At 39.9% G+C, this 72089-nt stretch overlaps 1 non-coding gene across 1 annotated transcript; it reads left to right on the top strand.

Annotated features, from left to right (window-relative positions):
* Positions 1-33655: 33655 nt before the first annotated feature.
* On the top strand, positions 33656-33759 carry LOC114105256 (small nucleolar RNA U13). Its single transcript, XR_003584977.1, has one exon. It is a non-coding gene; the product is annotated as a small nucleolar RNA U13 (small nucleolar RNA).
* Positions 33760-72089: the final 38330 nt, after the last annotated feature.

Genomic DNA, 72089 nt, shown 5'->3' with positions numbered 1-72089 from the left:
TCAGCACCTGTGAGAGCTTGACTGATTCACAAATCATATTGTTCTCTCCTTGCACCTCTGTCCGTTCTCCCTTTTGTTCTATTTTCTAATTGAAAGAAGTCCAAGTTACAGTTCAATGACATGATGGTACTTTACTTGTAGATAGCTACTTGTCAGTCTTGTTCTGTAACCATGTTGCAACTTTCTCTAACATATAATCATTTATCATTTCTAAGTTGTGGTTTGGCTAGTCCCCAATATCCCCCCAAAGACTTGAGAAGTTCTGGAGACAACGGTAAATAAACATGGACTGAGCACTGACTATATGCAAGGCATTCTTCTAGGTGCTTTGTATTCACTCATTTAATTTCACAACACTAAGAAGTGGGTACTGTTAGTATCCTGATTGTACAGGTAGGGAAGCTGACGGTTAGAGAGTTGAATGGCTTATCCAGATCACACGGCTAGTAACGAAAGGGCTGGAAGCAACTGAAATATGAAGACCAGCCGAGGGCTGTCACTTGACAGTGACTGAGGGCCTGAGGAAGACACACCCAAGCAGACCCAAATTCCTCCTCCCCTTTCACCCCCAGTGTCCTGACCCCACAGAGATGTTTCTTGGCAGAGCAGTGGCCAGCACTGGAAGCAATGGGGCAGGGGCTGTTAGCAGCGCTTGAGCAACAGGACATCTTGAACCTGAGATGGTCATGGCACAACACCACCACCAATCCAGGTCCATCTCAGCTAGAACTGAAGTACCACATATCCAATGATTCCAAGTACCCAAATATCAGTCTCAAAAGAGTGATAGAAATGGTGACATAAAAAGAAATAATACGTCAGCATCTAATCATGGGACAGTTAATAAGGCTTACAGTGTAGCTGATCTTTTGAGGAATGAAATATACTCTTCCCAAGCTCCTTTCTCCACTCATAAAATAAAGATAATAATAATATTATTATTAAATTCTTACTTAATAGAATTTGTAAGGAGTAAAGGAGCTGATGTATTAATGGTATACCATCATACTTGGCTCAAAATATTTGATACATGCCAGTTATTATTATTAAATATCCTTGCTCATTCACATCTAAGATCTAGATGGAATTCTGCATAAAATCAAAATTATAAATAACATTCTCAAATTTTATTTTATCTGTTTATTAATTTATTTTGGCACCAGCGATTGAACCCACTTAACCATTGAGCCACATCCCCAGCCCTTTTTTTTAAGTATTTTTTTAAATTTTGAAACAGGGTCTCACTAAGTCCTTAGGTCCTTGCTAAGTTTCTGAGGTTTGTCTCCAACTTGCAATCCTCCCGCCTCATCCTCCTGAGCCACTGGGATTATAGGCATGCACCATTGTGCCTGGCTTCAAATTTAATTTTATTTTAAAAATTTGTTCTACACATCAACCAGATACAGGACTGTTTTTTCCTCTCTAAAAATAGAACATCTTGATTTATAATAAGACAAAGAATCAAGTCAGTCTTCTATAACCACTGGAGCCTATTAGGAATCTCTTTCAACCTTCATTAGCACACTTGATCCACATTGCTTGATACTTAAAAATAACCAAAGGCCACATATTTGGCCTTCCTCCTCCCAAACTCTCTTCACCCTTCTCTCCATTCCAATTGTTAGATCTTTAAGGATGTTAGAACACTGTTTTAGTTTTTCTTCTAAATATCTTCTGCATAAGTAGTACCAAATATTGCTTTGTGATGAATAAAAATTTTCTCTGAGCAAATCATTTAGTAACACAAAAAGAAAATGAAAGCACTGATCATCTTATTAAAGTCTCTCCTTTTTAGCTGCACCTTGGTCTTTGTCCTCCCTTGAGCCCCAGAAAGCTTTTTGGCATCTGCTAGCACAAGTGAAGGATAATGTACTCATCAAGTTTGACTGAATGCACAGGAGAGGTCCTTTTCAGCTCCCCTCCCCTTGTCCAGACCCTCACACTTGATCCATGTCCAAGTGCAAGAGCTTCAGTACAGGTTATTTTTGTGGCACAGATCTTCTGGTCAGGCTGGTTCCTTCCCAACGATGCTTTCAACAGCACCTTGTCTATTAATGCATCAGCGTGGCCAAAAAACCTTTATTGGCTAAAATCTAAGCTTATTGAAAATGAAACCCAAACCAGTTCTGCATCACCTCCTCTTACTTTCCCCTGCTCCAGCCAAAAAGGCTTATTTACTGCATCCCCTTCTCACATTAGCATGGTAAACTTCCTCCTGGCTTCACTGAGATGGTCTCTGCAACTGCCTGTCCTCCCACTGTGTCAAGACTGGCCAAACCCTGTAAGAAGTTCTTCCAGTCCAGTTCAACAATCATGCCTCCTTATTCTGCCATGGCTACCATTTCCTCCTTGTTGCATTCTGCCTTATTTTGACAGTTGTACTTTTATCAGTAGATATACCATTTCCCCCTAACTGTGGTGTTTGAATGTTTGTTCTATGCCACTTACAGTTGACCCTCTCATATCTGTGGGCTCTGCATCTGTGGATTCAACCTCTTGCAGATCAAAAATATTTAGAAAAATAATTGCATCTGTACTGAACATGTACAGACCATTTTTTTCTTATCATTTTTCCCTACACAATGCGGTACAACAATTATTGACATAACATTTACATTGTATAAGAGACTAAGGATTATTTAGAGATAATTTAAAGTATATGGGAGGATATATTATATTTTATACAAATACCATGCCATTTTATATAAGGGGATTGAACATCCATGGATTTTTGTCATCTGCAGGGGGGCCTGGAACAAATCCTAAGTGGATATCAAGGGAAAACTGCACTGGTAAGTGCTTTAAATGAATTAATTTTCATAATAAACCTATGAGGCATATCCTAGGATTAGTGGGGTATTATGTTAGGGAACCAGCACAGCTGAGGGGGGTGAGTGATGGAGAGGGCAGATCTAATGTCTATGTGCTTAACCACTCTGCTATACCCTGCACACAGCAGTCACCCAAGAAATATTTCATCAAGTAATTATTGATTTTTCTACCTGTTCTGCCCCATTCGTGTCTATTCTACCTTCTCAAAGAGAGCCAGACTTTTGGAAATGATCAAACATCTTCATGATGCTTTCTTATGAGAAGAGTTCTAAAAATAGTGAAAACTGTTATTTCGATTCTGTATTTCATCACAAGTGATTCCACTCTGAAATTCTTTGTGGCTAGAACCTCCAGATGCATGGTCTGTTGCAAAATTGTTATTTCTGTTATCAGAAGTTTGGAGACGTTTCTATTTGAAACACTATCTATTTACATTCTTTAGCCCAAAATAGTCTGAAGTGTCAGTATTATGTCTTCATGTTTCTAATAGAATTTTATGATGTTATATCAAAAGTCACAAGTCCCCGAGAATTATTTTTGTCCTCTCCAGCTTTCAGGAAAGCACATTACGATAACGACTAAGGTCATATTTATGAAGTGAGGCTGTAACATCTTCACCCATTACAAGAAGAAAGATAGAGTGTGTATGGGATTACGTTATTGGCAATGTGCTGGAATAATCTGCCCTCCTTTGAGCAATAGTTCTCGCACTCTCTTCTCACAACTCCCTCATTATAGTGTCATGGAGCAACCTACCTCTTCAGGTGCTCTTCTGGCCCCCAGAAGAAAACCATGCCTTCAGTCAAGGTCATTCCTGTGGGACTGCAGGACCCGGGACCTTTATTTCTATCTCACATTATTATTGAGATAAAGCCCCATTACTGTAAATGATACTAAGGACAATATGCTAGGGGAGAGTGATAAAGATTCATCCTGACAATGAAAAGAGAGGAGGTCAGTCTGCTGCCAGTCACCATCATTCCACAGTTCTATTGCCTGAGGTTTGTATGTTCACGAATTTAGAATAAAGTCAAGAAAAGTGTAGAGGGTGGACTGGTTGAACATTTTTTTAAAAGAAAACATATAGCCAGGCATGGTGGTACATGCCTGTAATCCCAGCCGCTCAAGAGGCAGAGGCAGGAGGATAAAGAGTTTAAAGCCAGCCTCAGCAATTTAGCAAGGTCCTCAACAACACAGTGAGACTCTCTCTCTAAATAAAATACCAAATGGTCTGGGGATGTGGCTCAATCGTTAAGTGCCCCTGGGTTCAATTCTTAGTACCAAAAAAAAAAGCAAACCTATAGAACTTTCACGTGTATATCAATGTGTTCTTAAAAGTAGTCATATTAGGAAGCTGGGCCCTACCTCCCACTAATGCTTTCTCTTACATGTTGTCATTACCTTTTGGGAATTGCCTTCAAGACAGAGCATAAGAATTTATCATAGAAACTGACACACTCTGAGAATGACAGTGGGTACTATTGACAAATTGGTACAGCCACACAAACCTCCAGTCTTGGGTGGCTAAGCTGGGTGGTCACATTGCTCTAGGGCCACATAAGAAAATGAACTTTAATCATTTTTTTAATCGAAAAATATTTTATTCAGCTGATAACTTCATTTATTTTTAAATAAGACTTCATTTGTACTCTTATTACCTTCAAATCAAACCTTTCCTCAAAAGGTGAAGATTTCCCTTTTCTGATAACAGTCCAAAGAATGTGCTTTGGGTTTTTAATGAACTTCCAAAAGTGTTTTGATCAACAGTGGCATCTTGGAAATATGTCAGTTCCAAAGTGGAAAGCACCCTGGATGCGCATGATCTATTGCACAGGGTGCACCTTGTGCTTGAGCACCCCCAGGCTTATTTGGGGCCAGCTATCAGGGTCCCTCTTTGCTTCAGCCAATCTTCAAACCTAAAGTGACATTTAGGTTTCCCTAATCCCTGAGGCAGTTCTTTTAGCACAAGGCCTAAACAGCTCTGCTTCAAATTCCTCACTGTTCTTTTGTGGAACTTGCAGGGCTCCTTCTTATTATCACTACAGACTATAAATCTTCCAAAGTAAGAGCTTCTGGGGGGAATAAACATAAGGGGCAGGTCTGAAAGGTAGAGCTCAGCTCCTCCATTCGTATGAACCTGAGTAAAGCGGGGCTCTCTGGGGATTAGAAACACAAGGGTGGAAATCCACAATAAGACAAATCTGACTCCAAAAAGACCTTGAAGAGCAGAGGAGGAAGAGAAAATTCCACTGGGGTGTATTGCCCAGAGAGCTCTCACACATGAACACTAAGATTTATATAAACCAAAAGCAGCAGCGTTGTTGAGTACCTGGGATAGGCAAAATGATTACTCCCTCAAAGAAGTCCATACTCTAATCCCAGCCTGTGAATATGTTAAGGCACATACAAGGCAAAGTGGAAATAGAGGTGCAAATGGAATCAAAGTTACTACTTAGCTGACCTTAGTAACTTTAGAAAGAGTATCAGTGAGGCCCAATGTAATCATAAGGGTCCTTAAAAGTGAACAAAGTTGGGGCTGCGGTTGTGGCTCAGTGGTAGGTAGAGTGCTTGCCTTGTACTCATGGGGCCCTGGGTTCAATCTTCAGCACCAAATAAAAACAAATAAATAAAAAAATAAAGTCAAAAAAATGCGAATCTAACCACTACTAAAAAAAAAAAAGTGAACAAAGTTAAGCCAAACTGGTGCATCAGAGGAAAAGATGTGATAAAGGAAATAGAGTCAGAGGCACTATGTTGTTGGCTTTGAGATTGGAGGACGGGACCAAGCAATGAAAACAGCCTCCAGAAGCCTGAAAACACCCAAAAAGGAATTCTTTCCTGGAGTGTCCTGAAAGGAATGTTGCCACCCTTGATACCATGATAAAATCAAGGCCCAGTGAGACCCATAACAGACTTTGGAACTACAGAACTGTAAGATACTAAATTTGTATTGTTTAGGCCACTAAGGTTGTGGTAATTTGTTCAGTCAATAATAGAAAACAAATACAATATCTTAGCCCAATAGAGGACTAGATACTACATATAGTATTTATTGATTAATACAACATAGCAATTAAAAAGAAATAAGCTAACACAGAAGGTAAAATAGAGCTACTAGGGACTAGGATACAGGGGTAAGGGGGAGTTTCTGTTTATAGGTTTAGTTTCTCTTTGGGAGTTGTAAATGTTCTAGAAGCAGAGATATTATAAATGTTATAAGATATTATAAATGTACTTAATGCCTATGCAATTGTACACATAAAAATGGTTAAAATGGTAAATATTGCTATTTTAACCCAAATTTTGAGAATTAGATAAAAAAGAATAAGCTAGATCTATCTTTCTTGCTATGGATGAATTTAAAATTATAAGTCATAAGATATTATTTATAACTTATAACACTTACATAGATTCAAAAACATGTACTATTTAGAAATATGCACATAGCAAATTTGTATAAACAGACAATCATGATAGTGGTGGCATCAAGGGACAAGGGAGGAGAACATAAGGAACATCAGCTTTATCAATAATGCTTTACTTTTTTTAAAATCAAGGAAAATCATGGGGAGATTATTAATTTTTTAAAAGAAAGTTTTTCTAAAGATCTCTTAAAGCAGCTGAAAAGAAAGAATGAAAGATAAATTGCAGCCACAACATATGCACCTCTCACCTCAATATCCTAAGTACCTGATGTCTCTTTCCTCCCCCTTCCTATATGTCCTGTCACCTCTTAATGTATCAGTTCTCTTCCTTTTCTTATTGTCCCCATGGGAAAGTAGTTCAAGCTCCTCTTCATTTCTGCCTTCAGCCATGGTGGGACACAATATGGAATGATGTGGGCAATCATCCCAATCACAAAGAGTTGGGGACTGGTAGCTGGCTCAGCAAGTATGTGATCTTCCTTCAGGAGGTCTGCAGTAGGGTCTGAAGTTCTGGGGATCACTGCACTTTGGTGATGCTGATGCTGCTGGTGCATGGACCATGCCTTGAGCAGAGGCCTCCCAAGGTGAGTGTTGGACAGGTGTGGGAAGGAGTGAGGAGAGGAAGGTAGGGAGAATAGGCGCCTAACATTTCAATGTAGTAATTTTTTCCCTGTATTTCTTGTCATGCACACAATAGGCTACCCAGTGACCCCAGCAAATAACAATCGTGGCCTCCCAATCTCTGATTTTTATCACTTCCTTTCTATACTTGGAAATTAAATTGAAACATAGAGTTAGCTTCTATATGAAATGGAGGCAGCTATCATCAAGAGGAGAACATTTACAGTATCCAACCCAGGTTGTCAGGAGGCTAGATATTGCATTCTGATACTTATGACGCTACTTCCAAAAAGAAAAGAATGAAAAAGGTAAACATTATTGCATCAAATCTCTTTCTAAGTAGCATTGTTATAATAATTAACTGCTATTTACTTATAGGTATTATTAAAATAATCTGTCTCATCATAATTTGCCCCAATGCTCCAAGAGGGCAAGAATTTTTAGCTGGGATGGCCTTTGTGCCTGAAGCAAAATGAGGTCCAAAGAAGTGACTTAGCAAGTGATTTAGGAAAACCTAGTAAAAGCTAACTCACCGCAGTCCTCCATCTCGAACCAACTGAGCTGGTGTGACCTGAAGCTCTAGGCCATTTTTGTCCAAAGGATGAAATGAATTAGGTGAAAGATTTCATCTCACCATAGAGAAAAGTTCTTAGACAATGACTGCTATAATAATGTAGGTAGTGTTATTCTCCCCATTTTATAGCTGAAAAAAACCTAAAGCACAAAGAGATTTAAGAAACTTGCCCAGATTCACATAGCTAATGTTAATCAGTATACTTCCAAAGTTCACATTCTTTCCCACTACAACAGAATATGTTGTGTTTTAGTTTGGGTTCCCTCAAAGTTAGAGTCTGGGATCAGAGTTTGAATGCAAGCCGTTCATTTTTTTTTTGGGGGGGGGGCTATCATCCTAAGTAATTAAAAAGAAGGGTTGGGGGAGTAAGATAGGAAAAGAAGAGGAGCCAATTTCTATGTGCATTATCCAGAGAATCTTGCAGAAAACCTTCCAGAATTATCTACCTGAAGGAGGGTAGGTGTTGTAGTCAGCTTTTTAGTACTATGACTAAACGACCTAACCAGAACAACTGTAGAGGAAGAAAAGTTTATTTGAAGGCTCATGGTTTTGGAGTTCTCAGTCCATGGACAGCCCAGCTTCATTCCATGGGGTTTGAGGAAAGGCAGAACATCATGATGGAAGAGTATGGTGGAGGTAAGTGGCTCACATGATGGCTTGAATTCAAACTCTTATCCCACACTCTAACTTTGAGGGAACCCAAACTAAAAGCAAAGAGAGATTCCACTACCAAATACAAAATATATACCCCAAGGCTACACTCCCAATGACTCACCTCTTCCAGCCACCTCCTACCCACCTTCAGTTACCACTCAGTTAATCTCATCAGGGGATTAAGTCACTGGTTGGGTTTAAGGGTCTTGTAACTCAATCATTTCACCTCTAAACCTTTTTGCCTTATCTCACACATGAGCTTCTTGGGGACACATCACATCTAAAACATAATAGTAGGCTTTCTCATTGATTGAGGGTTGTTCCCAAACTTAAGCTTCACCCTACTTCCAGGCTGCCCCTGCCTGCACAATAAGCAGCTTAGGAAAATGTCCTAGGCAGATGTGAAAATATATATAGTACCAAGTCATTGATATGAGACACCATCAGCTTAAAGCAAGTCTGGTCTGAGATGTGGCCAAAATTAGAGGTAGGCAGAGGTGTTAGGACAGCAACAATATTTGCTGCAGACTGTCCCTGAAAGAGTAACATCCAAGGGTGGAAGACTCTTAGTGGCAAGTGTTACAGAGAAAATTTGAACATGTAGACTAGTTAATCTAGAGAATTTTAGCATTCTCTAAATGGATATATAGAGGAGTCATCATCACCCTTTTTTTAACTAAAAAATGTTGCATTAACATTATACTTGTCAAGAATAATGAGAAATATACCTTAAGGAAATACTGTCCATAGCATCCTGCTTCTTTTTGACAAGTCAGGTACCATTTAGGCAGACCTCCTATTAGTAATACTTAAAATGGAAAACTAAATTCTTTTACAACAGGTGTTAATGTGTTATGGTTTTGGTCAGTTGTGTGGGGAAATGCTGTTAAGGACTCTTCACCAGAGGTCATTAAGACTAAGAAAATGAGATTCCAAGTGTCTAATGATGACTCTCAGTTCAACAATACATATTCACACAGGAATGTACATGCATCCTTGTTAAACAGAAGCAATCCGTTAATAATGGGCTTCTTGAAAAGTTGAACCATCTGTGCTCAGTAAAGTGTCATCCCACTAACAGATCTTGCTGAATTCCTTAGTCCCCAAAGTCCACTTGGCAAAAACTTGGTTTTATCCACTGACTCACAGTTGTGGTCAAAGTGGAAGAAATCCTGAGTTGGCCACCTCCAGACCACTGGCCGTTTCTAAGTTTGGAGGTTCCACTTGGTCAATTCAGAGAGCTCTTAAGAGATCTTATGTTGGATTTGTAGGGGTTGGGAGTCAGCTCAGGTCACATCAGAGTGTGGTTCAGCCCATCCTAGGGAGCTGGTCAGGATTTGGCACTGTTGGCTAAATCATGGAGCTGAGGTCAATGTTGGTGGTTTGACCCCTCAGTGGCCTGTTATGTTGGTACAATTCTATGGCCACAGACTCTAACCTCTTTCCAGGCCTCCTTTCTAGTTCATGCAGAGAACAAAAGAGAGACTGTGGATGAGTCAATGCACATTCATCATCTCTACAATGGGTGATGGTGAGGGGACTACAAAGCCTTTGGTCTATTTCCCAAAGGCTCAGACTCATGTTTGGGAAATGCAAAAAGGCAAACCAATGCTCGAAGAGAGTTTTACAGTGGAATAGGGGCAGAGCTATTTTCTCTGTACTGTTCATTTCTGTAAGGCAAGGTCATAAATATTCACTTTATCCTTGTTTTATTTTTGATTACTGTTTAAGTTTTGCCTTTAGTGATTTGGTGGTTAAGTCAAATAGAAGCATGTTGGAGTCCCTGTTCCTGGCAATTTGTTAACACACTGTTCCTTCCCAGCAAACGGAAAAAGGGAATGTAATTATACTTCAGTAGGGGACATACATATAGAGAATATAGAGGAATTATCATCTCTAGGGGTAGCAAAGTGGGTTAAGGGCCCAACTCTGATTTGTACAAGTCTTGCTTTCTGTGGGAAGGAGTCTACAGAGAAAAGATATTTCTAGTTTGTCACATGGGTCAGTCAAAAGAAAGGGCCATGCTTGTGAGTACTTTGATTGCAGAGAGCAGAACACACTTCAGATTAGTTTAAGCAAAAGTGGGAAAGTCTTTCTAACATCACAGCGATTGGAAGGGTCAAGCAGCATTTGTGCTCAAATATATTGTAGGATTTCAATATGGTCAGCAGGATTCTTTATATTTCTTGGTACCACTTGCTTCTGAAAAACTTCATTTTCAGATAGATCCTTTCCTCATGGTATAGCAAGATGGCTGCTGGAAGTTTCAAATATGGAATTCCTTTACCACTTGAAGTGCCACAGAAAGAGGGGGGGGAATTCTTTCCAGAGAGCTCTGGGACATCTCAGGAAGCCCTTTTATTGGGCTGACATGTTCATCAGGATCAGTCAGTTATGCTGTGGTAACAAACCTAAATCTAAGGCTTAACACTCAAGTGTATTTTTGCTCATATTATATGAGCAATATGTATTATTGGTCATCAGGGACCTGGGATGATGGATATGCCAACATTATTTAGCTACACTATCTAGAACAATATTTTCTTTATTGCTGCTCAGCAAAAGAAAAAGCCCTGTAGAATTAGGCATGGATTTTTTACTATTTTGGCTCATAAATGACCAACAACTCTCCCTTTTATGTTGTATTGGCCAGAACTAGCCACATGGCCCTTTCTAACTGCAAGATACATAGAACAGTAGATGTGTATCACTGTCCCTTCCACACCTGGCTGGGGTAATAAATGTCCATCTTTAGGTCAGGGCTGTGACCAGATAAGTAAGTTCTGTGATAGTTCTAGGCCCTATGCCTTCCCTGGGGCTGGTGAAGGAAGCTAATTTGATCACTTCAGAGATAACTAGGCCTAGGGCTGACAGTCTGCCTGGAGCAAACTAAGTAATCAGGTGTTTAAAGCCTCAGGAGTTGTCTAGTCATGTTTCCCCCAAAGTGAAATGTCCATCCAGGGTGGAGTTTACTGAGCTGCTCACAGGATGATTACACAGAGCATATGTCAGCTGAAAGGGAAAGGACATCCAGATCCCTGGAAGCCAATTCAGACCACATGCCTGGGAAGGCTGCCAAAGGGAGGCTGATCAGCAACGTTTATCAATGACCAGAAGGAGAGAGTTCAATGGGCAAGATTGCTCTAAGTCCAGCACATGACCAGGCCTGCTTTCAGCAATGCTCCTATAAACCCTCTGCCGCATGGAAAAAGGGTGACTGTGTGTGGTAGGCAAAATACTGGTTGTCTAATGGAAGGGGGGGATGGGACTAGGAAAGACTGTAAAAGAATTGGATGTAACTTTCCTATGTTTTGTATATGAATACATGACTGGTGTAACTCCATATGGAACCACAAAAATGGGAAGTTGTACTCTATGTATGTGTAATATGTGAAAACTCAGTCTACTGTCATGTATATCTAAAAAGAACAAATAAAAAAAGTAAAAACAAAAAACCAGTATCTACCACTTAATCTGTGGTTAGGTTAGGTTACATAGCAAAGGGGAATTAAGTTTACAGGTATAATTAAGGTTGCTAATACAATGACTTTGAGATGAAGATATTACTCTGGACTAAGCAGGTGAGGTCAACATAAGCACAAGGGTCACTGTAAGTAGAAAAGAGAGGCAGAAGAGGGAACCAGAGAAACAACAGTGTCAAAAGGACTCACCTGACCTTGCTGGCTTGGAAGATGGAAGATCGGGACCACAAGCCATGGAATGTGGATGGCCTTTAGAAGCTGGAAAAGACAAGAAAATAGATTTTTTCCTCGAGGGCTCCAGAAGGTATGTAACTCTCCTGACATCTTGAATTTAGCCCAGTGAGAGAGACTTCTGTGAGGCTGCTGATCTATAAAGCAGTGGAATAATAAACATGTAATGTTTTAAGCCACTAAGTTTATTTCATTGTCACCGCAGCAAGAGGAAACTAACACATTGTGGGGTACTCTCCTCCCAGGAGATAAAACGATTTAGAAATGATGGCCCTTTAGGAGGAGGAGTGAGCTATGGAGACCTCCTAGGAGATGCGAGGGGCTACTGGATGGTAAAGGAGGGCAAATACCATAGTCCTGTAAATTATGGAGAAGTAGGCCAAGCACAAAGAAGGTAAGAGAACAGGGCACTTATTGCCCTGTATCCTTCCTAGGGTCAAGGTGATCCAGAGTTGGCCATCACTTGACTGCCTGCCATTCTTATCTCAAATGTAGACTTTAAATTAGAATATCATAAATCCAAGGCCAAACACAAACAACTGGGAATTTATTCACCAGGAAAAAAAAAAAAAAAAAAAAAAAACTGGGAAGGGCACTGCAAGAAACGGAATTCTATAAGCTAAGACATCAGGGCCAAACCCATAGACCTAGTTAATAAGCCCAAGTTGAGAAGCACAAACACAGCCTGGATTTGAGAAAGGTAATTTTGCTAATGAGTTGACCCTGGATACGTGCTATAGCATGGTCCTATAGCAGACAATTACACAACAGTATTCTTTTATGCTTAAGAACTTTCACACACATGGACAGAGGGAGCTAAAACTGCTAAGTCTCTCCAGTTACCTTGTCTACCAATAAGAAATGAGCACTAGTGGGAAGGGCTTGCCTCCTTGGAATAAAATGGATCTCTGCCCCCACTTTTGGGAATCACCCCATGTACAGGTAGAATTCAAATTGGGTCAGAGGAATGAAGCTTCAACAATTGGTGATGGGACACAGAACTCATTGTTGCTCTCGGCAGCATAGCAAGTAAGTTTGTGATCATTTCACAGAGACTTGATAGCCTTCCTGCTGGGAGCTAATGGTCCCAGTCTTGTTCTTAGGCAAGCATGTGTTCACATTAAGCTTGAACTTTAGTGATTGTACATCTATTAGTTATCAGCCCAAGATATCCAGAGCAGACAAGCTACTGAGATCATATTAGCACACTTGCTGGCAAGACTTAGAGAGGGATCAAGCTCCTTACCGAGGACAAAGGATTCTCAGTGCCCCTTGTAGGAACAGCTCTGCTTTAGGACAGCTGTGGTGGAGACCTATTGAGATACTTGGCTACACCTGCCAAGTTCCTGGTTCACGGGTATGAGAAGATTTCATGACACTGGGGTTTTAGTTACCCAGCTTTGTCAAGTGCTTATTTGTCAAGTTAGTATGCAAGATGAAGGAAGCCCACGTCTAACAAGCATTTATTTTCTAGGTGCACATCTATTATCTAGTTTAGTGACCACAATGACACTATGAAATCGATACCGTTATTCTCATTTTAGAACGTGGGGAACTGAGCAACCTTGCCCTGGTAAGGCCGACTTGCCCAGCTCCTCAGCTAGCAAGTAACAGAGCCTGTGCCTTTTTATGATTTCCTTGGGCATCTTAATTTGCTATATACTAAAAGCCTCCTTTTAAAAAAATCCCTCTCCTGTTGCTGATTTTCTGTGTGATCTGAGTAAAATCTCTTTCCAACTTTAGTATTTAATTTTCTAATGACTGAATGAGAAAATATTAGATTCAATTCCAATAATCAAATATGGGTTTTCACTGGGCACTTTGAAGATAAATGAGAGCATCTGGAATGATCAGGTAGAAGTAGTGCTGACTTTAGCTTCAGAAGACAGGTATGTGTGTCCATTCTTTATAAACTGTGAGGGTAAACCTTTAACTCTCTAATCCCTAGCATTATCATGTTTTAAGATGAAGAAAATGATACTTGTTTTATGCCTCATGATTGTTATAAGGATCAATGGAATATCAGACGCAAAATGGCTATTTACATGTGTGTTTTGAGCTCACAGAGGCAAAAAATACCAATCAAAATTGTGTCATTATTTTTCAAATCATAAAATCCATACATACAATTAGGTTCATCTGCAGACATTCCATTAACTTTGGAAATGAGTTCTAGTCGTTCTAATATTAGCTATCACTTACTGAGCGCCTCCCCTGCATAAGTTATTTCTAATTCTCACATCTTACTCTTAGGAAGATATTATTGTCCATAATTAAATCTTGAAAAACTGAGGCCCAGAGGTTAAGTAACTTGCTTAACTGAGTGGTAGAAGGGAGATGGGAATCTAGTATGGTAATTCAATCTCTTTGTTCTGTGTCTTGAATTTGGTAGGAAAAAAATACTAAAATATTAAACTATAATTTATTTACTTTGATCTGTTTATAAATTTAATAATTTACTATATAGCATAAATAACAAGACTTTGGGTCAGTCCCAAAGAGTTTGCACCATTTCATAATTGCTGCTGCCTTTACTGTTGATTCTTCCTGCTCTCTTTTTTATTTTTACCCAGATTCAGGGACCAATGGTACATGCAGGGTGACATGGATGAGATTCTGCCAAAACCAACATGTCCCTGAGGTGGTCTATGCTTGTGTTTCCACTGAACTTTGCCCTGGCTGGCCCTGGCGAGGGGCTGCTTATGCTCCACCGAGGTCAGGTTGGGGTAGAGGGCAAAGGGCAAGTTTCATGGCAGATAGGCAGGCAGGCATATCTGACTGCACTCTTAAATGCTCTGTCTCCCATCCTCCTCACCAGCCATCCCACTCAGCCTTTATTTTAGTCCTTTGAGCACATGTCCAGGGAAGGAAAAGATTCCAGCCAGATCAGAGGATGGAAATGTAGTCTTGGTGAAGGACAGAATGTCTTCAGGTAGAAAGAAGCCTCCTTGAGTGGCCTTGTTCCTCAAACCCGGGTATGTGTGACCTAGATGAGAGAACACAGCAGTGGGTAATAGAGGGGTGAAAGAATAGATGATGCGAAGAACTAGGCTGCATGGGTGCATGTCGCAATTCAGCCATGTTCATGCTGAATCTAGACAAATTTCTGAACCTCTTTGGATCCCAATTTTATCACCTCTAATGAAGGAGTCACTTCAGAGATTCACTGTGAGGATTCACTGGCTCATGGGAAAGATCCAATACAATGGCTCAAAGATAGGAAGTACCCAATAAAATGCTGCTATTAGAAGCTGGTAGGTGGAGTTGTAGTAGGGGGGAGATGAACACATTATCACCTTTAACTGGAGAAGGCCTATTGTGTCCCAAGCCAGGCACTGTGACTCTGAGCTGGATCAAAAACCTGCTATCCCCATAAAATTGTCCTGGTTTAATCCAGGTACTGATACCTTATCAAAGTAGTGTGACTAGACTGGGCATGACTCAAATTTGAGGTCCCATAGAAATGGTACCCACTATTCTATAGGCTAAATTCCTTTGTTTGACAGTTCGTTCCTTCCTTCCTTTCTTCCTTCTCTCCTTTTGTCCTTTCTTTCTTTCCTTCTTTCCTAGCCCCTTCCTTCCTTCCTTCCTTCCTTCCTTCCTTCCTTCCTTCCTTCCTTCCTTTCTTTCTTTCTTGTACTAGGGTTTGAACCCAGGGCACTTACTGATCCACATCCCCAGTCCTTTTTATTTTTTATTTTGAGACAGGGTCTAAGTTACTCAGGGCCTCACTAAGCTGCTACTGTTGGCGCCCAAGTCTCTAGGATTAGAGGCATGTGCCACTGCGCCCAGCTACAGGCAATCTCTTTAGTACACTGCTCTCTCAAGCTATGATAAGTGCCCATCTGAGTCACAGTCGCCTTGGGTACATTAAAAATGCACATAGCTGGGCTCCACCCAGGTCTATAGACCCAGCACCTCTTGAATAGGGGCCAGGCAGGAAGTTGCATCCTTAATCCTCTCTTGGTCCAGAGTCTGAAGGGATTAACCAAGCTGAGGCTGGGCCAGAGGAGGGGGGTAATAAGACTCCAGGGAAGTGTTGTGGCCAAGCATTACTCAGAGAGCTGCCTTTGTTGTTCAGGGCCAACCCTTGCCTCTGAAGTCCCAAGGGTAGTGTATAATACATGCTCTGCAAGATCATTTCTCCATAGGAGAGAATCCTAGAAGATACTTTCTGATAGTGTAATTTTCTAGGCTTTTCCTTAATACCTCTGGGTTATTCTGATAAGTACAAACACTAAGGCTTTTCTCTAATATCTTAAAGTCTATGAGGAAATAGAACCACACGGAAAAATAAAACACTATCTTTTTATCTGGAATACTTATGAACAGCTGATCAGAAATGGCAGTCCTCACTAAACTGACTCAGGAGAAGACAGATTTTTTTTATAATACTGTGACTGGTAAAAGTGGCCCCAGTGCAAGATAAAATGTAAGCCCTCTCTTGTGTGGCCCACTCCATGAGCACCAAGAAACCCATTCTTTGCCTTTAAACAAGGGAAGTGAGGATCTCTAAGCCAAGAAGAAGTCCTTGGTGGCCAGAGGTATGGGTTCTTCATTTTTGATGGTGAAGGGGGTCAAAAGTCATAATTTTTTTTTTCTAGAGAATTCTGCCCTTTGAAAAATGAGAGGACATAAAAAGACACCATATGCATGCACTTAGGATTCTCCCAGTTTTAAAGGCCCTAAGAAGATAGACTCTCCCTTTCCTCCCTAACTCCAGAGGAGCTTAAGTGACCCTAGGTGCTATGATGAAGAGAGAAGATCCCAATGCCTGAGCTTAATCCCAGCTCCACTTCTAGATCCCTAATTAATTTTGAAAAATTAACCTGAGATTCATTTTTCTCATCTATAAAATACAGATTTTTTTTACCACACAGCTAGTTGTAATAATGTAATTTATATGAAAGTTCTTCATAAACTCTAACATACCCTACACATTTACTTTGAAGCTGTATAGGAGATGCCACCTTTAAGTTTGCCTCTTTGGTGTCCTGAGGACTTCAAACTGAGGTCATTGAGGAATAGTAGGGAGGGGCTTTCTTCTGAATTCCCCTTACCTGCCAAAGGCAGAGGCAAAAGGAACCTGATTGTCAGGAAGGGTGTTTTAGCTAGCCTTTTTTCTGCTGTGACCAAAGAGAACAACATAGAGAAGGAAAAAGTTTATTTGAGGGTTCATATTTTCAGAGGTCTCAGTCCTTAGATGGTTTACTCCACTCCTCTGGGATGAAGGGAGGAAGAACATGATGGCAGAAGAGTGCGGCAGAGGAAAGCAGCTGGGAACATGGCACCAGGAAGGAGAGGGAGGGGGGAGGGGGAGGAGGAGGGAGAGTGCACTTACCAAGGATAAAATATATAACCCAAAGGCAGACTCCCAATCTACCTCCTTCAGCCATACCCTACTTACCAGTTACCACTCAGTTAATTCCTAGCAGGTGATTAATTCACTGATTGGATTTAGGTTCTTATAACCCAATCAACTCATCTCTACACCTTTTTGCTTTGTCTCACAAATGAACTTTTGCGGGACCCCTTATATCTAAACCATAACATTCCACCCACCTCCCAAAAGCTAATGCTCATCTCACAGTACAGAATATCTTTAGTCCATTTTCAAGAATCCCCATCATCTTAAAAGTTTCAGCAATGCTCAAAAGACCAAATACAAAGTCTCCTCTGAGACTCAAGGAAATCTCAGTATGAACTCATGTAAAGATTAAAAGCAAATTCTATATATCCAATACAGAAAGAAGCAAGGTAAACATTTCCACATGAAGAAATAGGGACATAAAAAGAAGGGATGAGACCAAAGCAAGATGAAAATCCAGCTGGGCAAACAAGTCCTGTAGATCTGTGTCCAGCATCTAGAGTACATGGCATCAAGATGTTTTCCCCAAAGGCCTTGTGTAGCTCCACCCCTATGACTTTGCTGGTTGAAGCACACATGGCCTCTCTTTTGGCTTATCTGTGCTGGATCCCTGAAGCTTTCCTTGGCACACATCCCACATTACTGGCATTTCTTAATCTTGGAGGGTCTCTACTTGCTGCTTTGTCTTCCTTCTCACATATTCACACATCACCCTCTCAGGAGCTGCCCACAGGGACTCTGACCTTGCTCTACTTTGCCTGGTCTCCCAGGCCTTCCTTTGAAATCTCAGTAGAAACCTCCATGACATCCTAACTCCAGCATCCTGTATACCTACCAAACTAGCATCTCGGTTGGCACTAAGGTCTGCTGCCATCTTGAGCAGTAGCCAAGTCTCCAGGGACCATGACTGCAGCATACTCCGAGTGCCTAGGTGGTTGAACATGGTAAAACAACTTCCTAGGTCCTCCTGTGCAAGCAGGGTATACCACTGGTCTCTGTTCCAGAGAATTTTTACTTTTATACCCTTGAGCTAAGTTGAGAATTGTCTAACCAATTCCTGAAATGCCCTCAAGCCATCTTTCCAATTGTCTCTGGGTAAAGTCTTTAATGTTTCTTTGGTGGTTGTAATGTCTACAATAACCACACATTCCTTTGCCCCAGATTTTCTTACAATTTTCTGCCCAAACTACAAGATTTTTAAATTTTTCTGCTTCACTTTCTGCTCCTGATTATCACAATAAACTTGGCTAAAAGCCTGCAGCAATACTCATACCACCTCCTGAATGCTACGCTGCTGAGAAATTTCTTCTGCTAGAAGTCCATCACCTTTGAATTGGACCTCACAGAAAGTCTCAGGACATGGGTAAAATGCAGACAACTTCTTAGCGGAAACATAATATGAATTCTCTGTAGGTCAATTTCTAATAGAGCCTTCCTTCTCCTCTGAGACCACATGAGCCATTTTTTACTGTCTGCAGTCCTATCAGCATTTTGGTCTTCCAAATCTCCACCAGAATTGCCCATTAAACTCTGCTTACAATAATCTAAAGCTTTTCCAGCTTACATCTTTAAATTTTTCAAAATTCCTCCTACAAATTCCAAAAAGCCCCCAAAACTTCTGAACCATATGGTCAGGTTAGTTATAGGAATGACCCCACTTCTCAGTACAAATTTCTGTTTTAGTCAGGTTTTTTACTGCTGTGACCAAAAGACCTCACAAGAACAATTTTAGAGTAGGAAAAGTTTATTTGCCACTCATAGTTTCAGAGGTCTTAGTCCACAGACAGATGACTCTCTAGCTCTGGGTTTGAGGTGAGGCAGAGTATCATGGCAGAAAGATGTGATGGAAGAAAGCAAGTCAGGGCATGGCCACCAGGAAGGAGAGAGAGAGAGAGAGAGAGAGAGAGAGAGAGAGAGAGAGAGAGAGAGAGAGAGAGAGAGAGAGAGAGAGAGACACTAACTCCACTCACTAAGGACCAAATATATACCCCAAAGGAACACCCCCAATGACCCACCTCCTCCAGCCATATCCTACCTATCTTCAGTTACCACTTAGTGAATCCCTATCAGTGTATTAACTCACTGATTAGGTTAAGGCTCTCCTAACTCAATTATTTCACCTCCAAAGTTTTCTTCCTTGTCTCACACATGAGCTTTTGGGGGACACTTCACATCTAAACCATAATACTAGGAATCTCATTAACCAGGGAAGATTAACTCATACCACAGGAAAGGGGCTAGAGATTGAGATCTCACCCAGACAGAATACCACCAGGATCATCTATCCTTTTGGGGCTCAATTCAGTTTTCCCTAAATCCATTTATTCTCCCCTGATGTATCTATATACCCCTTCCCTGTGAAGAGGGTACAGAAGCTGTTAGATCTAGTGGGCTTTGGGGTACTCTCTTTTCTTTCCCATGATGCTCTCATGCACACAATCCACCTGTGATCACTTTATTCCATAGAGTCAGTTTACAGAACCTTAGAGTGTAGAGGGAAAGTCTTCCTTTCTCTTCCTTCCCCATTCCCTCCCATAGAGTTCCTATTATGGCAGAGTCTATTACTTAATGAGCCAGGATATGCAACTTGTATTCCACCTCAGATAATAAAGACTTGAGGTGTAAACCCTGTCATTTTTCATGCTCCTAACAAAATGTCACACCCATACTGGAGCTTCAGAGCATGTTGTCAGCCAACACTGATAATTCTCCCGTATGCTATTCCTTTCAACACTCCATACAGACATTTCTGCTCTGTTGATAGTTCTAGGCCAAGATCTTGGTGTTTGGTGATACATCACCATGAAGTAAGCATTTCAGAAGACCTGACACCATTAAAAGCCATTCATTATCATCTATTCTTGGTTTCCTCAATCAGTAGGGACCCCCACCTTAGAAAATACAGTTGTGTGAGTGAAAATGGTCAAGGAAGGACAAAAAGGTGTGTGTGTGTGTGTGTGTGTGTGTGTGTATAGAGGGGACATTTTCCCAGATGAATGCTAGTGGCATTTTCATCTGAGAAAATTTTCAAGGACTTTGCTTCCAACAGAACACCACCTGGGATTCTGGTACACAGGGCCAGCACTACTATGCTTGTTATATGCACATTTCACACTGTAGGTCCTCAGTCACTTGGATGAACAGCAAAACATCAAGGGAAATGGGTCCCTACCTGGCCTTGGAGAACTTTGTCCCCACCATGCATTGTTGAGAGCCACAGCCGAAGGCACCCCAGCAAACTTTCAGACTGCCAGCTGATGATTGGCTCACAGCGGCCCCAGCAACTTCTAGCTGATTGGCTCCTCTGCAGTGATGCTCATTGGGCTGTTTCCCTGCCCTTTCAGACTACAGAGCTGCTCATTGGGGGACTTTTTTGGCTCTGCCCAAGCGACCCAGCCAATCAGCCTCAAGAGCAGGAGGAGTGGGGGAGGTTGAGAGGCTTGTGGGAAGCCGGTGGTGGCAGTTGGGCTCTGAGGGTTTTTCCTGAGGAGCTGTTTTGTTTGGCGTGTGTGGTTCTAAAAATAAAGTTAGTTTCTTTTGACAAGTGGCTCCTAAATTGTGCCCAGCCAGACTGCGGCAATGCATACTCCTCTATGCATAGAACTTGGGCCAGAAAGAGGTGGGGCCTGTGATTACTGGTCTAGTTCTCCTGATTGCAGAAAGGCTGTCCCAAGGGGTGCAGCTATTCCTTGTGCCACCTGATCCTGGTTGTTGGGTCCCAGACAGCTTCTTTCTTGAAACTAGAATATCCTTGAGAGAAAGTCTGCGGTAACTGATTGTTTGACTAGAGCTAGAGAGAACTCCTGGCAACTGTGGAGGTTGGTGAGTCACCAGACAGGTTTTCAATGCATTTCTCTACCCTGGGAACCATAGTGGCTGCTAATTTGTATCAGCACATCTCTATCTGGGGCAGGGTTTTTGGTGTTGGGGGTTTCTAGAAGTGTACTTTAAGTTCCTAGTCTCTCTTGATATCCTCTCCTCTTCAATTTGATAGTGGGCCTGTAATGTTGCCTTAGCAACACTAAAACCACTCCTCAGAAAGGGGAGGACATACAAATGAAGTTTTATTTGATTGCTTTCTCATTCAAGTTGCTTAGATTCTCATCAACAAATAATTGGACTAAATGGCGGCGCCTAGGCTTCATGCCTGGGCATCACAGAGCTCCATCAGTGGGAGTTTCATTTTCCTTCCCTATTACGGAGGTCACAAGGTTGGAAAAATCCAGAGGAACACTTGGTGCTTTTCTCCCATGTGCTAATGGCAGCAAGTTGATAAAATGGTATGCTGGTATGATTAGAAAGGCTCCTGTTAGTCAAGGTGTAGAACATGGAACAGCAGCATCCTTTAGAAATACAGAGCTGTCATCCCCACCCCAGACCTACTGAATCCAAATCTGCATTTTAACAGGGTCCAGGGTGATATGTATGAAGGTTAAAGTTTAGAAAGCACCCAAGCTAAACCATCTCATAAAACTTTTGGTAAGCCTAACTACCCAGCTTAAAAAGGAGCAACCCACGTTACATGAGTTGGAATTATACTAAGCAAAGTGGTAACATTGTCCCTCCAGTATCCCAAGGCAGAAAAAGAAGGGCCTCTTAAGGCAACCCTCCTTCATGCATTAGAACCTTCAGACCAGTAATCTAGTGCTATGCCACTTGACTGACCCTCCTTTGAATATCTACTGGACAAAATGACTGCCAGATCACAGGTCTACCAGGCACCATGGACATCTGGCAGGTTCTGTGCCACAAGAGGGGGTGAGCTGTTGTATCAACACAATTGCTAGAGTTGAACTCACTGAGTCATCATAGATGCCTAGAAGCCATGGCCTTTATTTTAATGACACACCTACAGAAACCACACAGCTATTTGAAGCAGTATCAACTTCATTCAGAAAATCTTAATGAGGGCCCAAGAAAAGTTAAGGGGATGCATGGACTGGGAGCAAGTAAAGGGAAAAAAGGGTCAAAATTCTACTAAGAAAATTGCCTCTCTTCTCTAAAAAGTGAAGATTTAATTTCCTTTCACATTTTGACTGCCTTTAATTTGCAGGATGTTACTCTCATTTCTCATTTTCTCAATAGTTTTCCTAATTATCATTCAGCTCATAAGATGCTTTCTCACCCATGCACAGAAGCTTAGTCTGTGTTGTATGGGGGAGGGAACAGATCCGGCTACTGATGTCATCATGTTCTCTTAAGATAACACTACGAAGAAGAGCTTACTATTGTTCAGATGTGCTAAGAGTTCCCCATTTCTTCCAACTGCCTACCTCACAGGAAGATCAAGAATAAAGATTACATAATGTGAAGCACTCTCAGCCTTTGAAAGATAAGGTAAAAGTAATAAGAAGTACAATAATGACATTGTAATTAGAGTGGACTTGTGTATTATTCTTCCTGGTAACCAGCAGGATCTGAAATCCTTCCAGCAGTGGTCTGAGATGATGCAGCATGAAGGCCCTCACAAGATGTAGGTCCCTTGATCTTGGATTTACCAGACTGCAGAGCTATAAGAAATAATTTTCTTCTTTTTATAAATTACTTATCTGTGGTATTCTGCTATAGCAGAACAAAATAGAATAAGGTACTACCCACTTGCATATTGAAAGACATTCTGATTTCTTTTTTATTTCTCTTGTCTTGGATTTTTCCTCAGGACTATCTTTTGCTTTCATTTGGTGTCTTTAATGGGCAACCATTATTTTCTTACCCCTGTATGTTAGCATTTGCAACTACTGTTCCAACATGAAAATGACAAATCTCAGAGTGTGTTTGGCTGGCAGTACCAGCACTGGTGGTGTAGGGGCACTAATAAGCTCACCTGTTTATCTGGAAAGTGGTAGTTGACTATGCACTTAACCAGTAGTATATGCTGATTTTTCTTTGTTGTATCCGGGATTGAACTCAGAGCCTCAGACATGCTAGGAAAGTGCTCTATTCAGTGCCACCTTCCCCTTCTTTTTTTATACTGGGAATGGAACCCAGGGGCACTTAACCACTGAGTTATATCTCCACCACTTTTTATTTTGAGACAAGTTCTTGCTAAGTTGCTGAGACTGGTCTTGAACTTGTGATCCTCCTGCCTCAACCTTTGGAGCTGCTAGGTATGTGCCACCAGGCCTTGCTGAAATAATGCTTTTAAGGTAGCATGTCTGCATGTACATAGGGGACTGGCTACTCAGATTGAGAGTAATTTCCTGGATATTACAAGAAGTAGTGAAGCTTTAACAATCTGAATTTCAAGTTGAATACCTTCTGAAATGGGGTGGAAGCTTTATTACCAACCTTGATATGAAAATAGATGTAACAACAACTGAAGTGATATTGCCCAGCAAGAGACCAATGTGGCCATGTGTGGTTAGTACCAGGAAATGTTATATAGGGCCAGAGGCAATGTTGGAGGCAATGCACAATTTAACTTATGGATCCTTAAAATATATAAAAATGGCATTCTGAAGGAATGTTATGAATATTCCTTTGTTCTCTAAATACACTTCCACCATCCACCTGGCACTTATCAAATTGAGCTTCTACAAGACATTCTTATGTAAGCACTCCCCTCCAGCTATCCTCCCCACCGGCTGCAGTTGGGTTGTTCTAGGAGAAGATGTGAATCAAGTTGAGTCAATTAGATCTAAAGGAAAGATTCAATCATTTTCATGTTGGAACAATAGTTGCATATGCTAACATACAGAGATAAGAAAAATAATGGTTGCCCATTAATGACACCATATGAAAGCAAAAGATAGTCCTGAGGAATAATCTAAGACAAGAGAAACGAAAAAGAAATCAGAATGTCTTTCAATATGCAAGTGGGTAGTATCTTAGTATCTTTGAGTGTGGCTATATTTGGAACAATTAAACTTTCATTCCATTCCAGGTCATAGTACATACTCTGGGCATCAAAGAAGATCTTTAAAATGAGAGAAATGAAATACATGAGTAGAGGGGAGAAACACAAGAGTTTTCTAAGCACAGTGCAGAACTGGAACACAGGAAGAAAACTGTAAGTGGTGGTTGACAATACTACCATTTACATATCTTAGTAAACCTATCACTAAGTACCAGATTTTTTGTTGTGTTTTGTTTTGGAGGTACTACAGATTGAATCCAGGACCTTATATAGGATAGGCAAGAACTATACTATACAATGAGCTACATTCCCAGCTCTCAGACTTTGTTTGTTTCTTTGTTTGTTTTGTGCTGCTGGGGATGGAACCCAGGACCTCCACCGTGCTAGGCAAGCACACTTCCACTGAGTCACACCCCTAGCCCTGCCCACTCTCCTGGCCACCCCTCTAAGCATTTTCTTGAATTGTACACTATTGTCTCTTCAACATTTTTTCTTTCTTCTTTTGGAAACTACTTCAATTTTCACTCTGATATTCACAGCTACCCAAGTAGCCCTTGGAAATGAGCAAATGACAGCCCATGTTTATCATAATTCTTTTCCCTTGGCACAGGTGTTGGTTCAGAGATGGATGGGGACACCAGGTGGAACCAATGAAATGGAGTAAGATGATTATTGAGGGATTCAGGAAAGAGGCTTCCTTACTCTTCTGGGGAAGCTTCTGAAAGAAGCATCATCCTGGATAGGAATGATGAATTGGACTCCATTTGTGTGCCATCCATAATCTGAGCATTTGCTTTGCTTGTAGACCAGCATGGTGCCAGTGACAGTCATGCTGTCCCCGAGATTATGGATCCAGATCACTATGGTTGTCATTGCTGTGGCCAAAGATAGAGAAGCTGGAAGAGGGATCCTTATACCTGTATGCTGTCCCTTTTGCTCCTGTGGGGACTCTGGCTTTCCCGGCAGGTTCCTGGAGAAGCCACCTGAGTTGGGTTCCATGGGTTCCATGGGAATGACTCTGATCAGTGGAGAATCAGGGACTGAAAGTTTTGGTGGATACATTTTTCTCCATTTCCCCACCAGCATGGGTGGTCCCCAGACACAGTAGCTTGCACATATGAACTTTCTAAAGGTGGCCTGTTGTATACTCTCTCTCTCCCCTTTCTAATTGCATTCCTCTTTTTCCTTCTGCATCTCAAATCACGTCCTTGTCCCTAATATAATGTTAATACATAGGTTGTTGTTTTGTTTTGTTTTGCCTCAGACTCTGGGAATCCAGGCAAAGAAAGACAGATGTAACCTCATGAATTGTCGATAGTTCTCTTGTGACCAAGGGAAGTAGCATAAAGATCAAGCAGGTTTTGTGAAAATCAAGCAGAGAGGTGAAAGACCCTTGATTACATCATTAACCTGCTGTAGCAAACCAACCTGTGAGCTCGCCATACCTCTGGACTTCCACTTATTTGAGCAGGAGAGAAGTCCATTATATCTAGTTTTCTGTGATTGACAGTTGAATACCTTGTAACTGAAATCCTTCTCTAGCCTCACCTGCATTTGAGATTCTAGAAGACTCTTCCAATCCCCATTATAGCTTTATAATAAATTCCCCCTTTGATCTTAAGGTAACATGGTTTTCTAGTACCTGCCATCAATCAAATCTTAACTGATACACCTGCCTTCCCCTTTTGGTCCAGATGAAATATCATTAGAGACCCTGTTGGAATTCTGGTGCTTTTCACCGTTAAAGCAATCAAAATCAATTAAAATATATGGAGTATATCAAGAACCATATATAAAACCGGTTACTTCTATTTTATTTTAACACACACACATATACAATGCTCTTAAACAATTCTGGAAGTTCTCCCAAATAGAAACCAAACAACAATACCCCCAAATAAGAATAGTTTAAGAATTAATCTCTGCCAAGCCAGCTTTCCCCTAGATGATGGATTTGTTAGTTAATCATTCTGAAGCCAGGATTAGAGCACAGTCAACAGCTTAATAAACCATTCATTTCCTACAGTGCTGAGCATTTTCATGGGCTTTTTACTCTTACACCATAAACAGGACTATAAATTGTATTAGTAATTGTTTTTGAAAAGAATGTCAAGACTTCCCTTCTAAGATGGCGATTTGAGCCTGCACATTTAACTCCTCCCTTTCTTCCCGAGTTCCTATAAAAATGACCAAAACCATATTTTAGAATACAATTAAAAGGTTATGCTGAAAAACCATGCAGAGTGCTTTCAACAGGACAGTTACTGGAGAAATTTGGCAAAATAATACACGTAGGGGTAGACAGATGAAAGAACTATGCCAAGAGTTAGCTAGTGCAAGGAGAAGCCCACCTGAACTTGAACAGGAGTTGTTAGTGGAATCTTGAAGTCTTCTGGAGCAGCAGGGGCTGGGGACAAGGCTGGGGGCAGTGGAGTTTTTAGTGTTTGCAATTCAAAGTCTCTGCTGAAGCAAGCTCCCATGGGGGGCCACCCTGTCTCTTGGAGGAGGAGATAGTGGTCCACATAACTCCAAGTTGCCACAATAAACGCAGGAAAAATAAAAATAATAAAACAGGAAAAACAAGAAAAGAACAACAAGGACCTGCAGCGATGCTGAGAGCCTGGCCTACAATCGCATTCACTTCCTGTGGTCATTGTTGGAAACTGGAAAACACTTTCCAATCATTTGCCAGGGCTTGCTGAGCAATTTGCTTCAATCAGGAAGCAGTTTGAGCTTTGCTGATTATATGGAAAAAGCAAAACTGTATTAGGCCTACAGCTGTCAGGAACAGAAAGGGCCTTTTTTTTTTCCCACCCAAAGATTAAGGCAATAGGATCTAGGGAACTGATTGAAATTTATTGATTTTCAATTGATGAAACATTGACAATGACATTTGGTGGTAAAATTACAGCCCTCAGCTCAGATAATATTGTTTCTCATCCCAGCCTCATTGTTGAAGTTGACAAGTAAATGGGTTTCTGGTAAACATGTATTCCATTTTTCAATCTGGACACTAAATTGGTATGTAGCAATAAAGTGAGGCTAATTATAGGAGTCTGAAGGACCTTAAGTCTTGCCTAAGTGTTTTAGAAAGCAGAACTGTGTCTTTTACTTTTGAATTGGCATTAGTTTGTTCAGGAAGAAAGTGCATACCAAAATAACTGGATTCAATTCAATTTAAAAAACACGTATGTGGGTTTTCTGTGAGGCAAGGTACTATATTGAACGTCATATAAATGGAGTCCATTTAAATATCTTCTTCCTCTGCTCCCAGGAAGCTAGCCTTTCTCACTTCAGTTGAAAACAGCTCTTCACGATGGATGATTCAGTTTTATTTCCCCTTGCTGCTGGGAGTGAAGGTGAGGAGCTGAGGAATCACTCTTTTGAACTGATTTCTTAGCATCACCTTTGTCTTCCTCTTTATTCCTGAGCCAAACCCCTCCCAGTCCTTCACAAAATGTGCTATAACAAAACTTGAATTATTGTTTTTTGTTTTTTTCGGGAGTGGGGTGGTATCAGGGATTGAACTCAGGGGCACTCCCCAGCCCTATTTTGTACCTTTTAAAAATGTATTTGTTTGAATTAGGTATACGTGACAATGCATCTCAATTCATAGTACACAAATGGAGCACAACTTTTCATTTCTCTGGTTGTATGCTACATATAGAGTCTCACCATATGAGCAGTCATACATGTACCTAGGGTTATGATGTCCATTTCATTCCACCATCTTTCCTGCCCCCATGCCCTCTCCTCTCCCCACCCTTCCCTTTGCCCAGTCAAAGTGCCTCCATTCTTCCTATGCTCCCCACCCACCATTATGGATCAGCATCCACTTATCAGATAGAACATTTGGCCTTTGGTTTTGGGGGATTGGCTTACTTTGCTTAGCATGATATTCTCCAACTCCATCCATTTACCTGCAAATGCCATTATTTTATTCTCTTAATGATGAGTAATATTCCATTGTGTATATATACCACAGTTTCTTTATCCATTCATTTATTGAAGGGCATTTAGATTGGTTCCACAGTTTAGCTATTGTGAATTGAGCTGTTATAAATATTGGTGTGGCTGAATCACTATAGTATTCTGATTTTAAGTCCTTTCCGTAAAGACCAAGAAGTGGAATAGCTAGGTCAAATGGTGGTTCCACTCCAGGTTTTCTAAGGAATCTCCATACTGCTTTCCAAATTGGTCCTACCAGCAATGTATGAATGTACCTTTTTCCCCCACATCCTTGCTAACATTTATTATTGCTTGTATTCTTGAAAATTACCATTCTGACTGGAGTGAGATGAAATCTTAGAGAGTTTTGATTTGCATTTCTCTAATTACTAGAGAAGTTGAACATTTTTTGCATCTATTTATCGGTCAATTGTGTATCTTCTGCTGAGAAGTGTCTGTTCAGTTCCATAGCCCATTTATTGATTGGATTTGTGCGTGTGTGTGTGTGTGTGTGTGTTAAGTTGTTTCGAGTTCTTTATATATCCTGTAAATTAGTGCTCTATCTGATGTGCATGTAGTAAAGGTGTTCTACTCTGTGGGCTCTCTCTTCACATTATTGATTATTTCCTTTGCTGAGAAAAAGATTTTTGGTTTGAATCCATCCCATTTATTGATTCTTGTTTTTATTTATTGTGCTATAGGAATCTTATTAAGGAAGTCAGGACCTAATTCAACATGATGAAGATTTGGGCCTACTTTTTTTTCTATTAGGCACAGGATCTCTTGTCTAATTCCTAGGTCCTTGATCCACTTTGAGTTGAATTTTGTGCATGGTGAGAGATAGTGGTCTAGTTTCATTTTGCTGCATATGGATTTCCAGTTTTTCCTGCACCATTTGATGAAGAGGCAATCTTTTCACCAATGTACATTTTTGGCACCTTTGTCTAGTATGAGATAACTATATTTATGTGGGCTTGTCTGCGTTTTCTATTCTGTATCAATGGTCTACTTGTATATTTTGGTGCCAATGCCATGCTGTTTTGTTACTATAGTTTTGTAGTATAGTTTAAGATCTGGTATTGTGATGCCTCCTGCTTTACTCTTCTTGCTTAGGATTGCTTTGGCTACTCTGGGTCTCTTATTTTTTCAAATGAATTTCACAATTGCTTTTTCTATTTCTATGAGAAATGTTGTTGGGATTTTAATTGGAATTGCAATAAGTCTGTATAAGGATTTTAGTAATAGGGCCATTTTGACGATATTAATTCTTTCTATCCAAGAATAAGGGAGATCTTTCCATCTTCTAAAGTCCTCTTCAATTTCTTTCTTTAGTGTTCTATAGTTTTCATTGTAGAGGTCTTGCACCTCTTTTGTTAGATTGATTCCCAAGCCTTATTTTTTATTTTATTTAGAGACAGGGTTCTTATTGAGTTGCTTAGTGCCTCGCTTTTGCTGAAGCTGGCTTTGAACCCTCAACCCTTTTGCCTCAGGCTCTGAAGCTGCTGAGATTATAGGCATGCTCCACCACTCCCAGTGCAAAACTCGAATTAAAAAAAAAAAAAAGAATGGGTCTTAAACTTCAGAGACTTAGTGTCCTTATCTGTAGAATGGGGTTAATAATTCATCCCCAGTAGTATTGCATGAGGAATTGATAAGAGCATGAATATGAAACCATGTTTTTAAAGCTATAGCCCATTTAGGAGCACAGAGGCAGACTGGGCATCTAGCATCCACATTGACTGTATGACTTTGAGAGGATTTTTAAAATCTTTATCTTCCTCAGCTTCCCTATCCGGGGCTATAAATGAGGATATAAAAGTGTCCATCCATCTTACATGATTTTTTTGAGAGAATTAAGTGAACGACTGACTATATGTCAAGTTCTTAATGAGTAAATTAGTAGAGACATTGGTATTCAAAGTGAGTCCCTTTGCACACTGAGCTGGGACCTCAGTCCCTATGAGGGTTTTAACCCCCACACACCCAGATCCTCCAACAGAGAAGACAGAGTTGTGTGGAGGTGAAGAGCCCAGGCATCAGAGGCCAAAACACCTGGGTTTGCATCCTGGCTACTTTCCCTTGCTGAGCCTCAGTTTTCCCTGTGAAAATGGGTGCAATGAGAATATTAGTAAAAAGTCACTGCATTGATGGAGATTAAAACAACACCTGGCTCAGAGCAAGGATAATGTAATAAGTGGGAGTATTGATTTATAACAAGGCTGATTCCTGTAACTTTCAGAGACAGAGGCATCTCATCCCTTGTACTTATCCTGTGATTCTTACTTCCCTCATAGTAAATCCCCTCCAGAAGTGGGGCTGGGCACTGACCTGCACCATCACAGAAGGTGCACCACTCTTCAGTTTGTGTTCCCTTTCTACTTACCAAGTGTATTAGCCAGGGTTTCCCAGACATGGAATATAGGATATATGAAGGGAAGTTCATCAGGGAAATTGGCTTCCAGGCTGAGAAGATGATGGGCCATCTGCAAGTTGGAGAATCAGAGAAGCCAGAAGTGGGCTCAATCCAAGTCTGCAAGCCTCAGACCTAAGGAAGCAGATGGCATGGCCCCCAGTCTGAGGACAAAGTTCCAAGGGGAGATGGAGAGAGACTTTGCTTTCACCTTTTCATTTTTCATCTGGGCCCCCAGTGGAGTGGATGGTACTGTCCCACATTGATTCCTTGAGGGGCCTTCCCCAAAGTTAACCATCACATCAAGTCCAGGCTCAATTAGAACACACACCTGGTATATAGATCAGAAGGAAACACAGCCCTGCCAATCACCAAGTTCCTGGAGACCACCTAGCTCTCCAAGCCCAGGTAAGTGAGGAAAAGAGATAATGATGCCCTCAAGGCTTTCAAGCAAGATTTTCAAACTGAATCTATTGTGTAGAGAAAATTGCCTGAAAGTGAGAAAGGCTAATTTGACTGGCTGGGAGACCCGGAATATCACCTCTGGCAGTGGCTCTTGTTTAACAATTAAAAAGAGAGAGAGAAAGATTCAAAGCTCAGGTAATACCTATCAACATTTAGATTTACTTAATTGTAAACTGTATATTTCACAGTCATGGGACTGCCTAAGGAATCTGCATAAATGGATTCTGTGGTATTCCCCCCAATGCCGCCCCCCAGGGACTAGTCTGGTTCTTTCTTACTTGATCCCTTGAGGCCAGGGACTTTAAAACCACATCTTCAGTTCTGTCCTATTTCATAAGCATGTAACCTGTGTGGTCACAGAGTCCCAGGACTCGGAATGGACCTGTACTTCATTGAACATTCTGCTGTCCTGGTTTATGGAATTCTTTTTTTTTTTTTTAACTGTTTGTTGCTTGGTTTTAACAAGGAGTCCCACATTCTCATTTTGCATTTGGACTCTGGAAATTATGTAGCTAGTTTTGTTCCCACTACCTAGCCCAGTGTCTATTGTCTAGTAAATGCTTATTGATTATTAGGGACAAGTTTGTTCCCACTGATGTATAATACACTCCCTAACTCTTCATTAGCAGTATATTCAAAGCATTTGATATCTTCCTATGTTAGAAAACCAGCTCAAAGGCAATTGTAAGCCCCAAAATTATACCTGAAACTTAGAAACCTAATTTGATGTATTAAATACCAGTGACTAGCAAATATGGTCCCTCCCCAAATAGAAGCAATTTACAAATCTTCCTTTTGCTTGATAGTGACAGCTCCTAATAATGAAAAAAAGCTCACAGGAAAAACAGATCAAAAGTGCTGGATATAGACTGCTGCCCAAGCAATGTGCTAAAGTTACTGAGGTGATGCTATTCATATCTTAAGAAATGAATATTCAGATCCCATTCAAATGGAGTTTTCAGGGGGAAAGTGCCCTTTATAGATCAATTGATTTTTCTGAAGTTGCATTACCAGTTAGTTACAGGATATTTACTCTGGTTTGTAGTTTGGGAACCAGGGGATGTATCTGAGAGCTAAAAAGCAGGGCAGCCTGCAGAATTGTAATCAGGAGGTTGATGATAAAATCATTAAAAGAAATAAAGTGGAATCCACTAAAATTACAACCACAAAACACCCCAAGAAATAAGTGGGATCCCTAAAGAAAGAACCTAATGGAATTGAATACTGAGATGATGTAATGCATTGAAGTTCACCTTCAATTCAAAAGGATTCAGTTAGCAAAGCAAAACCACTGTGTATGTTAAATAAAACATTCCTATTTGAAAACAAGGTGGTGATGGTGTTGGTGAGTGACTAATGTTTTACATACAATACAGGATAAAGGGAAAAAGATGTAACATTCCTTCTAAGCGCCTTTTTTTTTTTTTATCTGTCTATGAACTTTCATCATTGACACTTTCCAGCAGCCTCTGTCAGATCCAGGCAGCAGCTGAGAGCTTTCAGAGGAAAGAAAGGCTAAGGCTTACCAGCAACAGCATCCATAGTGACTACAGCAGAAATAGAACCAGGAATAGAGAAGGCCAGGTAGGAAAGGAGACTCTAGAAAAGAGACAGCAGCTATCAAGACCTGCATAAAAGACTGCAGGCAGGGTAAATGCACCATTGAGCTATACCAGAAATAGTCATGAACACCTGAAGGTGACTTTTCTGGGGATACATTTAAGTTGGAAGTTGTTCCCTCCAGGCAAAAGCCAAATCCCAGATATAATTCCTCTTTTAGCTAAAGCAGGAGCACAAGTTAAAAAAAAAAAGTAAAGAGAATATTCACAGCAAAATACTATATGTCACAGAGCTTGAGTGTTGGCAGATGGAAACAGGGTTCTCTGTAATTCGTGTTAAAAATCTTTGAATAAGGAAATTCCATGAGACCATAAAGAATACAAATGGGGAAAGGAAAGAAGGTCAGACAATGAGAAGGATGAAAGAACAGGAAGCAAGCCAGACCAGAGCTGAGACGGCTTTTGAAGCCATAGCTTGCCTTGGGTTCTCACTATGGACTGGGAAAGACAGAGTAAGAGTTAACATCAAAACCATAGTATTGTATTTGTAGTTTGTTTATGATACTTTAGGTTGACAGTTGAACAAACTACATGTTGTTCTCATCTAGCATAGAGAACAACATAAAATTCAATATTAGACATTTGTATCCTAAAGTTCTGAAGCCCCTCCCACCATAGGGTCCTTAATACTGGCCATCCTTTCCCCAAGACCCACCCATTCCATGTAAATTGCTTCTCCTGCCACTGAAACCCCTTTGGTCTTCTAGTATTCATCTAAACCCTTTCCCCTCCTCCCAGGGAGTTTCCAAAGCCTACTCCCAAATTCCTGTGCTTTTTAAAGCTGTGAAACTCTGCTTAAATGTTTTCTACTTGGGCTATGTCTAGAAGGAAGGCCATGACTTTCAAAGTGAAACAAAGCCTTCAAGGTGTTTTTCTAAATCAATAGTGAAATTTCCTCCCACCCTTGTCCTGGCCCAACAGTTCAAACTCCAGGTGATTCTTTAAAATGGTTGTTTTCTACTTTACAAACTGCTGTCAGTAAATATTCTTCTAAAATAATATTTGTAAATGTAGGCATATAATGCAATCCCATGGATGTGATGCTTTAACAACACAATGCCCTGTTGTTGGATGTTTCAAGTTATTTAATACTATTGCCAATATAGTTTAATACTATTGCCAATATTTTGCTCTCATAAACAGGGCTTAAAAATATATTTGTATTCATAGATCCTTTTTGGTTCATAAGCATGATGATTGGGTGTTCACGCTGCCATGTGAGATGTGCCTCCCTCTGAACCTTGCTACAATGTCAGCACCTTACCTTTCTGACATGAAAAACAAGCAAACTTCTATTTATATGATTTCATGCGTGAAAGATTATTTTCATATTGTAAATATTTTGAAGTTATTATATAAAAATTATAAATGTAAAGCAAAATTTTGAAGTTTTTTGCATATATCTTTAATGACTTGCAGAAAGCTTTACAAATGTATGAAATATGAATGTTTCTGTATATTTAGCCACTCTGGAGACTGGAGTTTTTAATAATTTAGTGACTAAATAAAAATAAGTATGTAGTTATACAATTATTAATTATCATAAAATATATAAATTATAAATTATTAAGTTAATGGTCTTAATTGGCATAGGTATAGAAGAAAAATTAAAATTTGACAAAAAATTATTTCATCAGGAATTTATATAAAAAGTAATTCCAAGTTTATTTCTTGCTATTGATAACTGTGGTGACCATCAGCCTCAAGGTAAAATGAGGTTTGATGTATTTTATAGAGTCAGATGGAATGGTCCAAAAGTTTTAAAAAGTGAAGGTATTGAAAGGGTTTTCTTATCAAAAGAGCTTCAGTTGAGTGAATGGTCTCATTCATCTGCATCAAGGCAAGAAGATTATGTTGAAGGACCGTGGCTCAATATCATCGATATATATTGACACATGTCATCTTTAAAGGCCACACTCCCCCACTGCCCCTGTACCAACCTTTTGATCCAGTCAGGCTTGAAAGATAATAATTATAATTTCTTTTTAACTCACAATAAATAGATGAATACTTTCTTCTAAATGTATTAAAATGTTACAGACAGGAGACTTTCACTTCTAGCTATGATAAAATAGCCTGTATCAGATTAACTTTGTCTTGAAAATATATAATTATGAGATAAAGTTTAGGACCAGAAAGTGCAGTTTTTTGAAGGAATCGGAGAGCAACCAAAGCATCTAGGACTTCAAAGACCCAACTAGAAATAAAGGGAAATGCATTGGCACGACTTCTTCACTCACTGAAGCATCTTTTCCTCTCAGAATATTTGCTGAAGAGCAAATTCTATAGCATAATGATTGCTTCAGTCTCACTGGGATGGAGAGAGAAAAAGTTAGAATCCAGAGCAAACAAGGGCATGTGCCAAGACCCCAGAAAAAGGCCCAGAGAAGCAAATCTGACATTTTTCACTCACTGTCCCATTGAAACACTTGCTGGTTACCAAACTGATTATTCGTACATCTTCAGGGCAGGAGCTGGCAAGCTCAGCAGAAGGCAGCTTCTATGAGGCTAAAAAGCTAAGCAGAAATTTTGACAGTCTCACAGCGCATGGGGAGATGAAAGCTTGTTCAGAGGCTGCCAGGGAGGAGTGGTCCCAGAAAATACCATACACTTTCAATCCAGATCCTTAAGGGACTATGCCAAAGAGTAAAACAGACTAAATTAGCTAGACTTCAAAAAGCCCAAAGAAGGACCTTGACTGGATTGGTGTGATTTTCTGGACTATCTCTGCCTAAAATAAATTCTCTCTGTGGGAATTCTCTCTGTAAATAAATCCCTCTGTGGGAAGTTAATGCCATTCATACCTTCTGCAATTTTTTTGTATGTAGTTTTCAGAATGCAATGAAATAGGCCTACCAGTAAAAAAAAAAAAAAAAAAAAAAAAAAATCATTAGCCATGCCAGAAAAAAAGGAACAATTAAAATACAATGCTAAAAGACAAAATATACATTAGATACAACTCATTGCCTGGAAGCTTTTGAAGTTATTAGACATAGACTTTAAATAAGCAAGATTAATACATTCAAAATGTATATGACATGATGCAGAATTTCACCAGTCTATAAAGTTAAAAGACCAAGAAAGATAATAATCAAATTTAAAATTCAATGAATGGGTATTAACATAGCCAAAGAGAATACTGGTGAACTAGAAGAAACTTCAGTAGAAAACATATCAATTAATACAGAAAACATATCAATTAATACAGAAAAAAGAAAAAGAGATGTATGGAACACAATAAAAGGGTATAGCATAAGTGTGATTAAAATTTTGGAGAGAAATGAGAGGATGAGGTAGAAGGAATATTTTAGGAGATATTTACCAAAATTTTTCTAAGATTTAAAGAAATATCCAATCACATATTTAAGAAGTCCTATGGTTCCCATGCAAAGAATATACAAAGAAAACGACTGGAAGGCACATTGTAATAAAATACGAGAGAGGAAGGGAGAAACGGGGACAGAGAGACATACACATACACTCACACACACAGATACAGACAGACCCTTTAAAGCAGCCAGAGGAAATAAAGGGAAAAGATGCTATTAACTTCAAAGGCACAACATAAAATAGGATATAACAATGGTTTTTAAAGTATTAAAAGAAACAGCTAATAATCTCAAGTTCTGTACCTAACAAAAATGTTCTTCAAAAGTTGAGATGATACAAGGACATTTAAGACAAAAAAACCAAGAGGATTAACCACCAGTCCAGCTACATCAAAAGATTTACCAAAAGGGGTTCTCCTGGAAGAAAGAAATGATTCCACATGGAAGAATAGTACTATAAGTAGGACTAAAGAGTATTCTAACAGGTAAAAACCTAGCTGAATCTCAGTGGATAGTATCTGTGTAAAATAACAATAGTAGCTTGGCAAAGAAAAGAGCACAACAGGCAGAAAGGGAATAAACAGGGCTAGGGTGTTGGAAGATCCTTACATTGTCCAGGAAGTAGTCAGTGTTCTAGTTTATATCACCCTGAAATGATTCAAGAAAACTTGTTATAATCTCTAGGGTAATAATTAAAACAAAAAGTTAAAAGAGTAAGGAATTATGAAATAACAGAGGACAAAATGGAAGGATAAAAACGATTGATTTAAAAGGAACAATATATAGGAAAATAGGAAAGGGGTATAATCATCAATTTTAACAAAGTTATATGTTCAACTGAATGGCTATACATTCCAGTAAATTGGCAATAATTATGGATAAATGTACAATTAAATTTTGTTTACAAGACACTTTTATGATAAGGACAGAGAAAGTTTGAAAGGAAATAAAGATGAAAAGAAACCATTTAAATATAAAACAAATAATTCAGTAGCTTTAATTATATCAGATAAAGTAGACTTTAAAGAAAGGAGTATTAGAAGAAATAAATTTGTGTCTAATGACATACATGTGATATGTATATATTACATGTAATGATGTATAATATACATGGAAATCTGATACATCTAAATGTAGAAATGGAAAATCCTCAACTCTTGTAATAAAATAACTAGTAATTTAAAGTATCAGTAAAGATATATGGTAGATTCAAAAAACAAGTTCGTATATTTTCCCAATCAACTAATTAATTGCAGAATAAACACACCTGTCAATAAATTTATAATACCCTTAAAACTGGCTATATCCTGGGCCCTAGTGGAACTATCAATAAATGACAAAAAATTAAATTAAATACAAAATAGAAGATAAAAAAGAGTGTATCGTCATGATCTTGGCAGCAGAAAATTGGAACACTACACTACTCTAACATCTGGTTCAGATATGCATGATGTATCTCAGCAGTTCTACACAGTTTTCTCTGCTTATTCCAACCTACTCTGATGTGATGTTTTGTTTTGTTTGTTTGTTTTGGTACCAGGGATTGAACTCAGGGGCACTCACTACTTAGCTGTATCTCCAGGCCCTTTTTATTTTTCATTTTGAAACAGGGCCCCACTAAGTTGCTGAGGCTGACTTTGAACTTGTGATGTTCCTACCTCAGCCTCCTAACTGCTGGGATTACAGTTGTGTACCACCACGTGCAGGTCCTTTCTTATTGTGTATTTACTTCTCTTATAATTACCACCATGTAGTTCAGCACTCACATTATAAATGGCTGTTATTCTTGCAAGCAGCAAGTTCATTAGTTTCTGCTCCTATTTTCAGTAGCACCCGAGTTAATGTTGGACACATAACAGGCACTCCATCACAGAGAACTCAGGTGGTCCCAAGTCTCTTTGCCTTTCTATGACTTTGCACTCCAGTCCTGCCATTCATTTAAAATTAAGACTGGCCCAGGTGTTACCTAAAACCAAAGCACAATACTAAGCTTGAAGGCTGCAAAGTTGTTTAGATCTCATCTTATGCTAGAGAGAGAGAGAGAGAGAGAGAGAGAGAGAGAGAGAGAGAGAGATCATAATTTTTTAGGGGAGACATGAGAACAGGTAATGATTTTATTTTTCAAGAAAGCATGGGATGCGTGTTATGGAAATGGCTATAATTTAAGTTCTAAGAGAAGAAAAATTGAAAAAATAATGTAACTTCTACCTAGGCTAATTAAGAAGAGCATTTTGAATAAGTGACATAAGGCCAGTAGACCGGCCCTAAAGACTGTAACAGGGAATCCCAAGTGGAGCAAAACCTAATGAACATTTTTTTAATTGATGTATTATGTTTCCAAGACAGTTGTCAAACACATTTCTTCTGAAATAATTAGAGAATTTCTTTAACCAGAGAAGACAGCTTGCTGGGACTACACAGTAGGTGACACCAGAAGAACAGAATGGTGAAGGAATTGCAAGTGAATTTTATGGCGTTTAAAGCCACCAGAGGATTATGCTAGCAGAACCTCTTACCTTTTTTGTGTAGGACATGCCTCTTTTCTGTTGGCCCCTTCCAGCCCCAGGGAAGAAGCTATTGCAACATACCTGCTTTTGTTCTTCTTAAGTCTCCTACTGCCTTTGTGAAATTGAATAAAGAAGTTACATTATTTTTTTAATTGAAAGAAGAAGTCAGGATTTAAGACTCTTGTCAGAGATTAACAGAAATTTAGGAAGATATAGAAGAGCCCTGAATTCCTCCATGCTAGTATAACATAGCAGCTGAGTTGCAAACTCAAATGTCTATAGGCAGTAAGAATGGAAAAGAAAAGGGTGGGTAGAAGGGTGAACTGAATGTAAAAATAGTGACAGCCCTAATATCCTAAGAAATGGCACCTGACACTTGGACTGTAATTTAAGGTGAATTCTCAGGCCCTACCCAGACCTACTGAATAAGAAACTCTGGGCTAGGACCCAGTAATCTGCGATGACTTGGATCGATGGTAACATTGAGAACTAGTGCAGAGAGGGATAGTGAATACAGTGGCAAATTGTAGGGCTCATGCCCCATGGAAAGAAAAGACATTCAGCTTGTTTGATTTTTTCCTTATAGGATGTGGAAATTATACTGCTGGACCTTTCTATTTTGTAAGGATAAATCATAAATCTAAATTTTTATCTTCTGAGTTTTCTGTTGGCCATCATTAAAAAAAAAAGAATCTCTAGTGACCAAATAGAATTATTTTACCATGGGCTATTAATAGGCTATTAATCTCTAGAATAGTAATTAAAAACATAAACTCTAGATTCAGGTAATGTAAGTTAAAATTCCAGCTTTTCTTACTGTATGGGTGAATGCAAAGCTAGTTGTTTAACCTCCCCAAGTGTTGCTTTCCTCCTGTGTAAAAGGCATGGTAATGTACATGTTCCCTAGGGTCCTTGTGAAGATACAACGAGGTGAGTTGTACAGAGTACTTATTCAAGCTCCTGGCACATAGCAAGTGCTCAATGATACCTTTGTTATTACTTAGCTCAAGAACGGAATATGCTGGGTCTGTTGGGAAAAGAATGGAATCTGAGCCAGAGGAATAGGGAAATGGTTGGCTTCTGTAGGCTGGTCCCACACACCTGTCCAGAGCATGTGCCAGCCTTATGCAAGAAGTAGGTTGTGCTAATATTAGGAAAAAGATTAGTTTGATGGATGTAGCCCTCCGATAGATTTCTATAAGCCTCAATGTTTTCCATGTCAAATCGTTCATATACGGCCAGAACCCAGCTTGGGCCAAGAATAAGGGACCTGTCAAGTCTTAAATTTCTAGGAGCCCAAATAAGCCAGGTACGTTCAAAGTACAAATGTAAGAGTGGATAGGTGACCTGTGGCAGAAGCTAAGACCCAGCCAGAGGTCAGTATGCCTGAGTATATTGGGAGAGAGAAATGGAAAAAAAAATAGAAAGTGGTATGATCTAAAGGATTAGTTGGCACTCAGGGATTATTGGTAGCAGAGCAAATGCCAAGTCTGTGGGCAGACAAGATAAACTCCAGGCCCCACATCTGGAAGGGTTGGGGCAACTGATAGACTCCCAGTCTTAATCTAGACCAGCTCAGTTCCCAGGCATGAATGAGCCAGAGGTGGAAGGCGTCAGGGACTCCTGCTGTAAGGAGTGAGAAAGCTGAGACTTGACAGACTGGGATGCAATGGGGTGTCATTTATTTTTCTAGGAGGCAAAAAGTCATAATGCCACATCAAGTGTCAACTTTGGATCACCGTATAGGGTGCATTGAAAGAGGAATAAGGGGGGAAAAAGATTGTTGCATTATTCTTGGTCAGAGATGGCAGAATCTCAGCATTTGGACCACAACTCCTCTCTCCTAGACCCATGACATATATCACTAAGAGATTAAAACATTCTGTAGATTTCAGACAACGCATCAGAATTCTACTCTACGCACTAGCAGGTGGAAACTGGCGTACAAATCCCCTAGTGTGGGTGTCAATTGCTATGAAGAAATGATAACGGGGGTGAGAAGGAAAAGGTCATTTGGAATATTTTGTGAAAATAATCAAAAGAAGTCAATGCCTAAAATTTAGGTAAGCACAAGATACAGTAAGCATGAACAAAGTCCAAGTGACAAATCACAGTAAGACTTCATGTCTTAAGAAATGGGAGACTATTTCTATTTTGCTTTAAAAGTACAACTCCAGCTTTTTCCTCTCTAAAGCACCTGGCCTGCCCTTCCCAGGCTGCTATACTCCTCCTATACTGTTCTGCATCTACTCATATCTTAGCATTTCTCATGTTCTACTTTAATAACTGGGAACATCTCTTGTCCACCAGTCCATGAGTTCCTCGAAAGCCAGGAGCTTATTTATTTATTTAAATTTTTAGTTGTAGATGGACATGCTACCCTTATTTTATTTATTTATGTGGTGCTGAGGATCAAACCCAGTGCCCTATGCATGTGAGGCAAGCACCCTACCACTGAGCCACAACCCCAGCCCCAAGCCAAGAGTTTTTGACTACAACATAATGCCATTTTCTCAAAAATAAACAAACTAACAACCACCCCTCAAAAAATTTTTAAAAAGTGAGCTAATTGATGGAGAAAAGATGATGAGATACTGTTTGAGGTCCTGGCAGGACAGGCAGGTGGAGGTGTCACTGCAGTTCAACATGCCAACATTCCTCCATCAGCAATGGCTCATGAACTCGGAGTCTCAATGTACAGTGCTTTGGGAAGATGCAAACACTGTATTGGATGCTTTGTTCTTGAGAAGTTCAGAAGATAATGGAGGTGTGGACACCCACACATGACTAACAAGGACACGTATAACCAAAACAAACAGAAACCACACACACAGAGATTTAGGGAAAGGATGGGTGTTTGTTGAAATGAGGCAATTCATGGAAGCTGAAGGTAGAACTCAAAGAAGTTCTGAGCATGATGACAACACCAGAATATGACCTTCATATACATGGGTAGTTGTCCAAAAAGTCCATTCTTGTCCTGATGTCACCATCAATCATATTCTAGGCATTGTTTCTGTAGTCAAAATCTCTTTGCTCTCAAGGAATTCACAGACGGGGTTGAGGTGGAGGAGGTAAGAGTCATACCAAGTAATTACAATGCAGCATGAGAAACAATGAGATATGAGCATGCATAGAACAATATAAGTACACATAATGGAGTCTAACACAGCCTGAGAGGGGCAGGACAGGTGCCCTAGGGACAATGAAGCTGGAGCTACCTATACTTTCAAAGCTAAATAGAAAGAGTGGTCCATGTCAGGCACAGTGGTGCATACCTGTAATCCTAGTGATTTGGGAGGCTGAGGCAGGAGGATCTCAAGTTCGAGGACAACCTCAGCAACTTAGTGAGACCCCTTCTCAAAATAAAATTAGGCTGGGGGTGTAGCTCAGTGGTAAAGTGCCCTTAGGCTCAATCCCCAGTATTAAAAAAGAAGGAGGAGGAGAAGAAAAGGAAGGAAGGAAGGGAGGGTGGGAGGGAGGAAGGTTGGCCATATATCCATTGTGTCCATTCATTCACATGTCAGGTTTCCCGGGCATCCTAGACAGCTCCCAGCAGCAACAGAGAGGTGTGTAGGTGTGGAGTACGACTCCGAGTGGGTCCTTTAGTGTGGTTCCTCAGCCTTGATCCTGGAAATGGGCCAGAAAATTTTGAATCACCTTTTATTTACTTACTCATTCATTCATCCTCCCCCCTCCCCGCCCTGCCCAGGCATGCAGCATTCGTAGCTAAACTACTGTAATTCTTAGATGCTGGCTGGCTTCCAGAGTAACCTAAGTAGACTTACCACCTTTCAGGGCGAGCACTCCAAAGAATCTTTATGCACCCATATTCCCCAAGTCATCTCTATCCGAAAAATGAAAGGAAAGTTGATCTCATAAAGTTGTGAAAACCAGGGTTTGTTGTTGTTTGTTTTTTCACTGTTATGTTTCCCAGCTTTTTAAAAGTTAATTTTTGTAAGGTTATTTTTAATTTTGGTGAAAAACAAAAACATAAAATTTGCCATCTTAACCACGTGTGTGTATCGTTCAATAGTGTTAAATACATTTGAAGTTGCTTTACAACCGATCTCCAGATTCTTTTCAACTGGAACTCCATCCATCAAACAACAGCTCCCATTACTTCTTCTCCTGCTACTCGTAATCACCATTCCACTTTTTCTTTTAATTTGACTACCTGAGGTGTCCTGAATAAGTTAACTCATACAGAATTTATCTTTCTGTGACTGTTTTATTTCACTTAGTAGGTTTTCAAGACTCATTCAGGTGGCAGCTTATCAGAATTCCCTTCCTTTTTAAAGCTGAATAATATTCCATTGTGTGTATGCTCCACATTTATCATCTGTTGATGGTCATTGGAGTTACTTCCAACTCTTAGCTTTTGTGAATGATGCTGCTATCAGCATGGGAGCACAGAGAGGTTTTTGATATCCTACTTTCAAGTCCTGGAGTATACACCCAGAAGTGGAATTTGATGGGTCATATAGAAGTTCAATTTTAAAATGTTTAATGGAACCCTCATCATTTCCTATTTTTCATTAGGATTGCCCAACTTTTAGCGAAGGTGGCCATAATTTATCATGTCAGTCAGGGCTAGGTAGACTCCTTAAGAGTCTGAGCCCCATTACCTCCTGATCTGGTGAAGGGCCATCCTCCCACCATCCTTTATGGAGAAGGAGGCAGCTTTCCCCATGCACTCATGCCATTCACAGGCAGGAAACAATCATGCAGAGCAACTGAATCATAATGGGAGGCCCAAGCATAGAATGAACTCACCCACCCCAGCTGCTGGGTTGCTAGCTTATCTCTGCTCCTTACAGAGAACAGTCTCTCCATTTGTCTGGGGACTCTGCTCCATTTGGAACCTGTTTGGGCTGATGTGAGACCTTTAGAATCAGTGACACCATGACCCTTGATTTCCAATAGGATCCCATTAAATTCCCACTTGCAATCCTATTAAATTCCATTTTTGCTGGCCCTCCATGGTTATTCCCTATCTTTACTATTGATGCAGCTTTTGGGATGTCATTAGTTCCTAGAGGGAGGGTCTTCTTTGACTTAGAAGTCCATAAGTTCTCTTCTGCGAAAAAGCAGTTAGTTCTGCAATTAGAATGAATTAGATCTTCGCTGTCAACTGGAGGTAAGTGAATTAGAAGCTAGAGAAACACAAACTGTTAATCCTTCCACAGCAAGTGCCCAAATGTTTAGACCCTCATAATGATTACACATTGTTTAGAATGGAATTAAATAAGAACTTGAATGTCAACACTGGACCTAACAATTTCATTTGCATGCAAAAGAGTTTCCACCACAACTCAAGGTTTAGGATCTTTTTGAAAACCACACCTTTGTCCAATAATCTGATAAAGATAAGAAGAAGGAGAAAACTTGGACATCACCAGAGAATCTTGTGCATATGCTCAAAGACATCCTGCTTCCCAGTCTGACTCACCTTCCTGACATGCCAGACCTGATAATTCCCAAGAGACCTATTGTTCAGTGAAGGCCCCTAAGGCCAAGTGAGAAAGTGATTTTACTTGCTCAGTTTATTATAACCCACAGCAGCAAGTCTGAAAAAGGCAAATGGTTATGTTTTCCCTGATCCTGAGGGTTCTGTCCACTGTATCATAGAATAACTGAAAATCTTCTCCCAGAATGAAGTTTCCTGCTCTGGAATGGTTGCAGTGCTAATGTGAGGGTGAGGGGGATGTGTATCCACCCATCTTGCTTTAATTTCATTTCCCAAGTGCCTCTGACAGACTGAGCATCTTTCTAGACCAAATGGGGGTTTCACAGTTAAAGACACATATTTTTCCTTTAACCTGACCCCTGAAATGTACTGAAGAAAGAGTCATCTATTCCAGTAATAAAGTAAATGCTGTTTGTGCTGAATTTTCCAAGAAAGTGTGTGTCAGTGTCCAGCATGGAGCCCTCGTTAAGGGGATGTTGGCATAAATTTCATGTGGCTTTTGTCTGCCGATTGGACTTCAGAGCCTACACTCCATGCTAGATGCAACTCTGCCAAAATCAGCTGTGTGATTCTGATTGGGTCACTTGGTAATTCTGAAGCTCAGTTGTCAAATCTGGTGATTTGATGTTAATCTTGACTTGCCTCTCTGTACTTTCCATCTATTCATTCATCTCTCCGCTAGGATTATATGGAACACATCTACTTGCTCAGTTTGCATCTTGGCCTAGTGAGTGTTTTGGTATAGTGTATGTTTGTATGCATATGAACACCTTCGTGGTGGGTTCCTGTGGCTGTGTGTGGTCTATTATGGGGTCAGTCTCAATGCCCTGGTGTGTTTTATGACACCCAAAGGACCAGTATTATGAGTGAGGCCAAAGTAATTTGGTGAACTATGATTTATGCCAACTATTTGCAGGTTAAATTGGGAAATGAATGAAATAGTTAACAAAGGTAAATTGTCAAATCACACATTCCTCCACTTTTGATCGACTCATAAGCAGTGCATTTATTACAAAAGTCAATTGCCTCTATAGTAGGGAAACTTTCCCTCACTTTTCTTCCTCCTCCTCTTCTTCTCCTCCTCCTCCTCCTCCTCCTCCTCCTCCTCCTCCTCCTCCTCCTCCTCCTCCTCCTCCTCCTCCTCCTCCTCCTTTTTTGGTATGGAGAATTGAGTCCAGAGATGCTTTTCCACTGAGTTACCTCCCCAGCCCTTATTTACTTATTTATTTGAGACAGGGCCTCACTAGTTACTAAGGACTTCTCTAAGTTGCTGAGGCTGGCCTCCTCCTGTCTCTGTCTCTCCAGCCTCTGGAGAAGTGTGTGCCACCACATTCAGCTTCCTTTACTTTTAGTTCTCTCGTCTCCTTTTCCCCATGCATCTTTTCTGATTTTCAGATCAGGCTTTGGCTCAAAGCTAGTCTTATCCCTGATACTACTGGGTTGTATGGTTGTAAGTTTGGTCTTCCCCTCCGTTCTTCTGCTTTTCAGCTTTTCTATCTGTAAAGGAAGAATAGTGCCCCTACTCCCCAGAGATATATATATCCTAACCCCTGCAAACTGAATATATGCTGTTACAAGGCAAACAGAAAGTAGGGCTATAGATGCTTAAGGTTGCTTATCAGCGAGTCTTGAGATGGGTGATAACCCTATCCATGGGGCACAGTGTAATTATCAAGGTCCTTACAAATGGAAGAGAAAGGTAGAAAAAGTCAGAGTCATGTGGTGTGAGAAAAACTCAAACCTTTGCTGGCTTTGAAGATAGAGGCAGGGGCCACAAACTAAGGATTGTGAGAGACCTCTAGGAGCTGGGAAAGGCGAGTCTGCCTGACAGCCTCCAGAAGGGAGCACAGTTCTTCTGAAGCTTTCATTTAGCTTAATGAAACTGGTGTCAGACTCCTGCAGAACCATAATAAATTTGCGTTGTTTGAAGTTGCTAAATTTGTAGTAACTTGTTAAAGCAGCAATAGAAAACAAATACACTATCCAGTCTAGAATAGTATCTGTCTTATAAAGATGACTAGGACAATGCAAGTAACATATTACTTGCAGAGACACAGTATATATGTGTGTGTTTTATTTTTAATCCTCTTATCAACTTCACCGCTTTCTTCTTTCAGTATCAAGAGTGGTGGTCCACAGGTGACTCCACTGCAAATCCTTGTGAGTGGGCCTGCCAGCAACAACTCCGCCAGAGCCAGCTGACTGCAGGAGAAATCACAGTCCTTTCAAATCCATTGGGCCAGGTCTGAATGTCTGCCAGTTTTCTAAAAGTATTTTCATTTTTAAATTAAAGTGATAGATATACCTGTCTGTATCTTCATGAGTGTAAGACAAGCTTCTGGCCAAAGAGCCAACTTTGCTTTTCCTACCTATTTATTTGTGCTTTAATTTGTATAAGAACAAGCCACACAGATCTCAGCTTTAAAGCAATGGGCTCTCTCTAAGTTTTACAATGCCCTGTCTGTAAGCTTTTAAAACTTTACTTGGGAAGAATAACAGCTAATATCATGGACAAGTTTAACAAAGAGATGAAATTTCCAGCAGAGTGGAGAAGAGATCCAACAGTCTCTGGGAAACTTCTCTCTTGGCCTTTTGCCTAACCACTGGGCCCTCCACCCACCTTCTTCTTTTGCTGTTACCCCAATATTCCAAGAAATTGCTCAATTCTAAGGGCTTTCAAAACTTTTAAATCAAAGTCTGGTTCCATGCTTCTTAGGTATTAGCCACAAAAGGACAAAGGTCTTAGACGAACAACTTGTCTCTCATGGGTTATGCAAAAAGATGTTAATGTAACATTTATGGTTGAGACTTTACATGCATTCAAGTCAGGAAAGCTTTATTTATGGCCTGCACAGCTGTTGGAAGGTGCTTGCCTCTCTGTGGTTGTTTGGGGACTATCCCCATTGGCAGTTAACCTGAATGCTATGCTAGCCCTTATGTGGGCTCCCCTAATCCTAATCATACCTCACCATTTGCATTTGTTGTCTTTGGCATAGACAATAAAAAGAGAAAGAGAACTATTGTTATTTGCACATTCAAATAAACACAACATTCACATGGATGGGAGTGGGGTGGCAGAAGCAAATTAAAATGTTTGAATTGGTGATGGGTTGGGGTGCAAGGGAAAGGCTGCCGCTGATCTGTGTGAGAGATTTTCTTTTCTTTTTCTTTTGGTTTTCTATGGGTCAAATGTTTCAATTCCTTTCACACTGTTGGTACATGCATGTGCGTGTTCATGCAAAATGAGTATTTCAGATAACAATATGAATTTTACATTTTAGTTCTACTTTTCAATATTTATTTCAATAGTTTTCAATAAGAAACAATGAAAAAGTCTCCTAAGATAATTTTATTCCCTTCCCTTCTGCCCAGAAGCCAATTTTGAGGGCTCTGAGAGTTACCAAGGAGTCCTCTTCGTCAGTCAATTTATTTGCTTACCGGGTTCCATATCTGGGATCCACAGAGGAGGTGGGCAGAGAGAGCCAACTAGGTTGGGGCAGGGAAGTAGATAGCAAAAGTGAGGAAAGATTTTGGAAATGAGCCATACCTGGAAGGAACATGGGAATGGGTTGCAATTGAATGGAAAAGAGAAGGGCTTTTGTGAAAGGGCCTAATTATAAACTGGAGGGGGTTGGGACAGTCAATCATAACCACCCCTCCCCCAGAAGACCCAGCTCATAGGAAAGGACTTCAGTTGCAGGTAGGGCTGAGATGTAATGACTTTTCTGACCATCAGGATTTCCTTTCTCCAGACAATTCATATACATTTTAGATGGCTTTTTCTTTCTACTCTGTCAAAATACAATTTAACTGGATACATGGAATGAATTAGAGTCTCTCAATAATCCTTTCAATTTTTTAACCAGAGTATGAATTCCATTATGATGTTAGCATATATATCTATAGATACACACCACACACACTTTACCAATACCACATGTTACACTATTTTATTATCTTCATTCTGAGAAAAAGATAACGGAATTTAAAAAGCTTGAGCAATCCCCCTCCAACATATAAGCAGAATAAAATCTATTATTTTTTGTTTGAGGTTTACAGGCATGAAATTTCCTAATCATTGACTCTGAATTTGACCTCTGAAAGTAGAAGCAAAAGTTAGAATAAAGCAAGTCACAATAGCTGAGTGGCAAATCAATATTGTTCATTTCAACGATGTTGTTTACCATGAAGGAATGGGGTATGGAAGGGTAGGTTCTGAGATAGTGGAAAGACCACTAAAAATCGGGGTATCAGAAAAATGCTATACTTATTGTTAGCTAATATAAAGGGTTTGTTTTAGAAAGCGGCTGCTCTTACATAATAAAGGCTTCAAAAGCAAGTCAATAGGCCCTTATTAAGTCCCTATTGTGTGTCTTCCAAAAGGAACCAAAGTGGCTGCTGTTATCACACAGCTCAGCCTGTGCAAGGACTGGAGGCTGAATCAGGATTCCATCCAGGGGCTAGACTGACAGAAAGACCTCTTCTTCCTTCTCTGCACTCACAACTACAATGTTACAACACTATATAGATGAGCCTCTCTATTAGGAAAATTGGAATGCAGTGGTCCTTTGCTTCCAAAAATAAATAGGAGTTGAGTTCCCAGCATTTCCTATCTTTTTCCAGATTCATTTGATGAGTTTAATGTTAAACAAGATTAAACATGCACACACCTGAAATCAAACCAGGTACTATGGAAATGTCAGAGGAGGGGACTTAAATCTTAGCTCCTCAGAACAGTCTAGATTCACCCAAAAGCAAATGTTCCTCACAACTGCTGCTCTTCTGGTACACAGAACAGAGACAGGAACAAATTAGTTTTCATCCACCTTTAAACTATATCAGTGAGAGGCCAATAGGTAGTATGGTTGACATATAGCATGATTTTTTTTCCCTTAAGATTATTGCTTGTTCCTCTTTTAGTTTTACCTAATTAGAACTGTTGGTAACCTCTAAGTTCTAAATAAAAAGAAAAATAATTTCACTTATAAAAATGCAATTTTCTTTCTCTTTGGATATCTCTATTGCAGAATGAGGACTAGAATTAGAGTCTTTCTCCAACTTGAATTCTCCATTCAAGAGGACTCCCTGGATTATTGGCAACTGTGCCATAGGAGAAGAATTTTTATATCTAGAAGACCTATTTGTCATTTTTAAGGACGAGATTGATTTAAGAGAGAAGAGAACCAGGCAATATACATTTGGGAAATTATTATTACTCTTTCAGTCATGGTTGTCTAAGCTTCTGAAAGATGACTGATATCTTGATCCCAATTCAATATACACAGAGACAGTTTTTGTGGAAGAGCCCTCAGGGACCAGCTGACTATATCTAGCCTCTTCATTAAGATAAATAAAGAAGTTGAGGTGGTGGTGGTGGTGGTGGTGGTGGTAGGGATCATGTTCTTCCAGAATTTTCCTAGGAGATATTTAGTTTTGTTTCCTAGCACAGGATTTAAATGACTCAAGGATTCTTGCAAACATATTTGCCCATGTAGAAAGTCCAAGAACACCATGAATACCCACATCAGATATAGAGCCACAGAGAAGGTGGACTGAATATTCATTGTTGAATTCAGTTAAGAGGTTAGATGAAGGGCAATCAGGATAAATTGCTGCAGGAAGGTGACAGCCACCAAAGTAGAATTCACTACTCCCCCATAGCCTATTTTTAAGGGTCTCGTAAAGAATGGCCCATGATTTAGAAATAAGCCTAGACTGAAAAATGCTCCTATTTTAAGATGCCCCCAGGCATTTGGTGGTAGCCTATTCTTGATCTTCAAAACCTGGGTCCTGGATGAATTTCCTAAGTAAAATATTTGGGTTGGCTGCATGTTTGGGCTGCCTTCTTTTTCTTCCACTGGTTATATCTACCATTTGATCTGAGATGCAAGCACAATCACTCTATTCCAGGCTGACAGAGGACACAATGTAGTCAAGAGAGATTCTGTGGCTGCATTGTAGGAGGCCACTGAGCAGCAAGTAAATAGGGTCTGCTCCTCACCATGACCTCTTTAGACTGCAGCATCTGTCTCTTTTAGGGGCTTGTCGGATTCTATCTTTTGACAAGATCTTCAGGTGAATCTCAATGCACATTAAATTTTGAGAGGTAGTGCCTGATCCCACCCTCAGGGATTCTGATTTAATCAGTCTGGGCTTATGGCCTGGGTATAGAGACTTTGAAAATCTCCCCAGGTGATCATCAAGTACAGCCATGGCTGGGAACCACTGCTCTAGAGCTCAGTAACTTGTGGCCATGCGCCCTGGATAAGAGAGCCCTAGGAAATTGATCTTGACCTGAGCAAGTGAAGCTTACTTTCTTGTTCTTTCTGTTGTTGTTTTGTTTGTTTTCAAATGCTGAAACCTCCCCAGAAGTTTAGAGAGAGACTTCTTTTTTTCAAAAGAAAATAATGGAGAAAAGGCAAGTCTAAGAAAAATTGTGAAAATAGGTAGGGAATGATCATGGTAAACAACGGTAGTTGGGATTTAGTTAATACACGCAGAGCAGTTAGAACAGCAGCTCACACATAATAAGGACTTATAAATAAATGCTGTCATTATCCATGTAGAATATGGACTTGAGTAAAGAGAGGCTACTGCAATAGCAATTCCTTATTTAGTGTCTCCTAAGAATCCAGCCCTTCCCATTCACTATCTCATGTAAACATTTCAACAGCACTTTTAAGAAAATATTACCACCTCTATTTGGCAAGTAAGGAAACAGGCTGAAGGATACTATCCAAGGTCAGAGTTCAAAACCAAATCTTCTTGACTCCAAAATACCACTTAACTTCAACCAGGATGAGGATTATTATTGTAGACTCTGGGAATGTGGAGGAGGGAGAGATGAGAAGACAAACAGAGAAAGTGGAAGGGAAGCAGCAATGATATTGATGCATTCCAAATGCAGCAGCTCACTAGGTCCTGCCACCTCCCAATTTCCAGACCCTCATCTAACTACTGCCCAAAGAGCAGTTATACATTCTTACCTTTGGAAATAAGCAAAACTTGGTTATTCTGGCAAAGATCATCTCTCCATTCAAGAGAGAAATCTTGCCCCTGGCTTCACACAACAGGGTTGGGTTCCAGCTAATGAGCCTCCCAGCCAATTGCAAAGAAAGGTGGAAAGGCCAAGAGTTAGACAGGACTGAATGCTGAGGCCAACACACTTTATTACCAAACTGTTAGAATTAGAAGAGGGTGTGTATCAGATTGGCTAAGAAAATACTCATAGCTATTTGGGCTGTGGAATTGCAAAAGGATTTGCAGGAACACAGTCTGATAAGAGGTAATCATTGTGGATTTGTGAGGACAGGCCCAGCTTGAAAGAACTTGTTGGGTTTGTTTTGGATTTATTTGTTTTAGAGGAATTACTGTTACAGAAGACAAAAGAGAAAACAAAACCAAAAAAAAAAAATGCTTAGGATTATATTCACCTAAAATTTCAAAAAGCATTTGAGAAGATTGCATGTTAAAGTTGATCACCCCAGGTAAGAAGTCATGGTAGGGGGCAAAATAAGTTAATGTGTAGATATAAATGCTTCTTAAACAGGAAACAAAAAGGGGTAATAAAAGGTGAAATCTTTGTTTGGAAAGCAGTTATATATGAGGCTGCTTTGAACCTTTTTCATTTACAGAACTATATGAGGAAATAAAGACTATGCTTTTTTTTTTTTTTTTTTTTAGTTAGAAAAGATATTGAACCAAGCTATCAACCAGCAGAAAGCAAAAATCTATCCTAAACCTCCATCCCAATTCTTCCTTCAGAAACTAGTTCTGGGATGCCCCTGTTGTGCCAGGTACTGTTATAGGTGCTAGGATTCTCAGTAAATCAAAAAGAAAAAAAGCTCTGTCCTCCTGGGGTTTGCATTGTAGTGGACATGGAATAAGCTGTGTACCCAATGCTATTTAATTTGGTTTATGAACACCTACATCATAGCTATAACCAGTTCACTTAAGAGTGGTCAAAAGGAAATGGTTGGATGAACTCTAGTGTGATTTGTTGGAATGACTCCTGCCCTACCAGATGCTACATTGTAAGACTTCTCAAATTCCTTTATTTCCAGATTAGGATTAAGAGGTACTCAAAGGTGTTCAGCTCTTGATTTCAGTGTATTCATTCACTTCACCCCAGTGGAAATTAAAGATTCTTGAAGGCAAATATTATGGCCCCTCTTTTAGGTACCACATCTCCCGTGGTTCCTGGGAAACAGAATTCTCTCCCCTACAAATGTCATTGACTCAACCACTGCCTTCCGTGAACAAGAGACCATAGAAACATTCCTAACAGCATGAAAAAGCACATAACTGATCAACACTAATGGCAAACTGTTCTTCCTGGAATCCAAGAGTTGATTAGATGTGAAGGTAACTCAGTGCTAGAACAGGTTTATAAGGAAATCTGTAGGACTTTTTTTTTTTTTTCCCTCCTCTAAAGATGCTTAAAATGAAGAGTCTCATGAGCCTAGGAAAATTTTGGGTATGGAAATTTCTAAAAGCAGGTAGTGGTAATGATCTCTCACTTTGGTTCAAACTTGTGATAACAACTTATGCAGGATGCTAGCACTGGGGGAGTTGAGTTTACAGGAGGTTATTTGCAGATTGAATTCTCTGAAAAGGAGCTTTGTCAAGGAGCCAGGCACGAACTCTGCTTGAGAGATAAAGCCTTGGTATATTATAAATCCAATGCTTCAGCCAGGATGTTCAGTGAATTGAGTGAGCTTTAATGAACCACATTGATTCTTGAAGCCCTAACTGGCCAACACAGGATGGCGAGTGTAACAGGGTACTGAAACCATCCTCAGGGTTCATCCCAAGAGTATTCAGTCTTTGGAAGAAGATTGTTCAAAGAACAGTGGATGTGATTCACCATTTTTGTACCAAAGTATGCAACAACATGTCTCTATTAGCTTAAAGCAGAGATGAGTGTACCCACAGATAGGTGGGATTTTGACCTAGCATTAGTATGGATATTGAAGGCAGAAGACTTACAAGGTCTCAGTGATGCTGCTCAGCTCTAGGCCAAGGAAGAACTCCTGAGTCTGAAGGCATGTGGTCAAGTACATGTCTTTTCTGTCTTCTGCCAACCCTGCTGGGCTCCTGTCAAGCCAGAGACACAGACCCCCGCCAACACCCCCCCCCCTCCCACACACACACTCATATGAGCAGCAGAATCCCTGGGAAACTGTGTACTTCAGCAGGCTTCCTGACCAGTTATGACTCTTTGATAAACATTTATATCCCACTTCAAAATGGCAGATCTATCCACAGTGCTCTTCTTGTCTTTGAACTGTCAAGTTTAGCTACTGCCATATAATTTTCTCATGACTACATTTGAAGACTAAAAGCTTGCTACAACAGGGTGCGCTCATCAATACTAAGTCAGTTATGAGGATCACAATACAGTTATGACTGTTGACCTTGCCCAGATTCCAAGTGTGGAACTTACTTCTAAAAGCTGCTCTTCTAGTGTCATGTCCTTTGTATCATCAGAGGAGAGAACTGGACTCCAGGTCTTGTACACTAATGGCTAAGGGGAGACGGCCAGTGTCTTGTTAGGGGGTTCTTTTTCCTGCCGAGGAGGGTGTAAGCCACCTGAGAAATTAAAGTCTGGAATAGACAAAAGACAAGAGTCAAAAAGATATTTTTGAAAGCAGAGCCCCTGATAGGTTTAGTCCACACAGGAGCTGGAGCTAGACAAAAGAAGATGGCTCCAGTGGTTTATTTAAGGGGGTACATTAAAGGCAGGGATAAGATGTTAAGGGCAGAGTTTTGCTTCACGATGTATTTCAGTCAGCAGGTTGATTGGCATCTTGGCAGGTCACACCCATCTCAGGTGCTGTGTAGGACATGGCAGAGCGGAATAGGAATTCACAATGCCTTTGGGCAATCTTACACAGAAGAAATGTCCACTAGAAATTCCCAGACACCAGATGTTCCTATTCACTAGGCTACAATGCCCGGTGGCCCACACACAGCCCATGGGTGGCTCACAAAAACTGGCCAATGTTCTTTCTACCATACCACAGTGCTCTCAAAATGAGAAACATTCTTATATTGCTTGCTAAATTAAGGTGCATTTATTAAGTATTCTGTATGTTCCTAATGTTCCTCTGCCCCTTTAAAAAAATTTTTTTTTTGGAACTTTCCACTGGCAAGCCACCTTGGGCTCTTAGCCCACAGGTCCTAGAATCCATAGTTTTTGGTCTTCACCAAGATATTCTTGCAGTGCTCTTCACAAGAAGCAGCAATCATTGCTCTGGACCTTTCTTTTGGTGAAATCATGGATTTCTGGGGCTGGTCAGACATCATCATGCTACATGCCCCATTTTACAAGGTGTGGAAATTGAGCACAAAAGAGCCCTCAATTACCCAGGGCACAACTCACAATTTATGTCCTTTCCATTTCACTAAACTGTCTCTTACAATTCCAGCCTTGACCCAAAATTGTCTGGGGTACATTTTATTTATTTATTTATTTTGTAGTGGCAGAGGTAAAAATGTGTTCACTGAACAATTCTAGGTGGTATATTTTCTCAATAATGAGTTGTTACTCCCAGTGACATAACACAATGATGTGTGCTACTTCACAGATAAATGCTGTGACTTAACATGAATGGGAGGAATTCTGGGTCCTGTTGTGGACAGGAGAGAGAGTACTGACTGAGTGGTTCTTAGTTTGCACCCTCAGAACTGGCAAAGGATTGATAGAGGTCCCTTAAGCCAGAATTACTAGGCTATTTCTTTCCAGATGTGGAGAAAGTATAACATCCTGGAAAAGGAAGTGAGCTGAGGAACCCAAGATTCTCTTTTGCTACAATTTTTCTGAAAAATTTGGCATGGATTTTCATCTCTCTAGGGATCATTTTATTGGACTAATTAATTTTGGGGATTCTCAAAATTAATTAGTGTTCAGATGCTATTATTTATGATGAAAGTAATATCTGGCCAGGGGATTAATATACAGGAATGTTTGTAAGTTGAGCACTTTATTTGCTATTAAACATGTAGTACTACTATTCTACAATAACGTATGCTGGCCCAATACTGCAAAATCTTTTGATTTTTTTTTTAAAGAAAAGCCCTAATGTTGCTTTTCTTACTCAGTAGTGCTTTGGCTATTCTGGGTCTCTTGTTCTTCCATATGAATTTTAAAACTATTTTTTTTTCTAATTCTGTGAAGCATGTCATTGGTATTTTGAAAGGGATTACATTGAATCTGTATGACACTTTTGATAGTATGGCCATTTTGACAATATTAATCCTGCCTATCCAAAAATGTGGGAGCTCTTTCCTTCTTCTAAAGTGTCCTTCAATTTATTTCCTTAGTATTTTATAGTTTTGGTTATAGTCTTTCCTCTCTTTGATTAGATTTATTCTAAGGATTTTGTTGTGTTGTTGTTGTTGTTTGCTTGTTATTGAGAATGGGATGGTTTTCTTGATTTATGATTCACTATTGGAGTATAGAAAAACCTATTAATTTTTTGTTGATCTTTTATCTTATTACTTTGCTGAATTTTTAAAAATCAGCTTTAGAAGTCTTCTGGCAGAGTTTTTGTGGATCATGTCATCATCAAACAGAGGTAATTTGACTTTTTCTTTTCCTATATGTACCCTTTTAATTTCCTTCTCTTGCCAGATTGCTCTGGCTAGAGTTTCAAGAGTTCAATTCACACTCATATGTGAAGACTTGGTTTTTAATGTTGCTGATTCAAATTTCAACAACAACAAGAGAATTTGTAGGGTCACAAAATATCTTCTATCATCAGGCTGTGAATAGCTTTGATTGACCACCAGGTGACCACTATAACAGTAGGGCCATCTGGAGCTCTGTGTTCAAGGGATGCTGGCAGATGCTTGGAAGTGTTATGGAAAGCCTTAAAAGTATGTTTCTGGACAAGAACAAAGAGTTATTGTGTCACAATTTCCCCTGAACTGCTGTGGACTCCTGGGAGGGCTCACAGATCTGGAATTTCCTACCTGGGTGGTCCAAAGAGCTCCAAAGGGTTGGACTCTGCCATGTGCCCCGCCCCCCCCCCCCCCCCCCCCCCCCCCCCCCCCCCCGGTTCTGGGTGCCCACAGCTCAGAGAGAACCTGTTGTTAGATTACAGCTCTGCTTCGAGGAATGTGAAAGTGCCTAGAGGTTATCTCTTTACAACCCAGAGAAAGGAAGAGGACGCCATTCCCTCACTTCTTTAAGAGGGGAGAAGCTGGCAATGACCCAGCAGTGAAACCTGGGCACAGAGAGAAGGCTATTCAGAAAGGTAGAAAGACATGATGGGGTGGGGCTGGCAGATAATTAAGGCACCAAGGACCAAGCCCAATAATAATAATGATACGAATCATGGCTCCATTTATTGACCGCTGGCTCTGAGCCAGACACTGTGAGAAGCACTTTACAAGCATGATCTCATTTAATTCCTATAGAGACTCCAGAAAGATTAAGTAATTTGCCCAAGGTCACCCAGTAAGTGGGAGAGTCCAGGTGCAAAATCAAATGTGCCTGATTTCAAGCTCAGGTGAAAAGCTTGTGTCCAGTGTAATTTCAAGGAACAGAAATAGGCCAGATACTATGACTGATCCCTCAAGAAGGGGAAGGAGGCTGCATGTTATCCAAATATTGATTTTCTTTTTTCCACCAAAAAGACCTCTATAACTTTCTTCGTGGTTGAGACTGCTCTTTTTCTAAAACTCCCACCATTTGTTGTCTCAAGAAAGTGATATTTAGTAATATATATATATATATATATATATATATATATTTTTTTTTTTTTTTTTGCAGTTGTGGGAATTGAACCCAGGGCCTCATGTGTACTAGCAAAGCACTCTACCACTGAGCTGTAAACCTCACATTTAGGGAAACATTTGAGAACCCAATTTTCTTGCCTGTTTCCCCAGACCTACAAGGCAGCATTTTACTATGTATATATCTAGTGACATGATTCCAATCATAATAAAAGAGCCATGGACCATAGAATGACCTGGTTTTTCTGAATAGCTTTTGCTGATACAGTAAATGATTTTATTTTCCTATTAAAAACAAAATTGAAAGGCTCCTTTAGCAGCAGCTTGCTGCATGGACGACCACCTCCTTGGTCCTACTCAACAGCCATATTGTTCAGAGAAAACAGAACCAGCACTGATTGCAAATGAACCCAACAGACAGAGGCCTGGCACCTCATGGCATATTAAATTATTTAACATTGTCAAGGTCACCACCCTCTGCCATGGATTTATTATTTCTCTTAATCGGAAAAGGCATAAAGGGTTGCAAGTTCCATTTGAGACAATGGTTAAGGAGACAAAGGAGAGAAAAGGGCAGATGATTGTCTTTATGTGAATTTATTTAATGGAGACTCCATGCATATTGCTATTATTAATTCACAGGGAAGACAGAGAAAGGGGAAACTTTGAAGACCTCTATCTAGCCCATGATGAGGATGATGGGACTTACTTGGTAGATAGAGGCAGCTTAGCCACAGAGAGTAGTGAAATAACCCAAAGCATCCAGCCACATGGGTCATCAGTCCCACAGTTAGTCTCCAGGGTTCTGGCTTTGATTGCCTAAATAGAGACCTGGAATCACAGTCAAGGCACCTTCATGGTGAGTTTGGGTGGGTTTATGCCAAGAGCCCTGGATTTAGCTCACTCCTCTTAAGAAACATACTCATTGTAGGTAATACTGTAGAAGCAGGTCAGCTCCTCTTTGTGTTTAGTGACCACTAAACACTATGATTCTAGACTCTGCTTGGCACTGAACTTGGAAGAAAAGTTACAAAAGCATGATTTATATCTGATCCCTGCTCTCAAGGAGTTTATACTCAGGGCAGAAATAACATGTGAAGCAGCCAGAGAGGCCATCTAATTGAGGACATGGACCAAAGAGTCCTATTTAGACAGCACATGCTACCAGAGGAGGAAGAAGAGTGAGATGTGTGTGGCCTGGGGCAGAACCACAGTCCTATTACTCAAGAACTTAGTGTTTAATGAAAAGTTCCAAATTCTGAGTTTCTTCTTTCTCTAGGCTCATGATGAGGCATTTTAGTATGTATAGCAGGAGTTTAAAGTGGAAGAGGCTATAAAAATAAAATATTTCTTATTTTTTGACTGTAAATTGAGAAGTCAGAAGTTAGTTATTGACCTTTTCCTTTTTGTACTCATATTGATTACTTGCAGAGAAGAATGAAAATGTGGGATCCAGATAATACATAATTATTTGAGACTTCCACTTTCCTCTGTATTTTTTAATAGACTTCATTTAAAAAGTCTTTTAACCTAAGTTCTCCTTTATTGACAAAAGTTAAATATTACTCTTTATGCAGATGACATAATCCAGGAATTACTAACATCTGTGCTCACAGGGGTCTGGCAGTTAATTTAAATGAGTCCTAAAGGCAGGGTCAAGTAGGACAATATGTGGGGGGATTCTGGTCCCGGAGAAGCACGCAAGTTCTATGGAAAGGGTGCCTATTGCTCAGCAGTATTATTACTGCTCTGTATGGATATAGCCCTGTGTTATCAGTGCCTCAGATTTTTAGAAGATGAGTTGATAGTTTTCATGTGACATTTACTTGATGTTTAAGTCATTCTTTAGTGGGTTCATGCACACACACACATATTTACACACACAAACAATGTAAGGCAAAAATAAACTAACCACATCTGGATTTAGCCCATAGATCACTGATTTGGAATGCCCAATGTAGAGCAAACAGTCCATTACACAGGCAGGGAAATAAGATCCATAAAGGTAAATGACTTGCCCAAGGTCACATAATTAACTAGCACAAGAGTCAAGACTAGAAATCAGTTTTCCTGACTAGTAAATCTCAGATGCTTTCACTACACCATAACATCTTCAAGAAATAAGTTTTACAAGTCATAGAAATATTCAAATAACAGGCCTAAAGGGGAAATTTCCACTTTCCCCTCTCTCTTTCATTCCTCAGAGTATTAGTGATTAACCATGAGCCTTCAGTATGGGAGGTCTGGGACCTCCACATGGCTATGTGTCCTTCTCACTTGAGCATCCCTTTAGGATTCATTTGGACAGAGGGAATGTGTGAGCAGTTGGGGCTATCTACAAAGGAGGCAATGTATAGCACCTGACTTAGCTCATCGGAGAGTTTTAAAAAAATGTTCCCACTACTTAAGGTTGCAGGCTGCTATAGACTGCATTTAAATGTTTATATGTAGTCCCAGGGCCAGCAAAATCTTCACAATTTGTAATTTGAAGTAGGAATCAGCAAGTCCCAGTTTCATTTTCTACCAGGAATAGACAAAACCTTCCCAAGAAAATCATCCCTTGATGGCTGATAAAAATAGAATTGCAATTTATGTTCCCGTCTACTCCCTGTGTCTTGAGGCTCTTACGGTGTATTTTCCATCGTAACGGCTGATTTAGATGGATTCCCGGGGTGCTGCATCACTGCTGATGACATTAATGGTCTTGGGCTCCCTGAATTTTGATAGATTGCTGTAATCTGGGAAACTATTTCAAGACATAGATTTATTATTATTAAGCCTATAAAATGGTGTCAGGGTCAAAGCGAGCCAATGATGTGTGTTGTGATGCAAACAGGGCCAAAGGGTGGATACCACCATTTAATAGAGGCAAATGGCAGGAGAAAACAATGTTTCATTTTCCACTGGTGACCTTCTCCCATGGGGGTAGGGGGCTTGGGCTCCAGTTGCACTGGGTGGGGGTTGGGAGTAAGGATAGAAGGAAGATAAAGTATGTGCTCTTAATTATTCTCCCCAATTTTCAAATTCCTTAAAAATGTTTTGACAGAATTTTCATTTCAGTTCATAGCAGACAAGGATTTCCTCCATTTTTCTCTGGCCTCCAGATAGTGTCTAGATTTCCTAGCTCAAACCTATTGTTTTGTAGAGAAATATTGATCCTATCCCATTCAGCCTCTATTAAGTGAAGAAATTGCTGAGCAGGGAATTAGACTGCTAACTATTTTATCCTTTCTTCTTTCTTCCCCTTCAGAACGCTTCTGGCTTCAGTATTTAGAGCAAGGCAATGGATATATTAGGCTGAGTTCTGAGAAGATATTCTCAGGATTGCCATCTCAAATTCCTTTTTAGAAAGGAGGGAAGTATTCAATAAAATAATACATTCCATAAGTTCAGTTTATGTATGGGATAAGGAAAGCTCAACAAGAAGTTTCAACAATAAGAAAGCCAAGAAATTGTATATTTACCACTTTTTATAAATTAATCTGATTAATTTTTTATACATTAGTTACATGGCATCCAAACTAACTGAATGTCTAAGGAAGATAAGTGGCTTCAAGAAGAGATGGATATGAGCACTTGCCTAGCAAGAGCTGATGCAGTCAAATGCTTATCCCCAGGATTCAGCTTCTGAGCCCAGGGCATGAATGGGAGATGGTGAAACCTTTAAGATGTGGGGCCTAATGGGGGGTCTTCTGATCGTTAGGGGTATGTCTTAAAGGGGATATTAGTACCTCAACCTCTTTTGCTTTCAGCCGTAAGGTAAAGTCTTTCTCAGCCACAGGCTCCCTACCACAGGCTCCAAACCATGGGCCAACCAATTATGTACTGAAATCTTCAAACTTATGATCCAAAATAAACATTTTCTTCTTTTTAATTTGATTATCTCAAGTATTTTCTTATGGTAATGAACTAAAAACCATATATATAAGGGGAATTCACATAGGCTTTTCTCCACTGGCCTCAGATGGCACTCACGGAAAAGACTGATTACAGTTTTGGGAAATCATCCCTGGGAGAGAAACCACTGTGAGAAAGATTTAGGACTTTGCCCAGATTCTTCTGCTATAGCAACAAAATCTTTAAACTACTGTGGCGGAGGAGGCAACGAACACTGATACTCCATTGCAACCTGGCTAAGGAAAAAAACTCTCCTATCTCTGGTATAAAGAGGATCATTGAATAGTGATAAAGAGGTCAGTTACAGAGAGAGAGAGAGAGAGAGAGAGAGAGAGAGAGAGAGAGAACTTGATTGTACCTAACACCTGAGCATCAAAATGCTTGAATCAAACAGATAGAAATTAAAAGAGAAATTGACCATTAAACCTGGAGACTTCAATGTTTCCTAGCACAACCCCTGGTATACACTAAGCAACTAATAAATGCTTCTTAAATTAAAAAAGAAATATCATGTGTTGTGTAAAGTTAGTAATAACTGAATTGGCTCTAAAAATATTAGCATGCTTTTTTCATTTATTCATGCATTCAGTAAAATCACTTTAAGCCTAAAAAAAAAAATGGAGACTTCAACATTCCTCTCAGTAATTAATACAATAGGAGGCACTTAGTCAATAAGAATAAAGACTTGAAAAATAGTATTCACCAACTTGACCAAATTGACATTCATAGACTACTCCCCTTAACAACAGGATAAAAAAATTTTCCAAGTATTTTACTTGGACTGTTCATCCAGAAGCCATATTCTGGGCCATAAAACAAACCATAACAAATTTAAATAACTGGAAATTCATCCAAAGTTACATTCTCTGACCATGACAGAATTAAATCAAAAATAAAAAACAGATAACTTGGAAAATCTACAAATATTTGGAAATAATGCAACACATTTCTAAATTACCTAGAGCTCAAAGAAGACTTCTTAAGGGAAATGAAAATTATTCTTAACAAAATTAAGTAAAAAGAAACATCAAATTGTATGAGATGCAGTTAAAGCAATACTTAGAGGGAAATGTATAGCACAAAAAATGCTTTTAGTAGGAGCAAACAAAGTTCTAAAAGTATTAATCAAATCTTCTACCTTGAAACTAGAAAAAGAAGAACAAATTAAACTCAAAGTAAGAAGATGGCAAGAGATAATCGAGCAAAAATCAGTGAAATGTAAAATAGAAAAACAGTAGCAGATTGCTTGACCCATGTTAGCACTGGCTGTATTACATCAATTTTGTTATTCTAAAATATCTTAAAGAATTCAAAGCTAATATGTCCTTAAAATAACCAATAGATTCCCATAAGACCAGGTCTTTTCCAGAAGTTGTCCAAGAATGAAAAGTTTGGAGGTCAGTGTGCCTGGAATGTCCTGTGTGGTGGTGCCCAGGAGAAAAGGAAGCAGGATTGTGAATCTTAACCAGGAGAGCTGCAAGAGGCCTCCTCAACAATCCCCAACAAAATGCGCTGTGTCGGCAGGAAGTGGCCAGTGCTTCACTGCAGACAGGCAAACACTGCTGGGATTAAGCTACTAAGTGCCAGGATGTCTGTGGGCCCAGAGTTTGTGGGAAGAACCTCTCAATTGAACAGAGGGTAGGGTTCCCTAACCAGAGACAGTACCCGGTACATCCTGAAGGCACTGACATGGAAAGGAGAAGGAACCATATAACACAGCCAGAATCATTTTCATGTTTAATATAATAAGGACAGGTGAATTACGTGTGCTATACGGAAAATCTTTTACTTACTATCAAGTGCCTCCTCCAAATTCTTAAGTAGAATATTGTGTTATTGCTAGAGTACTATACCTTGGAATTTTGTGAATTATGACCTTTTGGAAACTTCTCCAAATCTAATTCATTTTTTAATTTTTTATAATTGTGTTAGAAAGGAATGGGTACAAATGACAATTAGTCTTTTCCAAGGAAGAAGGCTACTGGAACATAAAGACTCAGAAGTCAAGGCACACTAATAATAATCCATAGTGTTTCAGTACCTTGATAAATCTACTTACACCATGGAATGGGCACATCAATAAACAAAGAAGTTATGCATACCTACTAAAATGTAGTGTAAAAAATATACATATAGGTGTAGGTGTGTGTGTGTGTGTGTGTGTGTGTGTGTGTTTCTTCCCAGGCAGATGGTTTGCTCCCAATTAAAATGAGGAGCAGACCCAGGAGAACCAAAACCTACCTTGGGTTGGCAAGAAAAATGAAGAACTAAAAATGTACTCTGAAAAATCATCTAGAACACTCCTGAGAAAAGAATCTGTGAGAAGTGGGAATTTATGGAGAAAGAGGGAGGTGAGAGCCAAACTACACCTTTGGAACATAGGTTCTGTTTTAAAAATGGAAGTTAAGTGCCTTCTGGGAGTGGGAGATCCTTCTCCATCTCGACCATACCAACATGTTCTAGAACTCATTGTTTTTTGGTTTAATTAAGATTTATTTTTGTCCCTTGGAAAGAAAAGTTTGCAAAACTCTGGGGAGACCTAGCCTGCAAACCAAGTGACTTTTCTCCTGAGGCCTCTTAGGGCACAACATAGGTCCAGATGCTGGCCTGTGTAGACAAAATAGCAAACTAGATAAAAGGGAATCTACCCAGGTGTGGTGATGCACACCTGTGATCCCAGCTACTCTGGAGATCGAGGCAAGAGGATTGCAAGTTTGAAGCTAACCTGGGCAACTTAGCAAGACACTGTCTCAAAACTTAAAAAAAGTAAAAGGTGGGCTGGGGATGTAGATCAGGGGTAGGGCACCCCTGGGTTCAATCCCCAGTACCAAAAAAAATAAAGTAAATAAATAAAAACAAAATTAATCTTATCAACTGTTTTTAGTGGCACATGCCTGTAATCCCAGTGGCTCAGGAGGCTTAGGCCAGAGGATGGTGTGTTCAAAGCCAGCCTTAGCAAAAGCGAGTCACTAAGCAGCTCAGTGAGACCCTGTCTCTAAATAAAATAAAAAATAGGTCTGGTGATGTGGCTCAGTGGTTGAGTGCCCCTGAGTTTATCCCCATTATCCCCCCACCCCCCAAAAAGTTATCTAATCAAAATCTAACTAAAGCATGGTGAGTGTATATTCTGAAGAGTCAGGCATTGTCTCAGTCTAAAGCTTTTGCTTTTGAGCTCTGTCTCTCCATCTTTTCATATCACTTCCAGAGGTAGAAGCCAGACACCTGTATTCTCAAACATTTCCTCCTATGAGTCTGCTGTGCCGTCCCGTGGAAGCCACTGTACTAGATGGGGAATTCTCAAAGGACAAAGACTGTGTCTTGCTCTCTCTATTCAACTATTCTAAAAAATAGCGATTAAGAGAGGAAATGTTCCTGCCCTCATGGAATTTTGACAGAGTCAGATGCTGAGAAAATAATCATAGTTAATTATTTACAAATGATTTAAGAATTAGAAAGAATAAATAAAAACATATATCCTTTACGGATAAGTAAAGAAGAACTCAAATTAGCACTATTTGCTGATGATATGATTCTATACCTAGAACACCCCAAAAATTCATGAGAAAACTTCTAGAACTAGTAAATAAATTCAGCAAAGTAGCAGGATACAAAATCCACACCCATAAATCAAAGGCATTTCTGTATATCAGTGACAAATACTCTGAAAGGGAAACAAGGAAAACTATCCCATTTACAATAGCCTCAAAAAAAAAAAAAAAAAAAAAAAAAACTTGGGAATAAACTTAACAAATGGGTGAGAGACCTCTACAATGAAAACTATAGAACACTAAAGAAAGAAATTAAAGAAGACCTTAGAAGATAGAAAGATTTTCCTTGTTCTTGCGCAGGCAGAATTAATACTGTCAAAATGAGCATACTACCAAAAGCACTATACAGATTTAATGCAATTCTGATCAAAATTCCAATGGCATTCCTCAGAAATAGACAAAGCAGTCATGAAATTCATCTGGAAAAATAAGAGACCCAGAATAGCTAAAGCAATCCTTAGCAGGAGGAGTGAAACAGGTGGCATCACTATACCAGACCTTAAACTATACTACAGAGCAGCAGTAACAAAACCATCATGGTATTGGCACCAAATTAGACTTGTGGACAAATGGTACAGAATAGGGGACACAGAGACTAACCCACATAATTATCTTATACTAGGCAAAGGGCCAAAAACATACATTGGAGAAAATATAGCCACTTCAACAAATGGTACTGGGAAAACTAGAAATCCATATGCAACAAAATGAAATTAAACCCGTATCTCTCATCATGCACAAAACTCAACTCAAAGTGGATAAAAGACCTAGAAATTAAACCAGAGATCCTACGTTTATTAGAAGAAAAAGTAGGCCCAAATCTTTATTATGTCAGATTAGGCCCCAGCTTTCTTAGTAAGACTCCTATAGCACAAGAATTCAAACCAAGAATCATTCTTCATAGCAAAAGAAATAATCAGTGAAGTGAATAAAAAGCCTTCAATTTGGGAAAAAAATTTTACCACACACATGTCAGATAGAGCACTAATCTCTAGGATATATAAAGAACTCAAAAATCTTAATACCAAACAAACAAACAAACAAACCCAGCCAACAAATGGGCTAAGGAACTGAACAGACACTTCTCAGAAGAAGATATACAATTAATCAACAAATATATACAAAAATGTTCAACATCTCTAGCAATTAGAGAAATGCAAATCAAAACTACTCTTAAGGTTTCATCTCACTCCGGTCAGAATGGCAGCTATTAAGAATACAAACAACAATAAGTGTTGGCGAGGATGTATGGAAAAAGCCACACTCATACATTGCAGGTGGGAACGCAAATTAGTGCAACCAATCTGGAAAGCAGTATGAGATTTCTTGGAAAATTGGGATTGGAACCACCATTTGACCCAGCTATCCCACTCCTCGGTCTATACACAAAAGACTTGAAAACAGCATACGACAAAAACACAGCCTTACCAATGTTTATAGCAACACAATTCACAATAACTCAACTGTGGAACCAACCTAGATGCCCTTCAGTGAATGAATGGATAAAAAAAAATGTGGCATATATACACAATGGAATGTTACTCAGCAATAAAAGAGAATAAAATCATGGTATTTACAGGTAAATGGATGGAGTGGGAGAATATAATGCTAAGTTAAGTTGGCCAATCTCAAAAAACCAAATGCCAAATATTTTCTCTGATTTAAGGATGCTGATTCATAATGTGGTGGGGAGGAGATTGGAGGATTAGATGAACTCTAGATAGGGCAAAGGGGAAAAGGGGAGGGAGTAGAGAGGAGGGGCATGGGGGTAGGAAAGATGATGGAATGAGATGGACATAATTACCCTAAGTACATGTATGAAGACACAAATGGTGTGACTGACTCTATTTTGTGTACAACCAGAGATATGAAAACTTGTGCCTCATATGTGTAATATGAATTGTAATGCATTGTGCTGTCATACATAACAAATTAAAATTTTTAAAAAATGATAAAAAAGAGGAAAGCATATATCTCAAGCATTATAACCAGTATCATATATATATATATATATATATATATATATATATATATATATATATATGCACAATAAATATTTATCAAATATCTGCTACAGTATGGGTTATTTGCGTGGGCAATAGATGTCTAGGTGTATTCTGGTAAGGTACTAAGCATGCAAAAGATTCCCAGTCAGGTAACTTTGGGAAAGCCTGGTTTAGACTTCTTGTTTTTAGAGGGGATATTTACTGGGAATTGAACTCAGGGGCACTTGAACACTGATCCCCACATCCACAGCCCTATTTTGTATTTTATTTAGAGACAGAGTCTTACTGAGTTGCTTAGCGTCTTGCTTTTGCTGAAGCTGGCTTTGAACTTGCCATCCTCCTGCCTCAGCCTCCCGAGCTGCTGGGATTACAGGCATGCGCCACCATGCCCGGCTGGTTTAGGCTTCTTTGATGTAGGGTTTCTCCAGACTTTCACAGGCTTATGTGCAGTGTAACTGTCAGCTCTCTGATGTAGGGGTCACAAACATTTTTCCTCTACAGTTTATAGGGATTATAATCATCATGAGACAGACTTTGGAAATGCTTTTTTAATTTTTTAATTGTATTATAATAGTACTTAACAGTGGGATTCATTGTGCCATGTTTATATATGCACATAATATAATTTGGTTAATTTCAGACCCCAGCACCTCCTTTTTCCCTCCCTCCCTGTTCCCCCGATCCCCCTTACTTACCTACTAGACTACTTTCTATTTTCATGAGAGCATTTCCAGGTGGAATGCCAATGCTTCCATTTAGAAAAAGAAAATACCCTTCTTTTTCATTGCTGGCAGCTGGGCCCTGGAGTGTGTCACTGACCAGGGTTTACTCTGATAACACAATCCTGCACCTTACCCAGGACACATGTTCCCTGTGCCACCCAGATATGGAGAACATGGAGCAGCACTCAGCTGTATAAGGAAGCCACTGATGCTATAAAGATTGCTTACTCAGGGAAAATGAAAGGGCCTGAATGACTTCAAAATCCGAAGGTACAGAAGTGAGCATTGCAGTGGAAATGCCTGGTGACTTTGTTTGGCACCACCTGGGGTTCAAGGACAGGGCAAGGGCACAGACTCCATGTCTGATGACTTACAGTCAGAGCTTTTGGCCACCAGACTACTTGGTGATAGGAACAGGAAGTGCTTGCTGGACTGTGTGAACTCCATGAAATCTGGCAATGAAAGTTGATCCCAGGAATTATCCATGCTGAAAAAGTGAACACATTGCTTCTATTTAGGATTGTAGGTAACTTATACTAAAAAGTCATTTGTTGTTTATCTGAAATTCTCATTCTGTCCATAGGATGCTGGGATTGGAATACAGGGACTGAGAAGACTGTGTAGCAGGCATCATCTTGGCTAAGCTGGTAGAAGCCCAGTCCAGCTGCTGTGCAGGTGTACAGTACTCACTTTGCAGAAAAGTACTCCTACTACTGTCCCAACTGGCTAAGGTCCACAGCCAGTAAGCAGGTAAATTCCACACTTCTCATTTCAAACCAGGAAAAGATGTGACTTATATCAGCAGTCTTCAGGGTTATAAACTAGAACAGTGATTCTCAACTGGGAGCAACTTTGTAGTGTCTGGACACAGTTTGGGTCATTACGACTGAAGGGAGGGGATAGTGCTTCTGGCATATTATGGGTAGAAAATTGGATAAAAGTCTTATAATGCACAAAACAACCCCCACATTGAAAAGTCATCCAGTCCCAAATGTCACTAATTCTGAGGATAGAAATCTAAATTAGAAGAATTTCACCATGTTCTAAAAGAAGGCCATTGCCCCAAGCAAATTTGTGAAGAGGAGAAAGTTGTAGTCCTCTGTTTCTAACTTGTTCCCTTTTCTCTACAGTGTCTGCAATGTTGCTTTTAGTTGAGGGAAAACAATATCTTTCCACTGCACCACAATTTATATGGTGATATTAGTGACATAAAAAGCTAACTTCCCAAAACATATTCCTAAAGATGATGTAGCAGATATTGCTAATTCTCTCCTTCTGAGCCAATCTCTCTTCTTTTCTTAGTAAGAGAACCCCCAACTTTGTTCAGGAAAGCTATGTGCCTGGTTCAAAATATTAACCCTTTCAAACTTTCTTTCTGCTGGAAGTGGGTATGAGAGAGAATTGTCCTATGAGAGAGAATAGGACAATTTGGGAAGGCTATTGATTTCCTGAAAACAGAAAACAGCTGACAACTCTGTTGTTCTTTCTCTTTTTACCTGTAATGCAGATGTTACAAGTGAGAAAGAAGCAGTCATATACTAAAAGGGTTTGTGAGAAAGGCTAGAAGGATTGTGGGTCAAGCTGATGCTCCTTTCTGCACTAGTTATGGATGAACAATCATACATCTTGACTAAACTATTAAAGTTGGATTTCTATTGCATACAAACAGTCCTAACTGATAAAAGACTTGGAGAGTAAAATGCTTAACCTGAGCATTGAATCTAACAGTGAAATCCTAGAAGCATTAGAGATCCTTTGGAGCGATGAATTATTTAGCAACAGAGGACTTTCCCAGCTCCCCTAGGCTCACACAACGTAGGCATTTCTGCACATATATAAATATCCTAGTCCTGACTCAAGGAGCACATTAGATAAGCACTTAGCTTACTATTAATGATTCCAGTCATTGCACAAGTAGTGGATAACATTTGAAGGAGATAAATGATTATGGGAAAGGTACTTGGGAATCCCTCAGGAGGCCCTGTGCAAATAATACTTGGCCAGCCTTCATTAACACCATATCTCTTCCAAAGAAGGACTAGGGAAGGTGATTTTGACACTACTGAGAGAATAGGACCAGTGTGGTTCCAAAATGAGAAGGTCTTGAGTCCACCTTAAATTTGACAAAAGGTCTTTTCAGACAAGCTCAAGAGAAGATTATGATAAAGAAAAGATTATCTTCAATATAAATGGCCTGTTGCAAAGAAAAGACCAGTGGTCACTCCCACCTTTTTCAAAACTTGCTGAGCTGTCCTCTTGGGAATGAAGCCTGTTGTGTCGTACAACTTCACCCTCATACTAAGAACTTAATTAAGGAAAGAGCCCCTCACTCCCAATTTATACCCCCTCTTTCACCTGACTTCTCCATCAGGCCCTTGTCAATTTAGTCCAAATAGGATTAGTTGCGCTAATGTGAAGAGTGAGGGCAGCAATAACACCAGGAACACTTGTGATCCTAGCCCCACCTCTCCTGTCTGTAGCTTATTCCATGAGCAACACCCTGAAGTTGTCTTTTAAAGATATGGATTTGGTCATTTTTTTTTAAATTTCAGTGTGCTGTAAGCTTCCTCTTCTGCATAAACTGTGTTTACCATAGTATCACCTCATCAGATTCTTGTGAAGGTTAATTGGAAAAATTCCCATAAAGGGCCTAGCCCTGGGTCAGACACATGAGTGAACAGCCAATGCTGTGAGCTTGCATTCTATTAGTATTTTTACCTCTATTAGAGTTTCCTAATGCAGCCAAGTGGGCAGAGGATTGTTTCTCTGTGTTTAGGAAGGCAGCTTGCCTGAGTCTTCTGAGGGCAGCAGGCAGAATCAGACATTTTCTCACTGGGCAATGTGTAGAGAGTATAACATGATCCATCCCAGCTCCCAAAGTGCTAGAAGTTACACCAAGTAGTCACCTTGGGGTTGGGAGAGGAGGCTGCTCTGTACTATTGGGTTTGAGATACTCAGTCCCTTTTCTCTAGCCCTGAGCCTCAAGGGGGGCCTGAAGTCTTCGAGTCACATGAGAAGTCAGCCCATGACTCCAAGGGGAGGACAAGGAGTGGAGAGGAATGAGAGGTGGATCAGGGGAGGTGCCTTTGCATTCAAGTTTTAAGGTCTCCTTGAAGGAGAAGACCTCACTAAGTTTGTTCCTGCCCATAGGAACATACATGCTTAAAGGGAGGACATGGTGCATGTAAATCATTAATAGGACTCCCAACAAGGTGACAATGATACAATGTGCCCTTGTTTGGGAGCCCTACCTGAATTATGCCTTTGTGTAATATAATCCATCTGACCTGCTTCTGGGCTGGAAGCCACTGTAAGCATGCTGCCTGGCACCTCAGGTTCTATCTAAAAGACTTAACTGAGAAACACAATAGCCCAAGTTTGCCTGCCGTGATTCCTCTTAAAAGGTGAGTGTGTGTGTGTGTGTGTGTGTGTGTGTGTGTGTGTTTTGAGGGGAAAGGGAGGGGCAAATGCATCCCATGACAACTCACTTGAATATAAAATTCTCAGTAGCACAATTTATAAAGGAATAAAGAAATGGGTATAAAATGTAGCATTTGAAGACCCGTGGGGACCGTGATTTGATCAAATGATGCCTTTTGCAAGGCGGAGTGCCTACAGTTACAGAGGATGTTACCATACTGCGAGTGCTGGTTTTAATATCAAACAGGTTCCAGGACATTTGTCCTTCCCAAAGAGGCTGCTCCTAAATACCATCATACCTGGCTGCCTGCACACCCTTTTCCCGGAATCCTCTGTGCAATCTGTATACATTACTTCATATTTAAGCAAGCTCATGATCCCTAAAGTGGTTAAGAATGAAGGAAAGTGCCAACAAGGGATTTATCCTATTCCCTGGTCAGTGGGTGGCCTCAGGCTTCCTCATGAGCCTGAGAAGAATCCTGATGAAATATTTCCAGAACGGCCTCTTACTTGTCAGTAGATAAACTCCAAGTGGATGCAGCATGTCATGGGGAACCTCCTAATATTCCTGGGTACTCCTACTCACCTGTCAGACTGAAAGACCACATCCTTGCCCTCCCCCATCTCTCTCTCTTTTTTTTTTAATTTACAGCTTTATAAAATTTTGTAGGCCATCACAGAACATTTTGACAACTAATCCTAAAGAAAAGTATAAATGGAACAAATTAATTGTCCATCAGTAGGATGATTATTTACAAGTAGTATATTCTTACTAGGAAATTGATGTAGTTGTTTCAAAGAATAAGACTAGGCAACATTTTGTGGATATGGAGGGATCTCAATAATGAGTTGAATGGAGGCCTTAGAAAAGACACAACCCTGTCCTTACAGCAGAACATGAACATGATCTTATTTGAAAACAGGGTTTTGGAAGCTGTAATTAAGGATATAGGTTAAAGATGGAGAATGTGATGCATGTAAACCATAAACAGGACTCCCAGCAAGTTTATCTGGGTGTGCTAAATCCAATAGCAAATGTCCTTATGAGAGACAGAAGGGAAGGCACGGACACACAGGGGAAGGCCATGTGAAGACAGAGACTGAGACTGGAGTGGTACATCTAAGGCCAAGGAACACCTGGAACCACCAGAGGATGGAAGAGGCAAGAAACAGAAACTTCCCTAGAGCCTCTGCAGGAGGGGTGGCCCTGACAACCCCTGAATTTTGCACTTCTGCCCTTAGAAATGTAAAGAAATATATTTCTGTGGTTTTAAACACCTAGTTGGTGATAATTTATTACACAGCCCTAGAAAACTAGTACAATCTCCAAGATGGACTTTAATACTTTTTAAAAAGGTGCAAGACACCATATACAGTATATATTTTATGTATATGCTACTATTGGTCTTTAAAGAAACTATATATGTGTGTGAACATACATTTATGTGTTCACATGAGTACAAAATATCTTATAAATGTACAAAAGACACTGGGAAATGTCTATGGGGACAAAGGTACTTATGCCCTGCTATGATGAATGGCACTCTCTGGAGTTGGGCACTGTTGTAGGCAGAATAATGCCCCTCTTCAAAGAGGTCTGTCCTCATCTCAATTTTCAGAACCATGAATATGACAGGTTACATGGCAAGAGGGAATTAAGATTACAGATGGAATTAAGTTTGTCTATCAACAGACTTTAATACAGAGAGATTATCCTGAACCGTCTGGGTGGGCCCAATGTAATTGCAAGGGTCTTCAAAGATAAAAGAGGGATAAAATGGAATGCTATTTGACAACTACAGGAAATGGAGTCCTGACACATGCTACAGAATGGATGAATCTCAAAAGCATCAGGTGGAAGAAGCTGGTCACAAAGGACCACATATTGAATGGTTCCATTTATATGGAGCATCCAGAATAGGCGAATGTATACAGACAGAAAGCAGATCTGTGGGTGTCCCAGA

Source organism: Marmota flaviventris, chromosome 5 (assembly GCF_047511675.1).
Source record: "Marmota flaviventris isolate mMarFla1 chromosome 5, mMarFla1.hap1, whole genome shotgun sequence".
Lineage (NCBI taxonomy): Eukaryota > Metazoa > Chordata > Mammalia > Rodentia > Sciuridae > Marmota > Marmota flaviventris.
Note: the sequence above shows the minus strand (reverse complement) of the source record. Positions and strands in the feature narration are given on the sequence as shown.